At 31.9% G+C, this 64,522-nt stretch overlaps 2 protein-coding genes across 3 annotated transcripts; one reads left to right on the forward strand and one right to left on the reverse strand.

Annotated features, from left to right (window-relative positions):
* The first annotated feature begins 24,377 nt into the window (after nucleotides 1-24,377).
* On the forward strand, nucleotides 24,378-26,833 carry LOC129303737 (fatty acid desaturase 4, chloroplastic-like). Its single transcript, XM_054943241.1, has one exon. It carries the CDS (start codon nucleotides 25,941-25,943, stop codon nucleotides 26,664-26,666), a length of 726 nt encoding a protein of 241 aa, XP_054799216.1. The 5' UTR covers nucleotides 24,378-25,940; the 3' UTR covers nucleotides 26,667-26,833.
* Nucleotides 26,834-34,135: 7,302 nt separating this feature from the next.
* LOC129304023 (vacuolar protein sorting-associated protein 22 homolog 1-like) lies at nucleotides 34,136-43,031 on the reverse strand. Of its 2 annotated transcripts, none has more exons than XM_054943644.1 (6): nucleotides 42,695-43,031; nucleotides 39,371-39,506; nucleotides 38,512-38,666; nucleotides 37,216-37,323; nucleotides 36,356-36,445; nucleotides 34,136-35,037 (listed from the first exon to the last, which is right to left on the reverse strand). In XM_054943644.1, the coding sequence occupies exons 1-6, from the start codon at nucleotides 42,854-42,856 to the stop codon at nucleotides 35,005-35,007; spliced, it is 684 nt and encodes a 227-aa protein (XP_054799619.1). In that variant the 5' UTR covers nucleotides 42,857-43,031; the 3' UTR covers nucleotides 34,136-35,004. The 2 variants fall into 2 exon arrangements, with proteins under 2 accessions (XP_054799619.1, XP_054799618.1); XM_054943643.1 differs by lacking the exon at nucleotides 34,136-35,037 and adding an exon at nucleotides 35,754-36,112 and having other exon boundaries at nucleotides 42,695-43,028.
* Nucleotides 43,032-64,522: the final 21,491 nt, after the last annotated feature.

A 64,522-nucleotide genomic window follows, 5' to 3' on the forward strand; every position in this document is an offset into this window, starting at 1 on the left:
GCACTTAATTGACAAATTTGGACTCGTGCAACACATCACAACCTAATCAACATGTGAAATATTCTTAAATACTACTCTCAATTAACAATTCAAATCCATGGTAATCAAGGAATTAACCCTTAAGGGGATTACCAAGTTGTAATTTCAAAATAAAGAGATCCCAAGTTTTCATAAGTTGAAATGAGTCAAATCCATTCATTAACTCTTTAATTAGAGTAAAAACAAGTTATGAAAGCATAAGATACCTCAAAGGAGTGAAAAAAATTGAAAATAGTTGAAAAAAATATCAACTTCACTGAAAAATAAAGCAATGCATTGTTGCTTGTGTACTTCGTGTTGTAGCTTGTTACTCTTTATGCCAAGCGTCGCAGCTCAGGTGCCAATACACCACAACATGTTGTACATTTTTGACAGTAAAATCAAGCAACTTCCTGCGTGTCCCTAATCCCGTCCGATGTCTGAATGACATGTATTAGGTGTCTACAGAAAGCTCTTTTCATAATCTTGCTAATGGCATGGGTTTCACTTTCAAAACAGGTCACACAAGAGAGTTGGACATCTAAATACATTTTTATCACTTTTCAAAACTTTCACACATAAAAGGGTGTCCAAAACCCAAGACAAGTGCCAAAAGTCATTCCTAATACCTAGACCATATTCATTGGACTTAGAACTACTAGTACAACATACTACAAACGCTCAAATACCAATATAGCACAAAATCACTCCTCAACCCCTTTAATACCAAAAATAGAAAAGGGAGGTAATTTCATTGCATTATAATAAAAATAATTCATATCATGCTTAAAACAACTTCATTACACTTGCACTAGTATCTTGCCCTTATCAACATTTACAACTTATCAATACCATCAACTCAGGGCCTAAACACCAACAAGACATTTCAATAATGTTGTAGTGCAAGTGCAAACAAGGAAATACATCCTAGAATTGGTAATGCTAATCTATTACACAAAATAATTAGCTTAACATAGAGGCATACAATAGAAATGTGCTAATTCCTAAGTCTTGAGCTTTCTCTCTCTCTCTCTCTCTGTACTCAGTAACTAAGGTAAAACCTACCATATGCAGTCATATATCAATTGAAATAAACACAAGAGTTTGAAAATAGATTTTTCTTAGAAACATGTATTAACACATAATTTCACATAATTCATAATATATTACTTCTTAACTAATTCACTTTCATTTAAACACATGGTACATAGCCACAAGACATTTAGACATGTGATTATGACCCGTTGTCAACATAACTTGCCACGACTCAATCATGAGACATGTCATAGATTTACAAAGGCAATAATCAATCATCCTTATACCCTTCTTATTTTCTTCAACTGAAACCGTAGACTATAACACTAAAAAAGGCTTCATCCTTATGATTGGACTACCAAAGCTCACCAATTTTGAGGTCTGACCCGACCAAAAATTACATGACTCACTCTCGGACTAATATTTTCTCCACTCTTAAATTTCTGGGGTGTCGTATACCCTAAGTTAATCTCCTTAATAAACTAATGGAGATAACTAGGTTCTAGTCCCTCGACAAACTATGGGACAGTCTCTCGATAAACTGTAAGACAAGGGTATACCCCTGTGTATCGAAAAGCAACCAAAATACCATATAGATTTTAAATACTCCCAATCCCTAGGCGAACTCTCACCCACTGATCATGCCACGTACGATACTCGTTCATTTTTTTTTTCACATTATCAAAATCAACATATTAGGCTCACGACCATTGTAATGTTCTAAAAAATTTAACTTAAGGTTAATTGGGTAATTAAGGATAAATTAGACAATTGAAAGTTAACTCAAATTAAAAAATAATTTATGGATGGCTAATAGGTCTATCAGACCCTAATTAAGGCTTAAAATTATATCCTAGGTAGTATTGGCTTACATTTAGGCCTAATTAGATAGACTATGTTCGAAACATTAATTTTTAGTCTTTGGTTGTAGCTAAAACTTAATTTTTAAGCTTCCAAATCCACATTTCAAGTCAAAAAATTAGAAAAGTGGGAATTCGAAGGTGAATGAGAAAAGCTCTGCTAAGGTTTATTGTGAATGTTCAATTGAGTCTATTTAGAGCTTTTAATCACTTGGTAAGTTCTTAGAACTTTTTCTCTCAATCTCTTGTGCATTTTCATCATTGTTTTTAGGGTTTGGAAATCCAAAAATAGGTTGTAATTTTGCCTAGAATTTTGACTTTAAAGGTATTAATGGGTGTTTAGTTAAGTGTTTAACCTTTGATTCATAATGCTAATGATAATTTTAAGATTTCAAAATAAGGTTTGGAGTAAACCCTAGAGCTAATTGGTTGACCTAAGGAGGTTATGAGTTATTAATGATGTTGATTAGACTAATGGGAGTTCAAGTGAACTAATGGAATCTAAAAATAGATTTGATTATGGGTAGATAACCACAATAGAATTTTTGAATTTAGACTTTGATTAGAGTTAATTAAGGATAATTAGTCATTAATGACTATCGATGTGTTTGATTGTAGATTGATCATTGTTGGCTATTGAGCTTGTTGGAGGCTCCCTTTGATATTCATGAGTACTCTTGGTTAGTAAACCAAGAGTTGAGGTAACCGAGAATTTAAGCATAGCATATCATCGTATCTGCATTTATACTTTAAGTATTATTCTAGATGGCTTGAAATGAGCTTATAGATGAATATGTTGATTTTGAACTATAACTTGAACATGAAACATGACTTATTGTGATAAAGTGTTTGGTGATTATATTTATATAGATGTTAAGCCTAGATTGCTTATGAGATGAATGTGTTAATATGATAAGTGGTCATAATTGATGATGTTGGAAGAGATATGGTAAGCATGCATATTTGTGATGAAATGCTCGATGATTATATTTATATAAATATCATTTAGTGTTTGAAATATGAATTGTGGGCTTAGATTAGCTATAAGTTGATTATATAATGAGCTATTGTAAGCTATAATGTGGTGTAAACTATGATAAACATGTAAGTTCTAGAAATTATGAGGATAATGAATTACTATAATATGCATGAGCTTATATTAACATTTGTTGATTGAACTTGCATAATCATAATGGGTGGAAGTTTACCCTAGCATAGTAGAGGGATTATGATAGAAAATCCACGTGGTGTAACCTTCACTGAATTTGCTCATAGTGCTTGGCATACTTTATTACTATATATGCTTAGTATTGTTAATAACCGATGGGTGTGGTATGGGTTGAGCACAATGCTTAGTATCACTAGTCCTGAATTGGACAATGTAATTTGAGTACTTATGACACCTCAAAATTTGAGTAGGGCAATCTATGGTCAGAGAATGGGTGTAGGAGCCTTTGGCTGGGTGACTCTTCATAAGTAGAGAGTTGGGCTGACCTATATGAGATAATAACCTATGGATTTAGTTAGATGAAACAAGGTCATGCCCTTAATCTAGCCTCCCCATTAACTGATAGAGACTAGTTAGTTCGAATCCCTCATAGAATAAGTAAGATAGTCTTGAATATTATAGGACAATGGCTACCTTTCGATTCCAATGGTCAGTGCCAAGGCTAGATTCTAATTCCAATGGTAAGCTGCCAATACCCCATGGATTTACTAATATATTCCTCTCCTTAGGTGAACTTTCACCAATGATCATGCTATGCACATATTACACTTAATATCATTTTAACACAATTAATCATATCATATCATATTCACAAATTCCTCTCCCCATTATACTCCACATGCCAATCATCACACATTTAACATTTCCATAAAGACACATTCTCAAACATCAACATTGGTCACAAATGTACAAATGTGCATATTATTTCTCCACATTTCTATACAAATTCATATAACAATACATTACATTGCAACCTTTTCATAAATGGGTTCTCAACCACCTGAATCAAATTTTTAAACTGATTTAGTTCAACTAATAAATAATTAACATGTAACTATACAAACAAGATTTTCCCTCAGTTACCTTAAATTTTTGAGAGACCAAAGGTTTACCCCTCAAAATACTAACTTTCAAAGCTTCTTCCCAAGCTTGAATGGTGCCAATTAGATTAATTTAAAATCATATAACCAGGATAACGTTATTATCCCATTTTTGGGCAATTTCCAACACTATAACAAGACATACTCCTTTTCATCAAAGTCACAAACTCACACCTAATCATATCCAATAGGTTTACTAAGTCCCAACAACTCACATTATTATTAATAAATAATTAGCCCATTATTACATTAAATACTCTTAACAACCTTATTTATTGTCATTTTCAAGTATTGATAGTCCCTAACCACTAACATCTCACAAAACCATAAATGTAGGGTTTAAATACTCTAAACAACTCTCATTATATTCATTTTAACTAATGGGTTTCGACCTATAGCTCATATAGATTGAAAATCACTCTCCTAACTCAAACCCTAACTTTAACCTTCATGAAAATGGAAGGAAAAGGAAGAGAAAGACATAATGTACTTACCCTATGAGCTAAGCTCCAAAATGTCTCTAATAGTCCCCAAGTCTGTGCTCTAGTAGAGTAGTGGGTGTTATTGGATCATATATTTTAATGATTACAAAATCAGGAGAAAAGACATTTGTTATATGTACAGATATAAAGAGTCATGGATGAAGACAAAACCTCAATAGCATGAAGAATCAGGAAAAGATGAAGAACTTTAGGATAAGTAATTTAAATTCTTTTAGATTCAATGTGAAAACTTAAAGAGCTCAATCACAAGTCTTAATCACTAAATGAATGCATTATATGTCTCTTTTATATGTATTAAGACTCATATAAGTATGTTGAAACTTGCAAACAATGGCCTTCTTATGTATAGCTTTTCATAGAAAAAGTTTGCATAGTGAAGAGGCAGAATCACGCATGATTCTGTAGGTCACTCACGAGTTTTTACATTTTAGGAACATTGATAGCTAAATCACACGAGTATAAAGAAGCGCTTCATGTGTGATTAAGTACTTATGTTGTATATTGCCTTATGATTTATCTGTGCATGCAAAACCATACATGAAAGGCTTCAATATCCACACAAGTTTTAGAACTTATGCTTTATTGTATTATGACTAAGTGTAAAACCACATGTGAGATTGATGGTAGCCATGCGTGATTTGTCACTCATTGAGTAATCATACTTTGTTTTATTAAGTCTTAAATCCTCTCAAGTCAAGCAAAATTGTTCACATGTATGATTATTGATTCATAAATCCATATCTCTTGATCATGAAAAATCTTGCTTGAGTTGTGCTTTGTTCTACGCATGAATATGCATTAGACAAGTCTATACATTAGTGCTTGCAATTTAATAGGTGATATGTTTCTAGTTCCACATGAGTTTTGATCATATTGAATGGTTTTGGCATTCTGCCAGCCATTTCACACATGAAAAAGTAGGGGTTTCACATATGATTTGTCACACAGAACTGATGATAGTTCATTATGTGCAAAACCACGCATGAGCACAAGTGGTGCACTCATAAATTTTAAAACCTTAATATATTAGTATATTCATAAGTGCAAAACCATGCGAGAGAGAATTACGGTACCATATGAATTTTAGCATCCAAAACTAAATGTATATTCATGAGTGCTAAACCATACAAGAAAGCAATGAGGTACCACGTGTGATTAAGCACATATAACTGAATGGTTACTTAAAAGTGCAAAACCAAGCGTGAGAGGACAAGATGTTCACACGTGATCTATCACATTTACCTCTGTGAAGCTTCCTTAGCACAAAATCACACACGATTATACCAGTCACTCACAAGAAAATGCACCACTGAATATAATTACTATTCTGACGGTCTATCAACTTTCAAAACTATATAAGTAATTCATTTTGAACTAGAATAGAGACTAATGTATAAGATCTCTTAAACTTTGAGACAATTATATATGACCTTCCCTCACCTTTAAATGTTTAAAATCAACCCCATGAATCTTTAATTTTATTTTTCAAAACCCTCTACCATTAATTAACTATTGTTTTGTTGATATTATCATTGACATGTCAAATTAATGCAATATACATAACACATGACATGGAAAAAATATTTTTATTATTTTTAACACAATTTAAAGAGGGGAAAAATTATAATTTTTACTTTTAATATAAGTTACAATGCTCTCATTTTTTTTTATTTGATCAACATTATTCTCATTATTCACGGGTAACACAATTTAAAAAAAAATAATTTTATTATTCTTTATCAATTAAAATAGCATTTTATATTAAACAAAGAAAAAAGAAAAATATACAAATGCTATCATTGATAATAATCATATAAATAAAAATTTATCCTTTAATACAATAAAACTATGACATTTTACAAGTTGTTTTTTTTTCAAAATCAATAAAATACACTAATAGTAAAAAAATTATCTTGTTTTAAAGCTACATACATTTCATTTGTAACATATTTTTTTGTTTGAATAAGTACCGAACACTTCATTCAAAGAAAAAATTATAGTTACAAACAAATAAGAGTATGAAAAAAATAAACAAAATTTAGATGACTCGAATAACCTGGTTGAAGCATAATGATCATATGTCTATAATACATTGTATGTCCCATAACAGGTCCCATTCTTCTACCTTTTGTTGGGAGTCAATGACTGTTCATAGCTATTACCTTGACACCAACAAAGAGTTCAACCCAATGGCAACTTTTAAATATTTTTCTTTTCCTTTGTTTGATATAAAATCTGTTTTAATTAATAAAGAATAATAAAATTATAATTTTTCTCTTAAATTTTATTATCCATAAACAATGAGAACAATGTCACTCAACTAAAAAAATAAGAGCATCATCATGTATGTTAAAAGTAAAACTTACAATTTTATGCCTTCTTAAATTGAGATAAAAAATAATAAAAAATATTTTTCTATGTCATATGCCATGTGTGTTGTATTAATATGACAAAAAAATAATTGTATTAATAAAATAACAATTAAGTAACGGTAAGAGGGTTTGAAAAATAAAATTAAAGATTAAAGGAGTTAATTTTTAAAGTTGAAAGGTAAGGGGAATCATATGCAATTGTTTCAAAATTTAGGAAGATTTTTTGCATTTTAGCCTTACCTTTATGTGATTTATGTTTGGTCAGGATTATATTTTTTCATTTGATTTCATGTACTCCTTGAATAACCCATTATGATCTATTTGACTAATTCTCTTATCTTCAAAGTCGAGATTAGATTTGAGACTTACTATTTGGTTTGTCTTTTGTTTGTGCCATATCCATAACCATGAGATGTGAGTGTTTTAATTTATTCTTTTTTTTTTGGCCAGTGGAAACTATCATTAAAAAACCAAACACACACCAGGTACAGGAACACGTAAAAAAAAAAGACAACACTAAAATAAAAAACTAAACAAAAGTTAAGCCAGTTCTGCCAATGTCATCACATGGCACTTCATCAGCATCCAAGCTCTACAAATTTTCAGACATAATGGTAAGAAGAGAGGATGGGGGTCGAACCAAGCGCCTGAAAGGGCACATCCTCTTTGAAGCAAAGGCTACTAGTAAATCTACAACTCTATTACCTGATCTCTTCACAGATGAGAAAGAAACCCAACTCAATCTATGTTTTAGATCTAAATTACTCTTTGGTTTTGAGTTTCTTGCTTGCACTGCATCCACATCGCACTACTACAAAAAGTAAGATAAATGATGAGTCTTATTAGATGGTTATATCTGCAACTGTCCAATAAGTGATTATATTGGACGGTTCATAAAATAAGCGTCTAATATATTTAATATATTGGCTGGTTATTATATGAACCGTCCAATACATGTTCAAATCTGTCAACATTTTAAAGTAAATTTAAAAAAAAATTGGACAGTTAATTTAAATAACCATCCAATAAGATTATATTGGATGGTTGAAAATTAAACAGTCCAATATGCTCAACTTTAACATGTAAAAAAAATTAAAAAAATATTATTGGATAGTTATTTCAATTGACCATCCAAGAAGTGTGATTATATTGGACAGTTGAAAATTCAACCATCCAATGTGATCCTTTAACCCTTACTCCTCACAGCTCTTCATCATTTTAGCTCTTCATCGTCATTTTCGACAACCAGATAGCTCTTCATTTTTGGCACCAGTACTCCTCACAAACTCCAAACTTCTCTTCGCAGCGGCACAGCACCTCTTGAAGTGTCCCCCATCCTCAAAAGATCAAGTCACTTCGGTGCACCACCCCCATCCCCATAAATAGATTTAAGTTTGGTGCCCCCATAGAATTAGTCAGTTCGGTGTATATCTCCTCCAAAAATCAGATCTATTTGGTGTGTTTTCTCTCCTCTACCCACGCCTTTCTTCTCTTCGTCTGCTATTTCTTCACTAGCAATGACCTTCAGTGTTGGTTTGCAGTGCTCTCCTCCTCTCCCACGCCCTCTTATCTCTTCTCAAGTGCGTCATTCTGTAAGTGTTATGCCTCTCGTCTTCTCATTTCTTCTAAATCTTTTGATTGCTCTCTGAAATGATTTAATTTAGTTTTTATATTTGATTGTTGTCTGGAATACATTGGGCATATTTGATTTTTGATTAGACTTTAGTTTGTTAGATTACATTATGTTGATTTTGTGTTATTGTCGCATGCAAGGTGTTCGATGAAATGTTTCATTGAAAAAATAATCTTTGGCAAAAACCTACATGAAATTTAAGTTATGAATTATTTGTTAATGCATGTTAGACTGATAATATATGACTAGATAAGAGTTATATGTAGTTTTTATTTTTATCTAAATTTATGGTTTAATTTTTATATATTTTTGTTTGAACAATAGTTAACTAGTTTGAATGAAAATTTTATTATCATTTGATTCTTTGATTGATAATTGAGTAGCATAAGAAGTTTCATAGTGATTGAAATATGAGTACTTTTAACTTACTCGAAATTGTTACTTACATGTAATTTTTAGCTTTAAATAGCATATGATATTGTTATTTTTATGATAATGATAATGTGATTGAAATAAGGGCAAAATGCCTAGGAAATTTTTATTTTTATGCCGTTATGCTGCCAAAATTTTATTTGAAATTATTAGTTTGGCATTTTAAGGCCTTTTTGTTTAAGCTTTTTTTAAAATGAAATGCAATTTTTTTCATACAAGAATTTTTTTTATTTTTTTAATAGAGATGGAAATTTTCAATGGAATTTTTTTAAAATTAATGGTATATAACTTTTATAACAGTTTAGTCTATTTATTAATGTTAATATTGAAATATATATATATATATATATATTTACTACTTATTATTATAATTAAAAAATAATTTTTTTATGATTGTAACCAATATAAAATAATTTATAATTTTTGTAATATCTTTACAAAATAAATCACTTTTTATAAAATCTTTAAAGTTCTTAAATTTTTTTTATTCTTAAACATAAGGGCCCTAATGTTGTTTGGATTATATATATATATATATATATTCAAATACAATGCTTAAAGAAATTATAAAAATAAATGTTATAAATTATTTATAATTTATAACTAAAAAAATTCACTTGTTGGCGAGTTTTCACATAAGAAATAATACTTACAATTAGTTTAATATAATTGTAAGTATTATCTTAAATTTAATTAACTTAGAGAGGGATGATATATGTGCGCGCGCGCGCGCAAGCATGTGGCTCATGATTGATTGAGTTAGTAATTAATATATTCATTAAACTAACTCTTCCAATATGATTGAGTCACAAATATCATTTCTCTCAACTATTCTTGTTAGATTGAGAGAGATCATAGAAAAAAAATGGATGTCTGTGAATAGAGTCATAAAAGAATATATGGATGAGGTGAAGGAGTTTATTAGATTTGCACTAAAGCATGAGGCAAATCATAATAGCATTGTATGCTCTTGTGTAAAATGTGGCCTCTTAAAGCAGGTTAATGCGAGTGAATTGAAAGATCATTTAGTGTGCTTTGGAATTGATCATGCTTATACATGTTGGCATAAGCATAGTGAGGCGAGGGATATGACCGACAAAAGCTGTGGGTATAGCAATGCATATATGTCACATGATTTCGAGATAAATATAGATGAGGATGATCGTGTTGAAGAGATGACAAATGCTGTTGAAGAGAAACTCCAAAATTGTCCAGAAATTCTTGAGAGGTTGAGAAATGATATGGGGACACCTTTATACATCGATTGCACACAATTCTCAAAATTAACCACTGTGCTGAGATTGTTTAATTTGAAAGCAAGAGGTGGGTTGACTGATATACTCTTTATAGAATTTCTTTCACTTATTCATGAAATGCTACCAAAGGATAATAAGCTTCCAACTCAAACGTATGATGTAAAACAAGTGTTATGATTTGTGGGCATGAGTTATGAGAAGATACATGCTTACCCCAATTATTGTGTTTTGTTTAGGAATGGATATGTATCATTAACTAAGTGTCCTAAATGTAATGCATTGCATTATAAGAATAACGAAAAGAGTTCGAATAAGGTGGTATGGTACTTTCCTATAGTGCCTAAGTTTAAATGCTTGTATAGTAGTACAGTAGATTCAAAAAATTTGACATGGCATGCAAACAAGAGGATTAGAGATGGTATGCTAAGGCATCATGTTGACTCTATGCAATGGAAAAAGGTTGATTGAGAGTACCCAAACTTTTCAAAAGATTCTAGAAACCTACACCTCGTACTAGCTACCGATGGAATAAATTCACATGGCATGCAAAGCATTACCCGTAGTACATGGCTAGTGATATTAATCATTTATAATCTACCTCCTTGGTTATGTATAAAGTGCAAGTATTTGATGATGTCCATGTTAATTTTTGGGCCAAAACAACTAGAAAATAATATAGACATATACTTGGTTCCTCTAATTGAAAATTTGAAGCTATTGTGAGAGATAGGTGTTAAAGCGTATGATGTGTACAAGAAGGAAATATTTAATTTGAAAGCCATGTTATTTGGCATTGTGAACACCGTATTTTGTCAGGATATTTTTTTAAAATTTAATAAAATAATAATAAATAGTCAAAAAATATAAAAATATATAAAAATAAAATTTAATTCTTTTTTTAGGATTATATTTTCAAAAATAAAAAAAAATATTGTTTAAATCTTTTAAGACCTCTCTCTAAATTATCCAAATCATTTAAAAATATTGGGAGTTAACTTTTGAGAGTTAAATTTCTCTCCTTAAATCTTATTTTTCATTTAAAAAAATACATAAATGTGTGTGTGTGTTAATTTAATCAAAAAAAATTATTAAAAGCAAAAAAAGGCTAGATGAAACACAAGCCTTGTGTAGTTCACGTACACACACTTTCAGCACACACACAAGGATAGGAAATCACACACAAAAAGAAAACTAAAGGAACAGACACAGCCACAACCCAAAAGAGATGAAGAAGACGTGCACGAAAGAAGAAGAAGAAAGCCAAAGACACACAGAAAGACATAGAAATGCAAAAGGAGAACTAAACTGCCACCAGCTGAAACATGCATGCATGCAACAGACAGAGAATGAACCTTTACCTCTGAAAAAGAGAGCAGAGAGCAGGCGAAAAACTAGACATGCACATAGAAGAAGCATACACGAAACACAAAAGCAGAAATGCAGCACCCACATGCTAGCTGAAAATGGGCACGAAAAAGTAGAAAAGACGAGAAAGAGGGAAGAGAGACCGAGAGTATAAAACGCAGATCATAGCTGGACGAAAAAAAAATAGAGACAAAGAGAGGGATCAAAAGAAGTAAAAACACGGTGAAAAGGGATGAAGAAAACTGAGAAGAAAGAGAGAAAACTGAGGAAGGGAAACGGATGAGAAACACAGTAGAAAAATAGAGCATAAGAGATGGATCCGAGACGGAGAGAAAGGGGGAGCACTGAGGAAAGAGATTGATCCGAAACTGGAAAAAGAGAGACCCAAGGATGAAAGGGAGGAGGGAGACCGAGAAAAACAGAGACGAGCTAAGAATGCGAGAGTGAGAGGAACAGGAGTTTACTGAAAAGAAAACAGAGACTGAGAGAAAAAAAGAAACGAAGAGAGAAGGAGAAGAAGTTGGAGAAAGAAGAAAGACCAAGGGTGAGAGAGCAACGGTAAAGGGAAAGAGAGAGATCTTATGTTTTATTGCTCTCTCATGGTAAGATCTAGAGATAGAGAGGGAGAGAGATTCAAATGGTTTGGGATCCTCGCCGTCATGCTCCTGCTCATCTGGTTGCTGCATTTTCATGAGGGGATGGAGTATGATTCTCTCAACAGATACTGAGTCTTCAATGTCTACCTTCTACTGATATTCGTAGGTTACATCTTCATGTCTGGTCAAGCAATGATGGCGCACCATATGATACCGAGCGAGAGGTCAACCCAGAAGTTCATGCACCATTGCTTCACTTGATTGCTTTTATGCTGGGAATCATTGGTTTCTGTAATTGCATTCAAAGAGCATTGATTCTCATCCTGATCTCGAAAGGTTGCAGTCTGAATTAATGGTAAGATTTCTATCTTAGATCTCTTTAGTTACAAAACCTGCTAGTTGTTAATTTACTCCATAAACTCTTGAGTATATTTTGCCTCAAATATCATCAATCGATATGTTTATAAGTTAGTTCTTTTAAATGCCAAAGCTACTAGTTGTTTTTATTATCTTCTTATTTATTTGCATGGTCATTATGTCACCATTGGAAAGGAGTTCTATTTTTCTTTTTGGATGAATTTTGAATTTTGTAATTGAGATTCAAAAAATAATAGAGTGTATACTTGTTTTTTACTTATCTGTCATATAAAATTTTAAGAATTTCACAGACATTTAAAATGATCTCATACTGTATAAATCAATAAGATTTTGCAAGTATGAAAATATGACTTGTATCTATATGGGTTTCAAAGGCTCATTATTAAAATTAATTCTCTCTTTATAATAAATATTTAAGTCTCATGTAAGATTTAAAGAATCTTCATAGAAACTTAAATTAATTACATTATCATGTAGGATAATAAATCTTCACAGAAATTGTGATTCACAATTTATATGGTAAATAAATAAACAAATTTTGTGAATAAAATTTTTTATATAATTTTTAATTAATTTAATTAATAAATTTAAATTATAATTATATTTTCTAATTAGATCTTTTGGTCATGTGAGATTTTTGAAACTCCATAGACCTTTAAGATAATCGTACTACCGTGTGAGTCAATAAGGCTTCGCAGGTATAACGATTAAGATTTTTCTATTAAAAAATATGCATTATATAATTATGCATTAAAATATATTTAAAGTGAATATTGTTTAATCCTTTTATCGTGTGAGACTTTGAATCTCCACAGATATTCAGGATAATCTCGTGTCGTGTAAATCAATAAGATTTTATAGATATAAGAGCAAAACTTATATATTAAAATTAACTCTCCTTTTATAATCCAAATTAATAATTTATTTAAGTCTCATGTGAGATTTCAAGAATTTTCGTAGAGACTTAAATTAATCACATTATCACGTGGGATAATAAGTCCTCATAGATATAGTGATTCTCAATTTTTATAATAAATAAATAATTTTTAAAAATAATCATATAATACACAATTTAAAAAATTAATTAACCAAATTAATGCATTTAAATTGTAACCACATTTACTGATTATATCTTTTAGTCATGTGATATTTAAGTCTCCGTAGACTTCTAAGATCATCGTATTATCGTATGAGTCAATAAGACTCTACAGATATAATGACTAAGTTTTTAATATATATAAATTATATATTAAAATGATCACATTAAAAATGTATTTAAATTTAATGCCTTTATCATGTGAGATTTTAGAATCTCCGCAGATATTTAGGATAATCATATTACTGTATAAGTCAATAAGGTTTTGCAGGTATGTTGATTAAAATTCTTCAAAAAAATGTATCTACATGCTAAAAAAATTATTATTAACACTTAAAAATGTACATAAGAATATAAATAAATAAATTAAATTGCCAAACTCTTTCATCGTGTGAGATTTCAGAATCTCCGCAGATATTTAGAGCAATTGTGTGATCGTATGAACCAATAAGGTTCTGCAGGTACTGCGATTAAAATTCTCAATCATAAAATATAAAGAAAAATATTTTTAAACCCTTTTCTTTCTTTATTCCAAAAATTTAAAAATGGAGAAAATAATTAAAATTAAATTACCTTTTGCAATTTAAAACACACATATTAAAATTTCAAAAATTATTTTATTTGCAAAATGGTGAATTATTTCTAATTAATTTCACTTCAAAAATATTTTCACCAACAAACTTTTATGTCCAAACTACGTGGACTTTGATCTCCATCACAGGGTACGTAGGCCTCAGAGTCAGATTCTGAGTCAAGTCCATCCTCCCTCGTAAATAAATAAATATTTCTTACTTAATTATCATCATTTTTATATCAAACACATGAATATAAAAGGGATAATTAAAATAACTTTAAAACCATATTAATAGAGCACAACAAACTTCAGGTAACCGTTCTGACAAACGGGTGTTATGGGGTGCCTAACACCTTTCCCACACTCAACCAACTTCTGAACCTATTCTCTAATTTCAAAGACCACCCTCATTCTTCCATTAATCGGTTTCCTAAGATTTTTCTCAAAATCTTGGTGGCGACTCCTCTTTCGATCCGGTTCCCACCGCGAAGGCTGGGACCTCCGCTCGCGCACTGTTCGCGTCACATTTTTTTTGGGTGCGACAAGCATAATCAATGACTTTTCAGCACACAATAATTTGTTTGGGTATAGTATCAAAGAAAAACTTGGATGCCTTATTTATGAAAATAAGACACAATCGATGAGATTAGAATATGGTATGAAGAATGTCTATATGGGACATCATAGATGGTTGCCTCAGCAACATTATTATCAAATATTAAGACAGTCTTTTGATGGTAATCTAGAAGAAGGTGGGCCACCTCTATTTTATTCAATGATTAGCTATTTAAAAAGGTTAAGGATTTGGATATTGAATTTGGAAAACCTCTTGCGAGGCACATCAGTACAAGTAGGTGGAAGAAAAGATCTATTTTCTTTGATTTTCCATATTGGATGACCTTGGATGTGAGGCATTTTCTTAATATGATGCATATTGAGAAGAATGTGTGTGAAAGTATTGTTGGTGCATTACTACAAATTCCAAAAAAGAGCAAAGATGGGATAAAAGTAAGGCTAGACATGGTTTCTATGGGTATAAGGGAAGACTTGGCGCCGGAGGAGAATGGAAGTCGTATGTTTCTTCATCCAGCAACTTGGCATCGGAGGAGAATGGAAGTCATACATTTCTTCATCCAGCAGCTCACACACTATCGAAAAATGAAAAAAGGGCATTATGTGAGTTTCTTTGTGCAATTAAAGTTCCAAAGGGTTACTCTTCCAATATCAAAAATCTTGTGTCAATGAAAGGCTTGAAGTTAAAAGGTTTAAAATCTTATGACCGCCATGTCTTGATGGAAAATTTTCTTCCAATAGCCATACGTTTTATTTTATCCAATGGGGTGCGTAATGCGATAACTAAACTGTATTTCTTCTTCAAGTCTATTTGTAGCAAAATGATCAACCCTCACAAATTGCTAAGTTTGTAAGGCCAAATTATAAAGACATTATGTGAACTTGAAATGTATATTTTGCCTGCATTTTTTGACATAATAGTTTACCTTACTATTCACTTAGTTAAGGAGGTAGAAATGTGTAGACCTTACTATTCATTTTTTGACATAATTTTTTGACATTTGAGATGAATGTACTTGATAGAACGTAACATGAAAGTACTAAAAGGATATGTGAAAAACTGAAGTAGACCTAAAGGTTGTATTGTTGAAAGGTACATTAGTGAGGAGGCCATTGAATTCTATCAAGAGTACTTGAAAGATGGAAAATATGTTGGCATTCCAATAGATAGACACATGAGAAAAGAAGATGGGGAAGGAATGAAGGGGGTCAAATTAGTCACTATCTCAAGAAAACATTAGGAGCAAGCACACCTTTATGTGTTGCACAATTTTAAAGAGGTTGATGGGTATGCAGACAAGCACAAGTCTGACATTAGGAAGGATAATCCTGGAAGAACTAAAACTTGGTATAAGAAAGAACATAATAAGCATTTCACAGGTTGGTTAAAAAAGCATGTTTCTAGCAAGTACAATTCTGACCATAATTTTGTTTCTAAAAGAGTAAAATGGTTGGCTAGAGGTCCAAACATACAAGTTGTCTCTCATAATAGCTATGTAATCAATGGAGACACATTCTATAACAGAGCTAGATGATCGAAGCATAATGCAAAATAATAGTGTAACTCTTATGGCTGAAGCAATGCATATTTCCAGTATGAAAGACAAAAATCCTATGTATGCATCAATGTCATATTTTAGCATGATTGAGCACATATAGGAGTTAGACTATGTTAAGTTTAAAGTTCCAACCTTTGATTGTAATTGAGTTTATTATAAAATTGCCATTCAAATTGATGCATCGTCTGGGTTCATACAGGTGAATCTTAATAAGGAATATAAATAAAGATGAGCCTTTTATTTTGACATCGCAGGCTAAACAAGTGTTTTATGTTCCTGATTCTACAAAATAAAATTGGTCCATTGTTTTATTGTTAAATAAAACAATTGAAGAGATGATTAATGTTGTTGAGGATGATCCATTTGAGGGAACTGCGCTTGAAAGTAATCTCATCAAAGATAGTGTCAACTATATAAGACATGATCACAATGAAGGTGTTTGGATTTTAAAAAGGAGCAAAAAAATAAAAGAGAAGATTAAGAAATTAAATTGAGCTATCAAAGTAGAAAAAGTTTAAACGAAGACAAGAAAAAGAAAAAAAATTAACTTAATCTTGTGGTGATCAATTTTCTTGATTACTATTTATGTTTTATTTGTGCCTTGTGTATTTTAATTTTCTTAATTACTATTTGTGTTTTATTTGTGCCTTGTGTATTTTAATTTTCTTAATTACTATTTCTGTTTTATCTTTTAACTATTTCATTACAGGTAAATGGCTCCTAAAATACCACCGGGGAGACCTGGTGAACCCACTTCGACCAATAACCTATTTGATAATCCTCCCAGTGCCACCACTTCACCCCCTGACTTACCCATTGACTTACTTCCTAACCTACAGATGGGTGATCATCCCTTTACATCCACCAGTCAGCTTATGGCTAAAAATGCTCAAGAAACTATGGCTACATCAATTAGGAAAGGCTTAGTATTGATAAGTGAGGTTAATCGAAGATGGTTGGCTAGATAGAAATATTCTCTTTAATGGAATTCGAAGGGTCAACCAATTAAGACCAACAAGCATAATTTCTCCAGCTATATCAGGGCTATCTAGAGGGCATTTAGGATTATCAATTAATAGTTGGCAGCCTCTATGGATTTCATATAGGAACAAGTTGAGGTAATGTATATGTATTTATAATATTAATTGATTTATTATATTATCATATCAATTTTCTATCTTACATATTAAATCTGTTGATTGAGTAATTGGCATTTGAGATTGACACTAGTTGAAGACATTTTGTCATGGAAGTAGCATGCAAGGCACATTGAACCTTCTGATATTTTATAGGATCAAAATACATAACTCATGCCAGTGGTCATATTAGTCCTATAGTCCCTGAGTTGATAAGACCTATTGTCAAACAAGAGCATTAGGATGCTTTTGTTGCTAGCTGCCTTGACAAATCATTCTTGGTAAGGATCATGATATTTTGTATAATGAAATGAATTGATCACTAAAATCATGGTACTTTTTATTTTTTTAGGAACTGAGCTAAAAGAATAAAGAGTTAAGGGCAAAAAAAATTTTTCCCTTCCTAAAGGCGAGCTTCCCTAGAATGAAGATGTCTTAGAAAAGGCATTAGGAAATTGTGATCACCAGGGTCGTGTTAAGGGTATTGGCATAGGGGTCTTAAGGAAATAAATAGTAGGTAAAAAAAAGACTCCAAAAGATGTGCCTTCTTTAGCTGAGTTTAATGCTTTAAAACAAAAGGTAGAATTGCAACAAAAAATGATTGAGGCACTGCTTAGGGCTAATGATTCTGGGAAGTTGCCCTTTGAGCACATAAGTCCTAGCAAGATAGATAGTTGCACTATAGCCCAGCCATCTGGTCAAATTCTTGAGGTATATATTAGTTTATTTCTTAACTTTGGTTCACCATTATTTTATTAACTTATACTTATTTTTATTTAAGGTGAGCATGATTGCTTTTTGGTGGCAAATAGCACTGGTAGACACAAAGTGGCAAGAGGCCGTGTGTTTAATATCCCTAAGGAAAATACCATACACAATGTGCCGATACTTACTAACTATTTACGAGGGTTGATTCTTGAACCCATTGATGCCAACTACTCGTTGCTTATTCCCACCTTAGATGTGTTTACTGTTGGAGAAGCAAGTGGCAACTTTATTGCATGACTTAGGGTTTTCTTCTGTATAGAAAATGAAGCACAAAATCAACAGGTATGCTAGTTACCTTTCTATGTATATGTTACATAATTGGTCTCTAACTATACAATTAGTGTGCAATTCAAGAGGAAGGGCATTACTAGACAATTGGGCCAATTATCCAAGGTTGAGATAGCCGTGCCAAACTAACTGCCAAAAACCTACCAGTGCATACTTGAGGATATGCAAAGTTGTTTGTTGATTCTACAGTAGTTATCAACTTTGACTAGAGCATGTATGGTAGAGAACAACACGATGTAATTAGAGTTGAAATGATCAACGAAGTCCTCGAGTGCGTATCGATTAGCCAAAACATGGTTCATTTTTATATGAGGTACATATTATTTATATGACTTTTTATTATATTTTAAACTTAATATAATATAATAATTTATTTATTTTTTTTCATTTAGGTACCTATATGAAAATTTTATTGTCCCTGGTGATTTTACATCAAAATTTGTCTTTGTCTGTCCTCACGATGTCTCTACTCATCACAACATCACTACTGAGGTGCGACATAGCCAAGCTCAAATATTAACAAAGTACTTCGAGGCAAAAAACTCTACTGCGGGGATGTTTTTTTTGGTACCTTATATACAAGGGTGAATTCAGTGGTATCTTAATTTATTTAATTTATCTTGTCATTTTAAGTTTCATAACATGTGTTTTTAAATTGTTTTAGGAGCCACTAGATGCTGATCGGCATTATGCTGGCTGCTGTTAAAGCTGTAAAGTTTTACAACTTGGATTCTGCTAGTGGGCAGCCAGATAATAAACCAGATATGATGGAATTATTAAATTTGTAAGTTTATATTTTGATTAATATTTCTATATTTTTCATTTTAAATTTCTAATTTTAACTTATTTTCTTTCTTATTAGGGCTGTGATGTTTTATCGCACCGAAAAGAACTTTCCTGTACCATTAAGGTACAAGTCATATGATCTAGCCTACCCTAATTGGAAGATAATAAAGCTACTTCTCACTACTACTTTTAACAATTAATTTTAGTTTTCTAATTAATTCAATAACATGTTTATTGATTTTTTTTATGCAGTGCCCACGACAAATAGCATATAGTGAGAATTGTGGATATTGTGTCATGAGATTTCTTAAAGACATCATCACTCATGGGATGACTCTAATCCCCCCTGTGGCATCTATGTTATTTACATTAAATTATATGTGATTATGAATTTTAATTTGTTGAAATAATTAACTTTTTTGTCATATTACATTATTGCAGTATTATTCCAATTCATATTGTGACAAATTCATGGATCATCACATCAACAAAGTTATTGAGGAATGGTGCGAGTACATTTTCTAGTTGTGGGCCAAAAATAAGTAAATTATACTTTTTTATTTTATTTTTTATAATTTAGAATAATTTTAGTTTAGTCTAGCAAATAACTTTGTTTTACTTAATACAATGTCGAGCAATTGTATAGGTAACAAATTTTTTTATTTTAATAAAATTGTTAGTCTACTATAATTCAATTTAGTTTAATATAATTATAAATTGAACTAAATTGAATTAGATTAGTTTGTATTTGCATTATACTATTACAGGGGGATGCAAGAAATGCAGCCAGCGTATTAAAAAATTATAATATATTGGATGGTTATTTACTATAACTCTCCAATAACCGTCCAATATATTGTTATATTGGACGGTTATAATTTGAACCGTCTAATATGTCTTAGCATATTGGATGCTTCTGACTAAAATTGTCCAATATGTCCATATATTGGATGGTTCTTGAAAATAACCGTTCAATATATTCTTTAGCTATACCTCTTTTGACATTATATTGGACAGTTCAAATATATAATATTGAACGATTCTAATAACTGTCCAATATTTGTTTTATTAATATATGACGGTCCCATACTGGACGATTCATAACCGTCCAATATAAGCAAAAATAACTGTTTAATATTTTCTTTTTTGTAGTAGTGTCACTTTAATTCGAACATGCAGTTGGGTAAGAAGAGTATTTTTTTAGAATATTGTGGCATTTGATTGTAATGAATATATGCAAAATCTTGGTATCATGATTAAATTTGAAGATACATGATGGGGAAAATATTTAGGAGAATTTCCAAGAAAAGAAATTTCAAGATTTAAAGCTCAAAACGGTGTTTATTTATTCATCATTATATCTATTATGGTCTTATTGAAATTATTTGTTGTATAAGACTTTCAAAGTCCTCACAAGTTTTTAAGTTAATTAATTTGTTATATATGGTGATAAATTATCACATGTGCTTCACTAAAATTGTTTTATATGTTTTGATTGTGTGAGACTTTCAGAGTTCTTGCAAGCTATTGTAAGCTTATTAAAATATTTGTCACTAAATTGTTTCTCAAATTATTTTTATAAATTACAAAAATAAAAATCTATGTTAAAAATCATTTTATTAAAAAAGGATAATAAATATTTTCCTTTGAAAAACTCTCAATGAAGAGACACATATTTTTACCTAAACTATTGAGCTTCGATTTCTCATCAAAAGGGTACCTAAGCTATAGAGTTTTATCTTAGGTCAAGTCACTATTAGAAAAATATAAATTAGTGAGGGAATTTAGTGAGGGATTATTTATTCCTCTCTAAAATACCAAATTAATGAGGGACTGTTAATGCCTTTCTAAAATAAGACAATTAGTTAGAAAAATAGTGAAGGACTGTTAATCCCTCTCTAAAATAAGATAATTATTGAAGAATTTAGTGAGCGATTCTATCCCTAGCTAATTAATGTAAAAAAAAATTAACTTGGGCAATGACTTTTAATTATATATTTAATTTTTTATTTAAAAATAAAAATTAAATTTAAAAATTAACTAAAATATTCATAATAAAATTATTTAATATTTTCTTTATTTTTAATTTTGTTTTCATTAATAAAATAATATTTTATTAAAGATATAATATAAATAATAATTTAAATAAGATATAAATATTTTTAACATATTAATAATTGAAAATAAAATTTAATGCGTATTTTTATAATATATTATTTAATATATTTATGTAATTAAATAATATATATTTAATTCTCATATAATGACTGCTAGTGCCTTTTAGTTCAACAGGTAAAGAAGGAAAACATAAGCTTTGAAAGGTATGAGGTCAAAAGTTTAAGTATTGACTTTGATATAAACATAATTAATAAATAATATAGTAAAAAACAAGTGACATGACATAAGGTAGATAATGACATGTCATGAAGTGACGCACACATAGTGGGTGATGTGGAATCACTATGTTTAAATATAGGCACATTTAGTAAGGGATTAGCAAGAAATTAATCGCTCGTTAAATTACTGAATTTTGAATAGGATTAGTGAGGGATTAATTAAGAATCCCTCGCTAATTTTAGCAAAGACTAAATCTCTTGCTAAATATGATCTCTCGTTAAATTTAATAAACCTTTTTTTAGTTATAAATTTAGCAAGGGACAAAATTCCTCGCTAAAGCGCAATTAATTAGAGAAAATGACATATTTCTAGAAGTGAGTCTAAATTATAAATAAATAAAATTTTTTCTTTTGTTTTTCTTGTCTTTTTTATTGAGAATAATAAAGATAATTTTTAAAGTCATATAAATTTGTATAATTAATTTAAGGCAGTCCTTCATTTTTAATATTATCTTTTATAATTTTGGTGATAACTTTTAAATATTTTTATTTTTTTTTCAAAAAATTTCTGATTGAGCACGGCAGGTGGGATTGGGATTGGTTAAATTGGAATATGAAAGACAGATGTGGGTAAATCTTTCGTGCAAAATAAACATTGGGATAACCTCTATGCACATGGGTGGGGACATCTTGATAGATAGGGGCAGATGTGTTTTTCAAAAGCAAGAAGGTTCGGTGGGGGAAGAACCTAACTGCACTTTTTCAAAGTAGTTGCTTATTTGAATTTAAAATCACAACAACCACACATGTGTACTCATCCAATTCGACTAGAAACAGTAGATGGTTCAACTCTTTGAAATGAAAATAGTGCTTGTGGAGGTATGCTGAAAGGAGCTACTGGAGATTGGATTTTGAATTTTAGTTGTCCAATGGGTAAACTTCCCCCTACTATTTTTTTAAATTTATGATATCTTCAATTCAAAGGTCTTGAGATTTGTTAGTAGAAATGTTTTGAGGATTGTGGAAGTCTTTTATAGTTGTGCGAATGTCATTTTTATGATCACAACTATAATTATTATTTTTTCTAACACGTTATTAGTTCAACCAACAAAATTTTGAGTATAGAATGGGATGTCCAATTTCATTTTATGTACAGAAAAGAAAATAGGATGACTAATTATCTTGCTAAGCTACCTTTTAGTCTTATTATTGATTTTAACTTGTATGACCAAACTTCTTGTATTTGATTGGTTGGTTTTCGGTTTTCTGCCTTTTAGTTTATCTGTAGTTTCATATTCTTTTGTGCACATTCTATTATGAATCAAGCATCAGGTTTCACTAAAAAAAATTCAGAATATCAGACGAGTTTCACGAAATAATAATTATCATATCTCATGGTATGTAGTTGTTATTTGAGGTATATTTTTGTTATTCTGATCTCCCTTTTTTTTAAATTCTTACATTTCTAAATTCTGATTTTATTCGTTTATGTTAGTGCTGCCGTACCCGGGAGTTATCAGTCTAGAACTAGAACTTCATCATGACGCAAATTACTCTTGTATGTTCTTGCTCAATTTTTCTAGTGGACGCAACCACAGTTTAATTCAGATTTGGATTTTCAATTTAAACTATGCATATGTTCATATGTTGCACACAAAAAAGTTTAAAATACTTATTCCGTCCCAATTTATAAAACTAATTAAGACAAAATCACATATATCAGTATTAAATAATATACTTTATAACCATACTTTTTTAAAAACAAAAAAAATATCAAACTTTTAAAAATTCATTCAATTAATAATTTTTTTAGTGAAAAAATATTGAAAAGAGTGAATACATGAGAAGAGTAAGTAATATTAAAAAAATATTATTAATAAGATCTTATTTTTGTCATAATATTTTATATTTTGAATGCTGAATTTTTTTAAAAAATATTTTATAAAATGCGGTTGAGTAAGTAGTAAATACCGTTAAAGTAAGATAGTGAAAAGATGGGAAATGAATGAAAGGACAATATATAAATCTCATAGCATTAATACTTTTTCTTATTTGAAGTAATAATAATAATAATAATAACAATAATAATAATAATAACTCCCTCTATATTTATTTTATTGTTAAAAAAACAAGAATGATAACTCAGAACCTGTACCTTGTCTAGTCCAGCACACACAAATAACAACACTAAATAAGAACTAACTTTAAATTGGTAAACCGATTAAAAACTAGTGAACCGAACTAACCGACAATAAAAAGATTTAAAAAAAATGTTAACTCTTAAAAGAAAAAAAATTAATTCTAAAAACTCTACCACTGGTCCACTATTCACACAATTGTCACCCCAAAAGCATTGTTGCAATGTCTCCAGTCTTTCCTACAAGTCTACTCGTTGTTTTTAATTTTCTTCCCATCTCAATTCATGTTTTGTGTTAGCTCCTTATACTTAATTTTTTATGTATGAACATCTCTTTTATCTCTGTTTTTCCAGCTATGTATCCATATTTTTGTTTCATGTGATATCATTTTAATTTAGTTATAATTTGCCTCTCAAAAGTGCCAAATGACTAATCTTAAAAATAAGCATGCATTCCTTTTATTTCTTTTTTAGTTGATTTTTTTGAACTTCTTTACATGCAAGCTTCTTATTCATCTATATATTTATTCAAACACTTATTTACATATCTTTTCAAACAAATTTAGATCTTGTTTCCTTTAAAAGCATATGTGATCACCATCTCTAAAAAAAATTAACAATGATTTTGAAATTCCAATAAAAAATAAAATTAATTTATAATTTTCTATAACATTTAAATATATTAATTTAATTATAAATGGCTCAACCATGACCTAACCCTTGTCTACCGATTAAATTGTGAACTAGTGTTTCAATTAATTTTATAATTGATCTTGTTCTCACAACATTGATTTATTTATAAATCTTATTTAACTAATTCATGCAAGTCAAGAAAGTTAAAGTATTTAATTGCCTTGAAATTACTCCATTTTTTCATAAATATCCTTGACTAAATGCAAATTCTTTTGCCAACTTTCTCAATTCCTCTTTTCACAAAAATTACCTTACTAATATCTACACCAAGGGTTCTACTGGAAAAAAAATATTAATTTTTTATAAATTTTACAAAATAAATTATAAATAAGATAAAAATCTTCTAAAAAGTGGATTATAAATGGTACCGTAAATAGTTCTTTTTTTTATTTGTTAAAGGGAAAAAATGTCCAACTATTTTTTCTCCAGGAGTATCCTGTATATGTAAGTAGTGAATAAAGATGTAAGAATATCCATAAATTTGTTATAATAATTGCAACAAACTCTATTTTGTTAAATTTGGCAAACAAAAGTTAACATTAACCATTTAAAAAGAAAAAAAAACAAGCACAAGGTCTAAAAATACTCAAAAAAATTTTCCATAAAAGTTTTATATATCCTTAAGTCAACAATAATGCATGAGTTTTCATTAATTTTATTAAAAAAGCCACATCACCAAGCTTAACCTTAACAACTTGAGCTTTTAGATTTATTCAGGTTGGCTCGAATAGTTGAATTGCTAAATATTATTTTATTTTTTTTATTTTTTAGTCAATTTCAATTTTTACCTTACAAATTAATTTTTTTAAATTTTTACCTATTTTTTATTTTATTTTATTAATAATAAAAAAGAGAAACCCATGAGAATCCTCTTTCCCACCATATCCTCCTCCCGTTTGGAGTCAATGCCTGTTTCTAGTACAAGTATGGAGTGTTTGTTCCATTTAAGTTATTAAAATTTAAATTAACAGGTAAAAAAAAAAAACTCAATCATTATTTGATATCTAGATATAAATTTAGAACAGTTAATCTAAATTTTAACAGCTTAGATAAAACATGCAATCAGTAGTAGAGATATGCACCGAATCCAAACCCCCTCCCATTCGTCCCTTCTTCCTTTCAACCAAACCCACCTTTTCATTTCATTAACTCTCTATTTGACAAAAGCATTCGGCGCAAGAACAGTTTCATTGCGTCTTCTATTCTCTATCTCCGCAAGTCGCGCGTGTGTATCTCTCTCTACATGCATACATATATATATATATATATATATTCTGCATCTCAAGGTCCTCCTCAGCCCCACGCAACTACCGACCAAGTCCCCACGACCACCAATCCACTACGCGCAGCCCGCTCCTCCTCCTCCGTGGCCGCGTCCGAGTGTATTGCTCTACCACCACCACCCCCAAGTTGAACTCTTAAGCTACACAATTAGCCATGGAACAACCTCATCAGCCTATGTCCCCTAAACCAGTGGTTATTAGTAGTACAACTAGCCATCCCTTAACTAATGATCCGAGTTTACAATCAACGTGGTCACATCGAGCCTGGGTTGCAGCCGGTTGCACTACTGTGATTGTTTCATTGGCTAAATGCATTAGTCAAGCAACCATCATGCAAGTTTCGTTCGAACCGGTCTTCGCCGCTTGGCTTGGCTATATGTTGGCCGATCTAGGCTCTGGCGTTTACCATTGGGCTATTGATAATTATGGAGATGAGTCCACACCTGTGTTTGGTCCTCAAATTGAGGCTTTTCAAGGTCACCATAAGTGTCCACGGGCCATAACAAGACGTCAATTTGCTAACAACTTGCATATATTGGCTCGTGGAGTTACACTCACAGTGTTACCTATTGTACTTGTTTTCAATGACTCAAAACTTCTTGGGTTTGTTGGAGTGTGTTCTGGTTGCATTATGTTTAGCCAGCAGTTTCATGCCTGGGCCCACAGGACGAAGAGCCGGCTTCCGCCACTCGTGGTGGCATTACAGGATGTCGGAGTACTGGTGTCACGGTCGCAGCATGCCGCCCACCACCGGCCGCCGTATAACAGTAATTATTGCATTTTGAGTGGAGTTTGGAATGAGTTTCTGGATAGGCATAAGGTATTTGTAATGTTGGAGAAAATAGTGTATTCCAAACTTGGGGTTAGACCACGGTCTTGAAGTGAACCCAATTCTGAGTGGATGCAGGAGATAGAGGCTTCTTCTTAAATTTCAGCCAAGTAAAAATTTAACTACTGTTGTTTTAGTTGGCGTAATAAATAATGAAAGTTTTAGTTTTTTCTTTTTTTGAGTTTTTTTAATTATCATATATTTTAAGTTTATCTTTTTTTTTTTAATCATTTTGGTCATCTGAGTTTATCTCAATCATCAATGTGATTCTTATTATTTAAAAAAAGTGGTAGTGCTATTAAAATCTGCTAACATGTATTATGAAACTTCATGTTAGCGACGTAGATTAATGAATACAAGTTTAATTATTTAGATAAGTAAAAAAAAGAATAAAATTTAGAAACAAAAGAACAAAACACACAATAAGATATTAGATTGCCTAAAATTAAATTAATTTGAGGATTAATTTATTTTCATTCATCTAAATATACATGTTAAGTCATCAATATACTTTACATATTATATTAATTTGAGAGTCAATTTGTATTTTAAAATTTAAAGGATTAAAATGATAATTTAATAAAATAAAATGAATTAAATTGATAAAAAATTAAATTCAAGGAACTGAATTAATAATTGAAGTAAACTTGAGGGACTAAAAGTTCTATTATCCCTAAGTTATATAATTCATAAATGGTTAATTATACAATTTTATAAATTTTATACGTTTTTATTGGTTTATGTTAATATCAGTGGATTGGATAAACGTGCTACCGGAATGCATTCTTGGCCTAAAATCGAAAATCAAACGTCCAATATTGTTTAGTGTCATCTATTGTAGAAAATTACTGTACCTTCCATTGGGCTAACAACTCCTGAATTTTTTTTTATTTTCTTTTCAATTCATACATCTCTAAATTCTAATTTTATTCGTATATGACTACATGTTCACGATGTAAATTATTCTAATCTGTTCTTGTTCCATTTTGTTAGTGTTCACAAACAGAGTCCAATTCAGATTTAGATTTTCAATTAAAGATGTGTATATGTTGCCCGAAAAAGTGTGAAATAGTAAGCATCTTTGAGGCAAGAGATAATGAAAAGAGGGGAAATGAATAAAAGGACAATATATAAATCTGATAGCATTAATACTTTTTCGTATTTGAGGCAAAGGGACTCACTCTCTCTAAATTTATAAATGATATTTAACTAATTCCAGCAAATCAACGAAATTAATTAAAATTATTTAACTGCCATAAAATTATTTTTTTAGTGAGAAAATTAATCTTTTAATCCCTAAAATATGACACATTTTAAATTCAATTCTTCAAATATGACTCAGTATAATTAGATCCCAAACTATAAACTCATTTAGAATTCAATTCCTTTTTTTTATTTTTACTTTTTATAAGTAGATCTCTTTCCTTCATAACTCATTGTGGAGTCATCCTACATGTCAATTAACGTCACTAGCGCCATTAAATCAAGATGATTTGGCTTCCATGTAAGATTTTGGTTGAAAGAAAAAGTAAGGAAAAACAAAAGGGTTTAAGCATTTAAGCAGAGAGAGTTTGACATAGCCCCCCCCCCCCCAAAAAAAAAAAGATAACACTTGCAGAGTGGACAAAGTTCAACAGTGAGTAGGAAGATCACAAAGAAAGTAATGACTATGTGACAAGAAGGTGAAGAAGTGAAGACATAACAATTTGCAATCACTTTGTGAGAAGAGAAGGTGGCAACAACGAGACATACAAATTTGGGTTTGTAGGGGTAAGTGACCAAGGTCACAAAGCTCATTTGCTATGTTTTTATTTTTTTAACTGAATTCTAAATGTTGTTTTGAATGAAATTGAGTCATTCTCTTAATGAATTAGAATAAAATTCATGTGTAGCAATCATGGGCATGTCTGCACTTGAATTGGTAAAACTCTTTGCGTAGATATACTTTCACCTCTTAGACTTAAATGGGTCAAAGTGATTTGAACTTTTTTGGTAGTATTGGAACTTTTTGAATTTTCATTTTAGAATATCATTAAATGCCATGGTAATTAAACCAAAAAAAAAATGACAAAGTGATAGAGACAACAATAATGCCTAGAATGTAATGCAAATAATAGAGCTTAGTCGCCAACCACACATGGAAGTCGTCACCCTTGGATTATCTCTTCTTCCCATGCTAGTGTATAAAGACTCATGCTTTGTTGAAATTAATTTATAATTGCTTAAGCAATGTATTATATTATCAACAGACAAAAATAGGCAAAGTATATGAACACTCTGTTTTCCTCTACTCTTTTTTACTAATAACATAGGTGTATATATGATGATTGGGATATTAATTTCATTGCTATTTGTGATTTTCATTAAATAATTTATAAAAATGAAAAAGTTTGATTCAACAGTCACTGGTGCAACTAGCAAGTTTTGTGGTAGTCGCTTCCTGATTGCATTTTTGGATAATGTTCTTCCTCTGGACCAATGATTCTACAACCAAGTTTGGCATTCCTTCAAATGTTTCAAAGTTTACAAGCCTCACGGGGACGACCATGTTTCCTCAAATTCCAAGTCATTTGTCATTCGTAATCTTCCCACTAAAATGACGATAATGAGGTCACAGAACCACTCACTCGAATTTATTTGCTTGTTTATAGTTATTTCTTTTCCTTTCTTTTTGTTTTCTTATTTTTGCAATGCTTAGCCATAGCCTGATGTGTTCAAAATATTTAGTTTTTGATACACAGTCACTGCCACATGGGATGAGTTTGGGAGGAAAAGGCAACTCAAAAATGGTGCAAACGTTGGGACTGAATTTTAAGCAAGTTAATAATTTAGGCACTAAGTTACAACAAGTCATAATTGGATAATTGAGTTATAAGTGAGTTAATATTTCAAGTACCAAAAAATCAATTTTCCCTATTTTTTTCATAAATATCCTTGATTAAATGTAAATTCTTTATCAACTTTCTCAATCCCTATTTTCATGACAAACACCTTTACTAATATCCACACTGAGACAAACACCTTTACTAATATCCACACTGAGGGCATTATTAGAAAAAAATAGTAATTATTTTATAAAGTTAACAAAATGAATTATAAACAAGAACATAAAAATCTTCTTAAAAGTAACTTATAAGTAACGATGAAGGTAATGTCATTTTTTTTATTCATTCTTATTTCAAAAACAATTTAAAAAGGGAGAATTTCAGTCAAGGACAGCTGTAGAGAATTAATTTTAGATGAGTCTAAAAAAATTTTGACATTTCACTTTAATTCAAGGAAAAAAAAGCCAAAGAAATTTGGGAAAATAGTGATAAAAGACCACCAGAGGAAATTTATATCAGTTAAGGACTAGTTGTTATCAAAATCTGAATGAAAAAAAGCCCGACTAAGCTATTGTTAATTTAGAATGGGTTTTTGTTAAAACCTAAATGGATATTTGTTAATAAAAGATTAACCCAAATTGATAAGTATCCATTTAAGTTTTGATAATAAGTAATTCTTGGCTGATATAAATTTTCTCCCATAGTCCTTAAAGAATTTCAAGGGTGAAAAGACCAAGATACCTTTCATTTATTATGCATAATCATTAATTGTTAATTTTCTTATTGCACTTGTTAATTTACTAATATTACTTGTAAATTACATCCATTTATTAGATAATCAATAACATGAGTTGTTAATTTGTTAGTTTTACTTATTAATTTACTAACACTAGTTGTAAATTACATGACCTGTCAGTAATTTACAACTGATGTTAGTAAATTAACAAGTAAAGTTAGCAATTTAACAACTGATGCTGCAACTCATAATTGAAAAACTGATATCATGTCTTATCTAATTACTGACATGTTGACTCATGTAATTTGCAGCTCATATTTATAAATTAACAAGTGAAATAAAAAATTAACAACTAATGATTTTACATAACAAGTAAATGGTATTTTGGCCTTTTTATCATTGAAATTCTTTTAATTTTTCTCCTCTAGATAGAACTAAAATTTCAAAAAGAATTTAGACCCACCTGAAATTGATTCTCTACAATGGCCCTTAACTGAAATTTTTCCATTTAAAAATATTTAGAATCCTACTCAACCTCATCCTAATTATAGGATAAAGTTAATTAATTTAATAATTTTTAAAAAGGGATGGTTAATACCTTAAACTTGTAGAAAATGTGTAAAATTTCAATTTGTAATTAATTACCATAACAAAGTGCTGTATGAAAAGAAATTCCATTGAAAAAAAGTATTGTATGAAAATTAAAAGCACGTTGTAATATCCTGAATTTCAATCCAGGAGAATTAGTTTCTAATCAAGGATAAATTAATAATTAATAAATTGATTATGGTTTGGATGTTAGACTAATATGTGGTGTTGGTTGGTTGGTGTGACTATAAGATCGAATAGTAAAACGACAATTTAGGATGTGACGCGCAGGCAACAGTAAAAGTTTTCTCACTGTGCCACATGCCGTAGCAAAAGCTGTATACGCTATGATGCATGGCATAAAATTTTTACTTAAGAGCTAAATCAGATCATGAAAACAAAAGGAGAAGGAGGGAAAAATGTGCGTGAGAGGAGAGAAGAGTTTTACTCTACTAGGGCATCAAATATCCAAAGTTCAAGAGTTTGCTTTGACTAGTGACTTATTGGATAAGTAATGTACAGCCCTAAGCTTCATTTCTACCCCATTTTTATTGAATTTGATTGGTTGAGAAATTGAATTATGAAGTTTTAAAGTGTTAGAATCTAAAAGAAAGGTTTAAAAAAGTCTTTCAAATATGAAACTAAAGTTTTGTGACTAGTCTGGAGTTAAATAGTTAAACTTTGAGGATTTATGCTCAATTATCTTAAAAAGTTAGGTTAAAATGGTGAAAATTAGGTGAGTAAATGAGTTAGGAGATTGTTATGATTATTTGAATAGCCTATAGGACTAATGACTATAAATAGTGGACTTACGAATTTAAAAGGTGTTAATTGAATCGTTTTGCGTATTAAGAGATTTAGTTTAGCAAAATTAATGCCTATGTTGAGTATTGAGAATTGGTTAAGGGATGCTATGTTGTATAGATTAAGCAGTTGAGACATTGCTCGTGAGAATCTACACTCTTAAAAGTTCACTCGATTGATAACCCTTAGTAGTAAGGGTAAAAGGTAATTGAAGTAACCCTTTTATTTGTTCATTTGTGAAATTATTTACAAGTATATTATATAACTATATGCATTGTGATTAATGAACTGACAGAGTAACAATATTGTGAAAATATATTTATGCAGGTGTGTGAGTAATTTTTGAGATGTATGACACAAGACATATGTATTGACATGCACATTGTATCCACAAGAGTACTCTAGACTAAGGTAGAGGGTCACAACCGTACTCTGTACAAATCTAAAAAGTCTTGAAAGTTTTGAGCTTAGAGCTTGACTCCATTAGGAAGGACCTAAGAGATCCTGAAGGTCTCGAGCATAGAGCTTGACTCTGCCATGATAAACCTAAGAGACCACCTATATGCGAAGAGGATACCTGATTTGAACAGTGGTTTGGTGGGCCTTGTTTCTTGAAAGACTAGAAGTCCTAGTTTGAGTGTAGAGATTACTCTGCTAGGTGGAACCAGGAATGCATGAGTATGAGCATGATGCACAGATTTGGATGAATTCTTGTACATCCATATTGTATTGTTCTCCTTGAACATATACTATTTTATCTCTCGTTTATGATTTTGCTTACTAACTGGTGTTTGGGTGATATCTGAGCTACTGGGATACATGTCTCACTCTGTTACTTTTGTACACAGGTGAAGGAGCACGAGAATGCCAGAAAGGGAAGCGAAGAAAAAGTAGCTTTGATTGGTAATGGTATGACTACCATTTGAGTAAATGAATGTATAATAAATTGTTATAGTTTAGTTAACTAGGGTGCATAAGCGTGTGTAAAATGATTATGTGCATATATGTACAAATTGTGTTGTGAAAATTGCTTGGATATGTGATATTTCATCTTGTCGAGGGTACCACAATTGTGGGTATGTAGGCAGGCCTAAATGCTATTCAAACTAGTTTATATTGTGTTGTATAACTTGTTCAACTTATATATATGTGAATTGATGTGATGATTTGTGTATATATGAGAATTTGACACAAATGGTGAGGTAAAGCTCCATTTGAAAGAGTCAAGTATGTTGTGATTATTAACCATGTGGTGAGACAGAGCCTTATATGTAAGAATTGGATGGTTAAAAGTGGAACAGGTCTATGTGTATATGTGTTATATAGATTGTGCCTCATATAAGTCCACAAGTGTGTAATGTGGTATTGAGAGGTCAATATGAGTAATTGATGTGATACATGTGATTAAAAGTGTCAATCAAGTGTATATAATGCTTTTAAACTTAGTTCAAGGCTCAAAAGAGTCTAATGAGATAAGGAATAAGAATTGAGTATTTAGGGTGTAATATTTAAAACAAAGTAGCTTTTTACATTTGACTGTTCAATTTTAGATCGGACCATCAAATTGAGTTTGAACTTATCTCCTTAGATAGATTACATTGTAAACTTCGTGTGGGTGCTTGAATCATTCTAATCAAACGCCAGATGTGGAAATGGCACATGATGAAAATTTGCCTACTATATGACAACAAATTTTGCTATCGTATGGCTCATGGCATATAGAAGAATAGAGCTCGTGGCTCTATACCACATGCTATAGCATAGCACTTTTATGGGAAAGATGTGCCTCATTGAGTCATAGAATTATATTTACGCTTTCATTAACCCTCATATTATGATATTATGTTATTATTGTTTGACGAGTGTGTATTCGAGAATGGTAAAGTTTGGAATAGAGTAGGAACTTTATAGATGTCAACCTTATATTTACCATGTTGCAAAAAATCCTGATCCAACCAACAAGTTGGACTGTTCACCCAGCCAAGTGAGATTGATAAGCTGAATCAAGGAAACCATGAACTAGTCAACATAGCTTTAACTCGATAAGGTTAATGGGTTAACCTAAGTTACTTTTATTATTATTATTTTTTCTTTTTTTCCTCTCTTTCCTCTTCTAAATATTGAACTCTAAATCAAATATAAATCCCTTAATTAATACTTTTAATGATGTATTTTATTATTTTTGAAAACTTTAATTAATATTTCTATAAGACATGTATAAGATTGGAAAAAAAAAAGGATAAAAATGCCTTAAAATTCTTTTTCTAAAAACATTTGGTATTTTAAACTTTTTTGTTAAAGTAATGTTGCTTTAGAATTTTTTAAAATAGTGCAACGTTGTCTTTCCATTAACTTTGAAAAACATTGACCATTAAAAATTTCATTTGACCAGAATATTTACACATGGCAACTGCTGAATGGTTCTTCTTCCTCATTCTTCTTCATTTGACGCGCAGAGCAGCGTAAAAGCTATCGACCATAGCAGAATGTAAAACTTGATTCAGACCCTTTAAGCTTGATTTCTTGCGTTTGGCGTCTCTGAGCTTGTATGCAGATTGACCTTGGCTTTGAAGCTGATCTGTTCAGCTTTATTATGGGTTTAGTCATATTTTTGGTCATGATGAAGAATCTATCGTTCGCCTTTATTACAATGCCCATCTTTTACGTGCTCGTGCTTCTTCGTTCTTATATCGATTCTCAGCTTCAATCCCAACTATATTCTGAGAGTACTGTTAGTATCAATGATCATGTAGTCCTTGGATAATGAAGCTGAAGTGGGAGCTGATAATAACAGTGAGAATGCCTATTACATCATTGAGAAGAGAGTTCAATTTCCATCGCCAACATTGAAGATAAACTGAAGAACAATGTGGCTGCTGGGTTTGCGATCGAGTGCTGTCACGTCTTCACCGGTTGGCGAAGACAGTTATTGAACGATAAACTATCGAGAATTCGGATACAGAAGCTGAACCTCGACCAGATCGACAAGGTGCCGTTGAATTTCCTAGATGACAAGATCAAACGTTGGCATACGATTTCCTTCTACGTTCTAAGGACACTACTCCCAGACGATCAGAATCTCTGCAAGAGATTATTCCCATGGTAGGCTTCATCCCTTGACCCACTATAACTTGAGAGGATATGTGAGGATCAATCGAAATGGGTGATGTTTGATGAGCACATGGGAGCTGCTGCTTCTTCGATTTGAGGTTGTGGCAAGACCTTCCGATGACGCTACGGCAAAACCCCTGCCCGCGCCAAAAGTGATTTTCTTCTCATGTACAACTCAATTCGCAAGAAGGTCCATGTTCTTCTTCATGACGAGAAGCTCGTCTGCGAGTCTTCGCCATGTCGAACGCCCCCAACAATATGATAGTCAACGGCACTGGCATCAACAACGCCAACGTTGCCACAGTCACTATGACTCCGGCCTTCGCTATGGGCGACATGGTCGTTGACGTGACGACGTCTATGGTAAAGAATGAAGAATGAGGAGAGTTTGTGCGTAAGTGAATAAGAATGAGGAAGAAGAAAAACCATTCAGCAATTGACACATGTCAATCTTCTAATCAAACGAAATTTTTAACAGTTAATGTTTTTCGAAGTTAACAATGGAACAACATTATACCGTTTTGATATGTTTCAGGACGACCTTGCTCACAAAAAAAAGTTTAAAATACTAAACACTCCTAGAAGAAATGCTTACAAGATTTTATGGATGAATTTTTCATATACCTAAGAATTAAGGACTCCTTTGTTTGAATATTCCTGTTTGTTATAGTTAAATATGAATATTTTTGTACATTTAAATTAAATTAAATTAAATTATTTTAATTAATCCCTAGTTGGACTACTAATTTTTAATCATTACCTTAACCGATTCAATTTTTAATATCTTGCTATTTACAATTAAAGAGTAAGATTGGATAAAATATTTAACTATCATGCCTTTGCCCTACATTTAGGACTAAATATGGCTTTAAAATTGTCCCATATTTAGAACCAGACTTCCTAGTTTCCAATGATAACCGCCAAGATCAAACTAATTAATTATACAAGACCTATATACTAATTAATTATAATATTGAATATTGATATTGGGGTATTCCCATCACATCAAGTCTTGTAGTCACGTCACTTCTTGTTGGGTCCAAAAGATTGGGAAAAGGAATCCAAGGCTTCAAAAGATATAAACAAGCCTAGCATTCAAATTGAAGGTTCCTTCTTATGTGATAATGAGAGCTCTTTAAACAACAGAAACATTTTTTTTTTTTTTGAGACCTCAGTTTCTATTTACATAAGTAGCGGAATTGCAGAAAACAAAGGAAACATTTCAGGACAAAGAAAGTGAAAAAACAGAAAGAGTAACAAACTACGTGCACAATGCGATTCCAGGTCCTTAAGAATCTAATTCAACAGATGCTTGTCTGATGAGCCTAATGTTAGGAATCAGCTGCCATTAGAGAAGAAATGCGTGATACACATGGAAACCAGTACCTGCGTTTACCATCTCTATGACCATCATCAATCATTGCAAGTCCTTCCTGCATCATTGGAAAGTGATTCTCTCACCATTCCATGACCTTAAGGGTTGATGTATGTTTTAACAAGTTATTGGGTAGGAATCATGCTAACAAATAAAAATGGTAACGCCAATGCCATTGTTGCTTAGTGGCATGGAAGCTCCTAAGTGAGGCGGAAGGTTGTAAGTTCAATCCAGCTAGTTACTTCAAGCTATTTTATAGCCCTTTGTAATCCAGATAAATAAATATGGTTAGAAGACTTACTTCAAGTAAGGTCTCAAGAGCATCAATAGTGCGACCTGAAGTCCAAGATAGCCGTCTCTCCACTTCCTCAACAGTCACAAACCCTTGAGCCTAAAGCACAGAAGGTGCCAGAAATGTTAGAAAACAAAATCTTGCTCAATTAGCAAACTATGAAGCTTTTGCTACACCTGATAAGTAAACATTCTATGTTTGTTCATGCTTCCCCATTCAGGTCTGAATTCTAGGTTATTTTAATCGAGCTAGTTCAATGACATCCTTGGAAATCATGCTCCTGACCCTGAGCCCCACTAGGAATGTTTCCCCAAAAGATCACTGGCAACACATTAGAATTGAACTTTGCATCATAAAAATATAAATCAGACTCGAACCATTCACGAGTTAGGAATGAGCTTTCATTTATTATTATTATTATTATTATTATTATTTTACATGAAGGTTGATCATGGATAAATTCCTGATAGAGTCTTTAGTTTCTTTTGCGTTATTATTTTTTTTTTTTGGTTTTTTTAGCCAAATGATACAGTTTTTAGTTAAATTCCCCTTTTCTGACTGCTCAGAGAATCCTCAATTAGTTAGGTCTGAACCATTTATTTGACAGCGCTTTTCAACACTTCAAAAAAAAATCACATTTATACCCTTTAAGATATTTAACCATTGGCCCCGTTGGGTTTTATCATGCAAGTTCAAGAAAATCCATGAATACAGCATGTCAGAAGTCCATAACTCTTAGATCTCAACAAATCCCTAAGAGGCACAAAAATCATACAACAGACAAGGGATCATTTGAGGGAAGTCAAAAATAAATTTTTGTAGATAGAAAAAAGTTCAAAGGACAAATAAAAAGAAGAAACAGTTGTAACCTGAGCAAGTTCTAGAATTTCATTGTGGTCCTTGTTTAGCTCAGTTGGAACTGAACGAACAAGTTTTTTCTTCCCGACAGAAATAACTTCAAAACCACTACCCAGCACCTGAAGTTCATGTAACAAATGTCAAACATCCGCCCAGAAGGATCCATGCAATGAAATTTCTTATTAAGTAGTGCAACAACCACATAGGATTAAAATAATGAGGATACATATACACATAGTTAGAGATCCTGTTATGTGATTGCAATATTGAAAAATTAGTTACTGTTAGTTAATTGGAGTTAGTTAAGGGAAATAAACCTTGGGTAGTTATAAGGATTAGGAACTTATAAATACTTTCCGTATTATTCTTCTGTATCAGATCCTAATATGAAATTTAATCAATTCTTGGACTTACAAATCAATCAATTATTAAGACAGTACCAAGCTTTTAGTCTCATGCCACTCTTCTTTTTACTTTACTTTCTTTTTGCATAGATTAAAAGAAGCCATACAGTAATGAGAAAGCACTAAAAGGATAAGACAAGTTTCTATGAAAGAAAAAGAGAAATAAAATAAAATCTTTTAAATCACACTAAATATCTTCCTCCATTTTATTCTTCTTCTTCTTCTTCTTCTTCTTCTTCTTCTTTTGATAGACACCATTATAGAAGTACTGAGTTTTGGAAGCAACATAAAAGGGGCTCTGGTAGCCTGTCAGAACCATAGATTATATATATTCATTCATATATCAAGTTCTCATCCTGAGTGTTTGTAGATGTGAATAAAGAGATTTACTCATGATTGTTGACTTGAGATCAAGCACAAAGAAAGTTAGGAAGATTAGAATGGAAAAGGCTCAAAAACCAGCCTGCATTATGACTGGATACAAGTTCAAAACACAAAAAACCATGTATCCAAAGCCTTAGGTCCCATTTGGTTGCTAGAAAAGATGAGAATGAAATGAATTAAAAAAATCAAAACAAAAATGAATTAGATCACCCTTCGCTCTCATGATAAGTATAATAAAACTCAATACTATAAAAAACAAATGTAAGAATCATTACCCCTTCAACAAACCTCATGAATCACGAATCCCCTCTACATTTTGATTATTTTATTTTTGCCTTTATTTTTTTAATCTATTCCATTCCATTCATTTCAAGCAATCGAACGGCCATTAATCACCATTATTTGAGAATGCCTTCACCCCCATATTTAAAACTTTTGAGTGAAGCAGCTTGTATACACTTTTAGATTCATAACTCCAGTAATTATTATCTAATTTATGGGCAAGCTGAAATATAAGACCTTCAGCTTACTGATAGCACGCAGACAATCATCTTCAGAAACAGCTCCACGGTCACTTTTTTGTTGCTGACGAAGTAAGTGACAGAGTTCTTGCAGGTTGATCAGTCCTCCATTGTGGGCTCTAGCGCCCAAACAAATATCCACTATTTGAACTCCTGTCAAGCCAAGCAGTTTGCCTTAATAAACATGTTATCAAAAGATGGAATCTAAGCTTGACAGATTTCACAACAAAGTGTCAATGATTTATAAAAAAAATGAAGACAGTAAATAGCTTCATAATCATAAGAAATTAGATTATAATGTGATGTGAAAAGATTTATTGATGATATAGACAAAACATAATTGAGATTAGTTAATTTAATGGATTGTGGGTATGTGCATGTGACACTAAAAGCTGATAGTTGGGGATTTATCCAATGGTCTCCTACCACTACATGCTAGCACGTGATTCTTAAAATATTATTTACACCTCACTCTTTCTCTGCAAGCAACTTCTGAAATATGTCAATGCATTTCTGTGTTTGCTCCCCAAGATATCCGAAATGGGCCTGTTATTTTTCTTTAGTGAAATAAATTTGGGTATTAATCCATTCAATTATATTCTGCTTCTGAATTCAGAAAAATTCCAAATATGACTGGCATACTGGTCAGACACTAAAACTTTTAGTATTAGTTGTATAGTTTGTTCTGCAATTTTCTACTTACCCTGTCAGTTGAAAATTATCAATAATAGTGCACAGATTTTTTTTGGGGGGGGGGGTGTCAATAGCACATGAAGATTATTACAGAAAAGAATGCATATATATATGCATAGGAGATACGTTTGGTGGAAAGAAACCAAGATAAACAAATTTTTTACCAAGTTCATAATAGAAGTCACCAATTCCTAGCAGCTCTGCCCAGAAACCTTTATTTGAAGCTAAGGGATCTACTCCAACTTTAGCACACATCTCATGAAATTGCGATCTGAATGCAGGGTTCTTGCGGATGTCATTCTGAACAAGTAATAAAAATATTAGTGTGTCTTAATTTAGTAATCCATTATAGAGGTTTTACAGAGAGAGCAAGACTGCATTACAAGACCATGGCACAAGGCATGAACATGACAAATTGGTAGTCAATCATTTCCCTGAAGCTCCAAGATGTTTAAACCAGTCAAGCTTTCAGGAAAGCAGAATACTTTAAAGCTGAAGATCCAGAAAGGATTTGATTTCCAAAACTAATTACACGAGGCTGTGACATTTAGGTTTGCAAGACATTTGCAGATATGCCACTTAGTGATGGAATTGTAGGCAATTTAAGAACAAGGTTGTTAAAGGCAAAAGGCGCACTTAAGGCGCAGAGCCTGTAAAACGCCTTAGGCGCATGACGCTAGAAAGGCGTGCGCTCGAATGAAGCGAGGTGCTACCATGTGTTATAGCCTCTAGGTGTTGCTGCTCTATTCTAAACGTCTAATGGATTATAATAGGTTCTCTTTTATAACCTAATCAATATAAGTTGGGATTAAATTTTCTTGAAATTTTTCCAAGGCTCATAATAATTTCACTATCATGTTTAAAATTTCAATCAAAAAGTATTTCTTGCAATAAGTTTAAATCTTTTCTATTATGTAATTGTCTTCTCTTATTTTGAAATTAAATATTTCATATTTGTTTTTATATCATTTAACTTTTCATATTTTATATCATATTTTAATGGGTTATGTATTAAAATATGAGCAAACCCATTGTCTTCTACAATATGTTACTCCATAGAAGTCAAGTGAAGCCGTCGGTGCTGTCCTTATCTTCTCTTCTCTTCTTCCATACGCTGTCAGCATCATCCTCATCAATTCCAATCGGTCGTTATCTTCTCTTCAATAACCAAACCCAGTCAGTCGTCTTCTTCACTTCTTCAATACCTAGTCCCAGTCGGTCGTCTTCATCTCTTCTTCAATGCCCAGTGGTCAATCATCATCTGCTCATCTTTTGTTCCCCTATTCTTCAACCTACTTCAATTAGGCACCCTCAGGCGAGCGCCTTTTGCTCGTGCAAGGCGCACAAGGCACTCTCAGGCATGCACCTAACTAACCCCATCGCCTCTCTTCACATGAGAGGCGATGACTCTGTTTAGCGCCTCGCTTTTGCGCCTTAGGCGCTGAGGCGAGCGCCTTTAACAACACTGTTTAAGAACTGAAAATTATATGCTCCAATAGTTAGTGCAGAACACTTTTTTTTCAAAAAAGCGAATACATAACAAGCAACTGATCCATAGGGGTAAAAAAGAAAAAACAAACAAAAGGAAGGAAAAGAAATGCAAAGAATAGTAACTGAATCTGAATCCAGACATGATGCATGCATATAATCAATTTTCCATTAAATTATCAAAACACGTCTATCCATTCCTGCAAAACGGAACTAAACCTTATGATAAGGTCAAAAGCCTTTTAGAGGTTCCATCAACATCATATGTCAATACATAATATTACATTCTAATAGAGCCCGTAATTTTAATAAGATCTATAAGAGGAGGTTAGAGAGGAAGAATGACTTGAATGGAAAAGCTTTGACTGGTCAAGATGATTATCCTTCGGTCCCTAGCCATAAGGAGCAATGAATTATGATGCTGTGTCATCTTTAGTATCTATTTTGGATAGTAGGGGCTAGATGTACGCCACACTGTGAGTATTAGTAGTCCTTTGCACTGTTTTGGGAAGGTATGTCTTTTGTAATGGAATTGTGAGGAGAGATTGGCCTCTCAAATGCCAAAGGGAGTGGAACTCTTACTTTGATTTCTGCAATCTGTGTTGCTGGTTCCATTTTGTTTATTCAGGAGAAAGGAGATAGGGTTTTAACCAGAATCAAAGTGTCCTTGTAACTCTAAGTCGGTTCTTTCAGTTCATTAATATCAAAACTCAGCATTTTCCCCTCATTTAATTCTGCTACTGTATTTCTTTGTTCTTTACTGTTTCTGGTTTGGATCCCATAATTTGGCATCCAAATAATATGATCCTCAAGTGGTTTGTGTAAGGAGTTATGGCAGAGAGGGTACAATACACTAATTGAGAAGTACAAGAATTGAAAGAGGATTGACCAGGTATGTAAGTGGCATCAAAGAAACATTGAAGACTACTAATGAAGTCCTGGTGCTAATACAGAGGAAGGTGGCAGGGCAAAATGGGGATGAACAAGAAGGAACTCATCATGAGGAGACCTCTGGGAGTGACCCAAGGGATAAAACAGAAGGAGGCAAGTATCAGAAGTTAGAACTACCTATCTTCTCAGGCAAGGATCCTCTTGGGTGGCTTTTTAGAGTAGAGCAGTATTTTCAAGTAAATTACATAACAAAACAGGAGAAGCTTGAAGCAACCATGGTATGCCTTGAAGGTAAAGCATTGAATTGGGTACCAATGGCCTGATACAAGGACACCATTGAGTGATTGGTTGGAGTTCAAAAGAGCGTTGCTTCAATGATTTCACTCCTCCCAACCAGGTGGTGAGTATGAGAGATTATTCACAGCGAAGCAAGAAAAATCCATGCTCAAGTTTGTAGAAGGGTTCGAGCTATCATCTGCACCATTGAAGGAAGCTTTGGAAGAATGTTTGATTGGTGCTTTTCATTCTGGACTGAAGGCTGAAATTAGGGCTGAGTTAAAGCTACCTACGACTACGACCTTTTGATATCAGGGGACATAGGGTTTGGCCAAAATCAAAGAGTGTCCTTGTAACTCTAATTCAGTTCCCTCACTTAATTAATATCAAAACCTCAGCATTTTCCCCTCATATTTAATTCTGCTACTGTATTTCTTTGTTCTTTACTGTGTTTCTGGTTTGGGTGCCATTACATTCATCCAAATTTCGTGTCTTCCTCTCCTATTTTTGTAAAATTCAAATGCCAATTTCTAAAAGTAACTGTTTTTGCACTTTGCACTCATTTCTTTTGCAATTAACAGGAAAATGATTCCCATCAAATTAATAAACATTGAAAGAATCCCATAATCAGAAGCGATCTCATAGAGCATCAACCGTAATTTCATCTGTCATTGAATCAAGCAAATAAATCGGAAACAGACAAAACACCGATATTGAACTAAAAACAGCTGTTTGGTGTATGGAATGTAAGTTTACACAGACCCCAGAAAAAAAAAAAAAAACTTAATTCTTGAAGTCAAATGAAATTACAGGAAAGGGAGAAAAAGACAAACTTTGTGCTTGCGAGCGAACTCCTCAAGCTGCGATCGGAACGTCGCAAGTTGCCCTTTCATCATATCGGTTTTAATCTTGGCCACATTTTCACCCACCAGACGAAATTGATTCCTCGCAGCAGCAGCATTTTGCAAGCCTCCAATTCCAGGCTTTCTTCTCATCCTCTCTTCCTTCTCTTCTTTTCTCGGGGATACTTTGATCCAAATTTAAGGGTTTCGAATTCGATCGCTAGATTATCAATTGTAAGACCTGATGATTTTCTGTGCGTCGAATAACAATAATATCATAGCAAGGGAAAAGTGGGATGACTGAAATTTATAAGAAACATGAATTTATAAACCCCCTCTCCTATCAAGTGAAATGATAGTTGATATGCTTTTGATTTTTTAATTGTGCCACTACATCGTAATAAATTGTATAATCAAGAAGAGATGATAGAGTTGATAATTCATGTTGGATTTATTTAAATTAAATTTAAAATATTTTATTCTTTTAAAAATTTAGATAATCAAGCTTTTAATTTTTTTTTAGTTAGATTTAGATTGGCTCGTCGGGCGTGATCAAGGTTACTAATTTTATGTACATATAAAGTTAGAAATTTCAACAGTCGAGTTTTTTCAAATCGAATTCAATTTAGGTTAAATTTATTCAAATCAAGCTTAAAATATCATACTCTTTTACAAAAGTATATATAGACAAGCCTGATCTTAACTTTTTTTTGACGGATCCAGGTTGACCCGTTTGGCCTAGCTCAAGTTACCAGCTTTAGATGATATTGAAATAAATAATTTTTTGGCTAGAAGAATTAAACATTGACTACTTTACATCTTGGGAAATCAAATAAAATTTTAAACCCAAGTAACCAAGCAACACCACCATCTTTGGACACCTTTGGACCATGCTTTGGTATCTCGGTGTAGGAATTGTGCTCAATTGATCACTTTTAAAAAATAAAAAATAAAAAATTTTACCTCATACTCTTCTAATCATATTTATAAATTATTTTCAATATGTTTTACTAGATCAAGAAAAATATTTTTCATTAACTCTGTTTTAAAATTTAATAAGTCTTCAACTTTGTTCCTATAAATAATATATATTTTAACAATATATTTTCTTTCTCTAATATTCAAAAGAAAATAAAAAGAAAAATTTATGTTAAAAAATTAATAAGATAACTTATAAATAAGATAAAAAAATATATGTTTTGTTTTATAAATAGGACTAGAGGGAATAATTGAAATCAAGACAAGAAAAAAAATAATATGACAGTTGAAAGGCTAGTTTTACTTTAATCTAAAAACAATATGAGCAAGGATAAATTTTAATACATTCTTTATTTACAATTGAGAGAATATTAATAAAAATCCCTTAAAAATTTAATATCAACAAGGATCTCTAACAAGTATTAGTAAGTATTAACAAATTAATAAGTAATGTTACTGTTTTAACAAACATATGATACATTTAGAATCTTTGTTAAATGTTATATTTTTTAATAAGTAATGTTATTGTTTTAACAAATATTTCCCATATTCAGAATCTTTGTGAAATGTTAAATTTTTGCTTGTTAATATTGTTCATGTACAATTCATGTGTTAACATTCAACTTTTTCATCTTACATATATTCAACTCCTTTCATGCTTTTCTTTTTGGAATTTTTTAATAAGATGATAACATCTTTTGAGAAAAAAAAGATAATAACTGTAACATCCTAAAATTCAATCCAAAAAAACTAGTTGTGAATTAAGGGTAAATTAGTAATTAGTGAATTAATTACGGTTTTGGGTATTAGACTAATATGTGATGTTAATTGGTTGATTTGATTATATGATCGGATGGTAGGACGGCTGTCTAGGACATAACACATGAGCAATAGTGACAATTTTCTCACTGTGCCATGCGTCATGGTGGAAGTTGCATGTGTCGCAGCGCATTGCACAAAAATTGCTTAAAGGTGACATGATCAGCTCGTGAAAATAGAAAAGAAGAGTTGGAAAAACATATCTAAAGAGTAGAGAAGACTTGGCTTTGTTAAGGCATTGATTTCCAGGAGCTCGAGAGTCTACTTCGACTAGTGACTTGTTGAGTAAGTATTGTACAAGCCTAAGCTTTATTTCTACCCCATTTTCATTGAATTTGATTAGTTGAGAATTGAATCATGAAGTTTTAAGGTGTTAAAATCTAAAAGAAAGGTTTAAAAAGGGCTTTCGAATATGAAACTAATGTTTTGTGACTAGTTTAGAGTTAAATAATTGAGTTTTGAGAGTTTAGGCTCAAATTAGTCTAAATTAGTAGGTTGAAACTAAGAAATTAGTTTGTAGAATGAGTTAAGAGGTTGTTATAGTCATTTGAGTAGTCTGTAGGGCTAATGACTATAGATGATGGATTATATAGATTTGAAAGGTGTTAACTGAACTGTTTTGTATGTTAAGGTATTCAATTTAGCCAAATCAATGCCTATGCTAAATATTAGAAATTAACTTAGGGACTTTGCATTGTGTAGATTGAGCATTTGTAATGTTATTCGTGAGAATCTACACTCTGGGAATTCAACACAATTGGTAACCCTTAACAGTGAGGGTAAAAAGTAACTAGAATAACCTTTTTACTTGTTCATTTGTGAAATTATTTACAAGTATTTTTATATAACTATGTGCATTGTACTTATGAATTGATAGAGTAGTAATATTGTAAAAGGAATATATGTGCAGGTGTGTGAGTAATGTATGAAATGAAATTAAAGAGACATATTTGTAATATCCGCCTTAACATTACCAGGACAACACTCTAACACGCTATTGTGATAACCTAAATTAATTAAAATCCCAAGTAAGTTGTCACAACCTAAAGGTTTAAAAGTAATTAATTTAAAAAATTGAGATTCCAAAAAAAAATCCTTTTTCAAAAGTTGTTTGAGCTTAAATTATAATTTAAAGTAAATTATATGTGATAATAGAAGCATGAAAATACAAATCGATACTTAAAAATACAAAAGGAGCAATTTGAAAAATTTTAGAATTTTCACCATCCACCGTGGCATAGCCACACTCATTGCGATGGACGACACAGAGGGATGAATCCCTTGGCTTGAATTGTGCCGCAGAGTGACAACATGTGTCGCAGCACGCGCCTAGTGTCATGATAGTACTTCAAACTTTCGAAGCACACCGTTTCATCATCTAACATCCGATTTGAGCTATTCAAGTATTTATATGAAACTCTTTGAGCCCTCTAACTAATGGCACCAATCTTACCCCTAAATTCTCAACTGTTAAAAAAATGGACACCCGAACACAAAACGGTCCATTTTCATTTCAAAACACACCCAATGGTATCCAAAACTCACAACCTAGTACCATTAGCTCCAAAACCACTTTGACCAACTTAAATGGACCACACATGACATATCAACCCAATTATATCACACAAATAACCTTTCACACTCAAAATGAGTACCAAACCCCCAATTCTCAACAATGCAATGGGGTGGATCTAATTCAACATGATAATCATTTTACCATTTTTTCTCTCCTCCTCCTTGCTGCGTCTATTCTTCGTCAGCTTCCCTTTATCGATTTCTGTTTTTGTTCTGCTCTGTTTTTCCATTTTCTCATCATCTCCCACTCTTCGTCTCTTTACTGTCATTTTTCCTCTTTGTTTCATCTGGTATTTTTCTCCTATGTCTCTCCTCTCCTGTTTTCCTCGTCCGTTCTCAGTCTCTCCCTCATTTCTAGCTCTCTTTTTTTTCAGTTTTTCCGTACTCTATGTTTTTTCTGCACAGCTGTATTCTCTCTGTTTCGTTTCTTCCATCTCCTCTAGTTTTCATTCCTGTTCCGTGCTCTCTCTCGTTTCTAGCTCTCTTTTTTTAGTCGTCTTCCAGCTTCTCAGCTCTACTTCTTCAGGTTTTTCTCCATCTCTTCCTTGCCATTTTCATGTTCTATTTTGAACGCTGCCATGCTCTATTTTTTTCTTCATTTTGCTGTCTCTCTAGTTTCGGTCTCTCCTCCTTTTTCTTGCTAGTTTTCTGCCTTTTATTACTGAAGCTTGGGATCTTCCTCTTGTGTGAACGTCTGGGTTCCCTCTGCTCCTACTGATCTGCTCTTGCGTGTGTTTCCTTTCTCTTGTCCAATCATTTCTGTGTCTGATGTGTTCAGCTTCTCTTTCACTGGTGTTTTCTCTCTACCTGCCAAAAGTCTGTGTGCATGCATCATGGTTGCTTGTTGCTTCTTTTGCTGTGTTTTTCTGCTCGCGTGTGGGTGCTGTTTCTGCATTTTGTGTCTCTGTTTCTGCTGTTTGTTTCTTTTTCTGCTGCATGGCTGAAAGAGTGTGTTTGTGTGTATGTACGTGTGTTTCGTGTGTTCTAATGCTACATGTATCTATTTTTTTTAAGCCATTCTTTAATTTAATGCCTTTTTTATTAATTAGATTGAGGGAGAGAAAGAAAAGGCTAATTTTAAAACATATATTTTTAAATGGAAAACAAAAGATTTAAGGAGAGAAATTTAACAATAGTTGAGTCTCAAAAAATTAATTCCCAATATCTTTGAATGATTGGGATAATTTGAGAGAGATTTTTAAAAAATTTAAGCAAGATTTTTTTAAAATATAATCCTAAAAAAGCATTAAATTTTTTTTTATATTTTTTTATATTTTTTAATTATTTATTATTAAATTTTAAAAAATACCCGGACAAAATACAGTGTTCACAAGTGATGTTAGTGAAATTTGGGTTGTGAATGAGTTTCTGGAGGCATTTGTAAATGAGGTTTCAGGTTTGCTACCAGAGCAAGAAGTAGAGTTCTCCATTGATTTGCCACCTACTACTGAGCCTATTTCAAAAGCACCATATCAAATGGTTCCTTTTAAATTGGTGGAACTTAAGAAATAACTCGAGGAGTTGTTAGAGAAGGGCTTTATACATCCTAGTGTATAGCCATGGGTTTTCCAGTCCTGTTTTTGAAAAAAAGGATGGCAGCCTATGGCTATGCATTGATTATCAGCAACTAAATAAGGTGACAGTAAAGAAAAAATGCCCACTTTTGAGGATAGATGATTTGCTAGATCAATTGATGGGAGCTTTAGTGTTTTCTAAGATCGATTTACGATCTAAGTACCGTCAATTGAGGGTAAATACATAAGATGTGTCTATGACAGCATTTCATACTCAACATGGTCACTTTGAGTTCTTAGTAATGCTATTCGAGTTGACGAATGCACCTACAGTTTTCATAGACTACATGAATTGTATATTTAATCCTTTCTTAGATCAGTTTATTGTCGTGTTCTTAGATGACATACTAATATATTTCAAGGATGAGGAGGAGCATGTGAAGCATTTGAGGACTATGTTAAGGATTCTAGGAGAAAACCACTTATATGCCAAGTTGAGTAAATGTGAGTTTTAGCTTTCGGAGGTAAGATTTCTCGAACATGTGGTGTTAGTTGAGGTTATCTCAATGGATCCTCACAAAGTAGATGCAGTATTGTAATGGGAATGACCAAGTTTATTAACTAAGGTATGAAGTTTTTTGGGTCTGGCTGGATATTATCAAAGATTTATTCAAGGATTCTCACATGTTACTATTCCTTTAACTTGGTTAATGAGGAAAGATCAACCTTTCATTTAGGATGAAAAGTCTGAAGTCACTTTCATTAAACTTAAAGAGAAGCTAACCTCGGCAGTGGTGTTAATTATTTCTTTGAAAGGTTTAGGATGTATGTTAATGCAAAAAGATCGATTAGTAGCATATGCATCTAGACAGTTGCAACCTCACAAGGAGAACTATCCGACACATGACCTAGAATTAGTAGCTATGGTATTTGCTCTCAAGATTTGATGACATTATCTTTATGGAGTAGAGTTTAATATGTGCAGTAATCATAAGAGTTTGAAATATCTTGTGGATCAGAAAGAGCTCAACATGCGAAAAAGGTGATGGATGGACTTCTTAAAAGATTATAACTTCAAGTTTAAGTATTATCTAGGAAAAGCTAATATAGTAGTAAATGTGCTAAGTCGAAAATCGTTACATATAGGTGGGTTGATTGTTTAAGAGCACAAATTATTATTATCGTTGATGGAGGTTAAGCTTGAGGCATCAGATTACTCTCTGGATATAGTTCCCTTGATAGTGATTTCTAATGAGTTTTGTAAAGAGATACGGGAAGCTCAACTGAAAACAACTTCTTGTTAAGTGTTCGAGAAGACATAGAAGATGGTCGCACTACCTTAGTCTGGTTCAATAATGACAAGTTCATTGTGTACAAGGATATAATTTGTATGCCTACGGATGAGGAGATCAGAAGGAAGCTTTTGGACATAGCTCATCGAAGTAAGTATGCAATGCATCCTAGTATGACTAAGATGTACCATAATATGAAGAGGCATTGGTAGTGGTAAGATGTGAAATGAGAGGTTACTGATTTTGCAAGCTGGTATCTCACATATCAGAAAGTGAAAATTGTGCATAAAAGACTAGCTAGGATACTTCAACCACTAGAGATTCCCCAATGGAAATGGGATAACATATCAATGCACTTCGTGTTTGGTTTGTTGAGGACTCAGTCAGGATATGACTTTGTATGGGTTATTATGGATTGGTTGACACAGTTAGCACACTTCTTGCCAATTAAGACCACCTGTAATGTCAAAAAGTACACAAAGGTATATGTGAAAGAGGTGGTAAGACTGCATGGTGTACCTAAGGACATAGTGTCAAATATGATCCCTAGTTTACTTTAAGGTTTTGGGAAGCATTGTAAAAGTCTATAGGTACTGAGTTGAGATTTAGTGCCTCTTATCATCTACAAATTGATGGGCAGATTGAACATACAATACAAACTCCAGAAGACATGCTTCGATCGTGTGCCCTCGAATAGAAAGGTAGCTAAGATAGCAACTTACCTTTAGCTGAGTTTGCTTATAATAATAGCTTCCATTTGAGTATCTAAATGGCACTATACGAGGTGTGAATACTGTATTTTGTCCAGGCATATTTTACATTTAATAAAAATAATAATAAATTCAACCTATAAATATATAAAAATACAAAAATGAAATTTAATCATTTTTAGGATTATATTTTCAAAATAAAAAAAATCCTTAATTAATAGGTTTAATTTTATTTTAACCTAGATAATCTTTTATTAGTTAGGATCTTATTTCTTTTAATTTAGTAAAAAAATAATAACCAAAAAAATATAAAAATATAAAAATGAAATTTAATCCTTTTAGGGATTATATTTGTAAAAAAATAATAATCTAACAAAATGAAAAAAATAATCTTGCTTAAATCTTTAAAAATCTCTCCCAAATTATCCCAATCATCCAAAAATATTGGGAGTCATCTTTTGAGAGTTAACTTTTCTCCCTTTAAATCTTATTTGTCATTTTAAAAATGTGTGTGTGTGTGTTAATCTAATTTAAAAAAAAAATTAGAAGCAAATATATATATATATATATATATATGTAATAGGTTGGATGAAACTCTAATCCATCAGCATTTCACCAAAGCCTCAAGAGGCTTCTCGCAGGCAGACTAGGGAGGTGGACGCAAAAGACAGGAAAGAAGAAAGTAGAGCAAGCCAGAAAAAACACACGGGCAGACACAAAAACAAAAAGCTTTCGGCCATGCAGAGGAACATACACGAAACACGCGTAGAGAAGACCCTGAAAGCAAGCTATGGCCACAAAGCAGACAACAGATAGAAATGAAGTCAGACATGTGAGCGAAAGAGCAGAAGAGAGATGCACACATATGCATTCATGAGGCTTTACCTCTAAAAGTGTATGCACGAAGAGGAGGAGGAGAGACTTTCAACCATTAGATGATCTCTCTAATACGTATGCACACAACACAACAAGAAAGAAGAAAGAGACGTGCATGAAAAGGAAGAAGGAACTGAGAAGACTAGGGGAAGAACATGGGAGAATCGAGTTGAAGCTGATAGCAAGGGAAAGATGCACGTGACAGAAAGAAAAAAGAAAAAATAGAGCATAGACATTCCAGCAGAAAAAATGAGAGAAAAACAAAACATGGAGGTTGCAGTAGAAAAAACAACAACAAGAGAGCAACAGTAGAGATTTCTTTAGAATGGACGAGAGAAAATGGAGAGCAAAGGAGAGACTGAGAGAAGAGAAATTGGGGACGAGAGGCATAGAGAGCGGAGGAGAAGTTAAAGGCAGGGTTAGAGTTGAAACTCAAGGTCCTACTGCTGTTATAACATGCACATTCGAAGGAGGCAAGAAGGAAGAAAATGGAAGGGACGTAAGAGGATTAGAATCAGCAAGAGAGAGAGCAAGCAACACAGAAAAAAAGAGACGAAGCCAAAAAAGAAAGTCTAGGTGCAACATGACCTGATCTTCTTTCACCTCGCACATGAAACACGATGCCATGAGATTTGGTCTCTTCATCTATAAAAGGATTAGACTGAGAGAGCTAAAAAGGGAAAGAGAGTCTGAGAGCTTAAGTAGAGCGTTTAAGTGAGAGAGATTTAGAGACGATGGGTGGAAGAAGATGAGAGATCTGTACGGCAAGAGAGGGTTATCATCATCAATGGCACCTTCAGGCATGCACCAAATGTTTTGCCAGCAATGTGCAGGTTCTGATTCAATCTATTGGTTGGAGGAAGTAATATGGCTTCAAAGCGCATCTTGAAGGAGCTTAAGGACTTGCAAAAAAATCCACCAACTTCATTCAGCATAGGTTCTAATAAAGGTTCTTGTAACTTCATGTAGCCTTACATTATATCATTTCCTAGCCTCAATGTATGCATAGCTTGTTATCAGATACTGTAGTTGAAGATGATGGATATATCACTACAGATTTGATTTTGGCTACTTATAATTAGAAATTAGACACACTTTTACAATTAGGCTTTGTTAAACTAAAAATCTTGATTACATAATGAATGTGTTCTTGAATAATCCATATCATAAGAGAAAATTAAAATCCCCATAAAATGATCCTCTATTGTGTAAATCAATAAGATTTCGTAGGTATGAAGATCCAACTTGTATATTAAAGATAGGTTCTAATGGCTCACCATTAAAATTAGCTCTCTTTTTATAATTTTAAAAATCAATAAAATATTTAAGTCTTATGTGAGATTTCAAGAATCTTCGTAGAAAATTAAATTAAGTGCATTATCGTGTGGGATGATAAATCCTCGCAAATATCACAATTCTCAATTTACATAGTAGTAAATAAATAAATTTTGTAAATAAAATAATAAACATTTTTTATAATATTAATTAATTAAATTAATAAATTAAAATTATAATTATATTATCTAATTAGATTTTTTTAGTCACGTGAGATTTTTGAAACTCCATAGACCTTTAGGATAGTTATACTAATGTGTGAGTCAATAAGGCTTCACAGGTATAACAATTAAGATTTCTATATTTGAAAATATACATTGTATAATTACGCATTAAAATATATTTAAAGTGAATATTATTTAATCTTTTTATTGTGTGAGACTTTGAATCTCTGCAGATATTTAGGATAATCTCATATCGTGTAAATCAATAAGATTTTACAGATATGAGAGTAAAACTTATATGTTAATATGGTTCCAATGACCCATCATTAAAATTAACTCTCTTATTTATAATCTAAATTAATAATTTATTTAAGTCCCATGTGAGATTTTAAAAATCTTCATAGAGACTTAAATTAATCACATCATCGTGTGGGATAATAAATCCTCACAGATGTTGTGATTCTCAATTTCTATAATAAATAAATAATTTTTGTAAATAATGATATAATGCACAATTTAGAAAAATTAATCAAATTAGTGTATATAAATTGTAATCACATTTATCAATTATATCTTTTAATCATGTGAGATTTTTTAATCTCTGTAAATTTTTAAGATAATCGTATTATCGTATGAGTCAATAAGACTCTATAGATATAATGATTAAGTTTTTAAAAATATATATAAATTATATATTAAACCAATTAAATTAAAAATGTTTGTAAGTGTATATTATTTAATCCTTTATTGTGTGAGATTTTGAAATCTCTGTAGATATTTTAGATAATCATACTATCGTATAAGTCAAAAAGACTTTGCAGGTATGATGATTAAGAGTCTTTAAAAAAATGTAACTAAGTATATATACACTTAAAATATATTATTAATACTTAAAAATTTAAGTAAAATAAATTAAGTTGTTAATTCTTTTATCGTATGAGATTTTGGAATCTCTACAGATATTTAGGATAATCATATTACCGTATAAGTTAATAAGGCTTTGCAGGTATGACGATTAAGATTTTTTAAAAACATATAAATACATGCTTAAACCAATTATTACTGACACTTAAAAATATAAATAAATTAAGTTACTAAATTCTTCTATCATGTGAGATTTTGAAATGTCCGCAGATATTTAGAACGATTGTATTATAGTATGAGCCAATAAGGCTTTGCAAGTATAGCGATTAAATTTTCAATCATAAAATATAAAAAAATAATTTTAAACCCTTTTCTTTTCTTTATTTCAAAAATTCAAAAATTAAGAAAATAATTAAAATTAAATTTCTTTTTGCAATTTAAAACACACGTATCAAAATTTCAAAAATTGTTTTATTTACAAAATGGTGAATTATTTTTAATTAATTTTTCTTTAAAAAAATATTCTCACCAATAACTTTTAAGTCCGAACTATGTGAACTTTGATCTCTATTACAAGGACGTAGGCCTCAGAGTTTGATTTTGAGTCAAGTCCTCCCTTGTAAATAAATAAATATTTTTCACTTAATTCTTATCATTTTTATATCAAACACATCAATAAAAAAGGATAATTAAAATAACTTTAAAACCATATTAATATAGCACAACAAACTTCAGGTAACCGTTTTTACGAATGGGTGTTATGGGGTGCCAACACTTTCCCTACACTCAATTAAATCCCGAACCTATTTTTTTAATTTTATAGACCATCCTTATTCTCCTTTAATTGGTTTCCCAAGATTTTCCTCAAAATTTTGGTGACAACTCCCATTCCAGTTGGTTCTTGCCCTGAAGGCCAGAGTTTCCATTTGTGCACCATCCACGTCACATTTTCTAGGTGCAACATGAGGCATTGTATGGGAGAGAGTGTAGATCGCCCTTATACTAGGTTGAATTACATGACAGAAGTATGATTGGTCTAGATATTGTGGATCAAACCATAGAGAAAATTCGAGTTATCTGGCAGAAGCTTCTTGTTGCCTAGAGCCGTCAGAAAAGTTATGCTAATGGGTGGTGTCAACCATTGAAATTTGAAGTTGGGGACTATGTGTTTCTCAAAGTTTCTCTATTGACTAGTATTAGGAGATCCTTACGAGCTAAGAAGTTATCGCCTTGATATATATGACCATATCAAATTCTAAATAGAGTAGGTCCTATAGTGTATAGAATCATTTTACCTCCATCTTTATCTAAAACACATGACATGTTTCACATGTCATAGCTAAAAAAATATCAACCGAATTCATCACATGTGATTGAGCTAGAGGAAGTAAAGCTTCAAGAGAATTTTACTTACCGTACTAAGTCAGAGTGGATAATAGATGTCAAAGAGAAGCAACTACATAACAAGACCATCTGACTAGTTAAGGTGTTTTGGAGAGGAATGGCTCCTGGTGGTATAACATGGAAGACAGAGGAGAGTATGAGGAAACAATACCCCCATTTGTTCCGATAAGGTGAGTTTGTAGGTGCATTGAATTTTGGGGATAAAATTCCTTTAAAGGAGGGAAGAATTGTAACATTCAGAAATTCAATTCAAGAAAACTAGTTGCTAATTAGGGATACATTAGTAATTAGTAGATTTTATGGTTTTGGGTGTTGGACTAATATGTGATGTTGGTTGGTTGGATGAGCTAGGAGATTGTTATGGTCATTTGAGTAGCATGTAGAGCCAATGACTGTAGATGATGGATTATGTGAATTCGAAAGGTATTAACTGAATTGTTTTGTGGTAAGGAATTCATTTTAGCAAAATCAATGCCTATGCTAAATGTAAGAAACTAACTGAGGGACTCTTAATTGTGTAGATTGAGCATCTATAATATTGCTCGTAGGAATCTATACTCTTAGGAATTCAACACAATTGGTAATCCTTAGTAGTAAGGGTAAAAGGTAGCTAGAGTAATCCTTTTACTTGTTCGTTTGTGAAATTGTTTACAAGTATTTTTATATAACTATGTGCATTATACTTATGAATTGATAGAGTAGCAATATTATGAAAGAAATATGTATGCGGGTGTATGAGTAATGTATGAGATGAATCTAAAGAGACATATGCATAGACATGCGCATTGGATCTATAAGTATACCCTAGACTAGGGTAGAAGGTCGCAGCCGTACTCTGTGCAAGTTTAGGAGGTCTTGAAGGTCTTGAGTATAGAGCTTGAGTCTACTAGGAAGGACCTAAGAGATCCTAAAGGTCTCGAGTGTAGAGCTTGACTCTGTAACAATGGACCTAGGATAATGATCCACAAGTGTACGCTAGACTAGGGTAGGGGGTCGTGGTCCTACTTTATATAAGGTTAAGAAGTCCTGAAGGTCTCAAGCATAGAGCTTGACTCTACCATGATGGACCTAGGAGACCACCCACACATAAAAAAGATACCTGATTTGAATAGTGGTATGGTAGGCCCTGTTTCATGTAAGATTGGAAGTCCTGGTTTAAGTGTAGAGCTTGCTCCACTAGGTCAAACTAGGAGTGCATGAACATGAGCATAATGGATTGATAAGTATGAATTCGTGCATATGCATACTATACTGCTTTTATTGAAATACATGCCGCTTTATCTTTTGTTTTTGATTTTACTTATTAACTGATATTTGGGTTATATTTGAGTTAATGAGACATATATCACACTCCATTACCTTTGTGCACAGGTGAAGAGAGCACAAGAAGGCTAGGAAAGGAAATGAGGAAAGAGTAGCTTTGCTTGGTAGTAGTATGACTACTAATGTGTAAATGAATATATAATATGTTGATAGAGTTCAATTGCTAACTAAGATGCATAAGTGTATATGAATATAAAATGTGACTGTGTATATGAATGGTGCTATGAAAACTTACTTGAATATGTGATACTACATCTCGCGAAGAGTGCTATAGTAGTGGATATATGGGTAGGCTTAGATGCCAATCAAGCAAGTGTATGTTATTATATAACTTTTTCTACTTGTATATATATATATGAATTGATTGTGTGGAATTATGTATATGTGTGAGAACTTGACACAAATGGTGAAGCATAGCCCCATTTAGAAGAGTCAAGCATATTTAAAATTCTTGACCATATGCTGAGGCGGAGTCCCATATGTAAGAGTCGGATGGTTGAAAGTAAAATGAGTCTATATGTATATGTGCTTGTACATTTTTGTCTCATATAAGTCCATAATCATGTAATGTAGTATTGAGAAGTCAAATTAAGTATGCCATTTTGGATTTGGTTCAAGGCTCGAAGTTGTCTAATGAAACAAAAAATAAGTATTAAGCACTTAAGGTGCAATTTTTGAAGGAAAAAGTAGCTTTTTTCACCCGAATGTCTAATTTTAAGTTAGACCATTAGATCGAATCCAAATTTATCTCATTAGATAGAATATGTTTTAAGCTTCATGTGGGCGCTTGAATTACTCCAATTGGATATCGGATGTGGAAATGGCATACGATGGAAGTTCATCCTGTAAACTATCTTATGATAGCAAATTGTGCTATCATATGCGTCATGATGCATTATGTGCCATGCTACAACATATGGCACAAAGAAGAACAGAGTTCATTGCTTTGTCCCACATGCTATGGCCTAACGTGGTGTAAGCTGCGGGGCATGGTACATTTACAGGGGAAAGATTTTATGTTTCGTTAAGTCATAGAATTGTGTTTATGCTTTCATTAGCCCTCTTATTTGAAAATATGTTTGATGAAGTCAGGATCCTGCATTTTGAAAATAATTTGAGGGCTATTACTTTAATATTATGTGATTGTGTATTTGAGAATGGTAAAGTTCGGATTAAGTAGGAACTTTACAATAACATTTAACAAAGTATGAAATTTTTAAAATTGGTGTTTTCATGTATTTTATTATTTATATGCTGAATGAATAAAAAATATAATTGATATGCTAAAATTATTTTTAAAAACTCATATGAATCAGATATTTTTTGTCTAGTAATGAGAAGATCATCTCATGAGTAAGGTCACATACTTCTATTGTATTACTACTTTTCTAACAATGTAAAGATATAAGAATGCAAAAATTGATGATGGAAAATTATATTAATGATTAAATGACAATTTGATCCTTAAACTATACGTCTACAAGTGTAACACTCTAAAATTTTCAACATATTTCCTTTAAGATAAAGAGTATGTTGGACATAATGACTTATGACATTATATGTTAGCTAAAATTTTGATGATGACAAATATAAATGAGTTAACTACTTATGCTTAATTGTTTTCAAATATATAATAGTTAACTATGACTATGAAACAAGTGTTTTAAAATGTTTTTACTTATGATATTCCATATTATATGAGATTTAAAAAAAATGATTTGTGTTTATCAAAGTTATTTTATACTACCATATTTTTCCTTATCTTGTTTCTATATCCAAGAGTGATTTATAGTATTATCTTTTATAATTTAGATATATGCATATTGATAGTTGGACTAACTATTTTGTTTATGGTATATCATTTAAGGTTGTCCTAAGTGAAGATGAGAGTAAGCATGAAGAAGAAGAAAGTTGAAGTCATCATTTACATGCTACACTCATTATTGAAGAACATAAAGAAAAAGAGAAGGATGATCTAAGAGCTTAAAAAAAATGAAGGTGAAGACATTCATAAAAGCTTGAATACACCTTAGAAACCTTAGACTTGATAGGTATAATATCATTAGGCTAGAAGTTTTTATGTTAAACTCAATGATTTAGATATGAAGTATTGGCTCAAGAAATCTTAAATTAAAACATGTATTTTAACTCTTAAGAGAAAAGGTGAAAAATATCTTTCATCACATGTATCTCACAAAGGTTGAAATGTTTTAATTACTAACTCCATAAAGTTTTTGAAATTATTCTATTTACTCAAAATAAAGTTAAGTTGAAAAATTCATCAACACTTGAAGTCTAATCTTTGAAATGTGAATTGTGCAGAAAATTAGTTTTGACCTTTAGTTAGGTTTCGTGTCATATCTCTCACTATAAAGATCATTTCAATGTTATGAAAGTAGACTTCAATAGATTTTCAATGATAGTTTATTTATTCAAAATGGAGTTCTATTGAGAAAGATATGAACTTTAGAAGTTGAGTGTTGAGATACTGATTCTGCACAGGTTTTAGCCTTGACCTTTATCCACTCTTTTAATCATATCTCAAAATATTCATTGAATGTGAGTGTGAAACTTATTTCATTGAAAACTATACTTCAAGAGCTTTCTAATGATATATAATTTGTCAAATTTAGAGTTGTATTGAGTGATTTAAGATATTATGAAGTTTTGCACAGTGAAGCTGCAAAATCAAGCGTGATAGTAGTTAACATGCACGCATGATTTAGCACCAGTGCAAAAACTTGCATGAGAGCACTTCTTGACCACACGTGAAAATGCATCCAGAAGCTGAATAAGCTCTATGTACTAAACCATATGTGATTCTACCTGTCACATGTGAGAAATGACCTCCAAAAGCACTACATATGCTTTATAAGCCAAATCACGTGGGAGACACTTTCAAAACTCATGTTATATGTCATTTTTTCTTGAGAAACCTCTAAAACATGCGTGAATTAGCACTAGACACTCACAAGAAAATGCACCAATGGCTATATTCACTGTGTAATGTCTCCAAACAGTCATTTGATATCTTTAACACTTATTTCACTTTATGAGTTTTAAATTTAACACTCCAAACTAATATTAACAAGAGATTAAACTTAGAAATCATTAAGCAATAAAATTCATGATCATATTACTCTTATTATATGAAAATCATTATTCTTAAGTGAAGATCATTGATATCTTCATTATTTAAGTATTAGAGCTTCATTATACTCATCATTACTCTTATAGAGAGTTTTAATTAAATGATACACATACTCAAAACCTTTAAAAAGGTGAGGGAGATATTTCCCTTGTAATCAAAAGAGATTGTTATCTTGGGAAAAGAAGCTCACTAGTGGAGTGAGTTGTTGTAAAGGTTCACCAGTGCCTAAACTAAACTTGTGGATATACTGAGGTGGCAAGCACATACTCAAGCTTGTGTTATAGTGGAGAAATCTCAAGTAGTTGCTTGGGGTTGATAGGACATGTTGCTCAACCCTCAAAATTAACTAATGTAAGAGTAGAAATCACTTAAAAAATCACATTGACATGATGTTACTCCAAGCGGTCGAAATTCTAGTAGCTAGAGAATGAAAATTAATTCAACAATCATGTTCCAAAACAACCAATTATCACAAACTATGAAACTAAGTCAAATTGAACTACAATCAAATATAGTCATAGTATTCTAATAAAATTGAATCAAGATAAAGAAATAATTAAGCTTAGCTAAGTGAAGACTTCAAACCTCCTCTTCCATCAACTCTCTCCTAGGATTCCATGGGGAATCTAGCTAAAAAACATCAAGAATACTTTGTTTCCTCTAAGAACACATGCTGGCTGTGGCTTCAACTCCATGCTTTTTGATGATTTGAGCTTCAAATCTGCTTCCATTAGATTGGGATAGGTTCAGCCATGATAAGAGAAGAGAATAGTGGAATATTTGAGTGGATTTGATGGTGAAATGAGGGAGATATGGGTGTTGGACGAAAATTCTATGTAGAGAGAAGGAAGAGAAAATGAAGAACAAGATCAATAAGAGAGAGAAAATGCAAAAGATAAATGAGATGGGTTGTGAATCTAAAAATGGGGCTGAAAATGGCATGTAATTTGAGTTTTCAATCAGCTGAAGCTCAATTAAAAAATAGGAAAAGAAATTAAATGAAAAATGGGAGCCTTATTACACTTGCAAGGCAATACCCTCCTATTAGTTTGTAGATGATTCCAATGTGTGTATAATTAATCCCATGCATCATCCACATTATAAGCTGATATAATCCCCTAAATGCAGCCTATGCACACCTCTTGCTTAAGCTTTTGACCTCTAGGAGTATTGACTTCAATTGCCCAATTGTTGCACAAGTCACATGCCACTTATGTCACATAAATCATATAATTCAATTAAATAACATGTGACATAATAAAATTTAATTAATTTTCAAAATTAAATTCATAATTAGAAGGGAGAATTTATTAAAATAATCAAGTTTTAGGCTGCACAAAATTATATAAAAATTTACACACAAAGGTAAACCGAAAACTATGTCAAACTAAGACACTTGAGAAAGTGTTGACTTTCTATTTAATTACTCCCAAACTAAAATGAACTTCAAAAATTTAATTGCACCACTAATCAACTGGACATAGAATGTACTTTTTTAATTTTTCTTGTACATTTTTCCAAAATTTCATTACCCAAATACCCCTAATCACTAAACTTCAATACGTAGGTAATTTTTCAATTCTAATGCAATGTGTGCACTATGAGGTGATAAAAAAATTAATAAAATGATCCTAATTAATATAGATAAGTGTGTAATAAATGTGTTCTATCAACTGGATGTAAGCTCAAGAGGAGGAACTGAACTAGGATAAACTATTATTTGCAATCTCTCTTCTCTTAACTCTTTATATTTCCAATAACCTTAGTTAAGCTTATATTTTAGTGTATGAAATTTAATTTGATATCTCTACTTGCTCTTACTTAAACTTGCACTTAGAAATTACTTCTAAACATTCATACACATATTGAGCTTGCGAAAACCACATTGGTATTCTTACACACATAGTTTAGAACTTAAATTTGTCAAAATCTTTCTTTAAATACAATTTTGCTAAAAAAGATTTAAAAGAACCAAAATTTTCTCAAACACCCAATTCACCTCCTCTTGAGTGTTCTGCCATATCTAGTAGAGTCATTAGACAAAACTCAACTTTTAAAACAATTACTATAGGAGAAAAAATATCTACTATGAAAGAAAGAATAAAAGGTATTTTACAAACCCTATCATGGTAATAAAAAATTTACAATTGTAGAAAGAACAAAATATATTATTTCATAGGGTTAATATACAATTTGAAGCCTAAGCTATAGGTCCAGGGGCTATTTACACCTCAAACTTTTATTTGATACATTCTAAATCCTAAATAAATAAAGTTAAGGTAATTTTTCCCTAGTATTAAATTTAAACAAATGGTTGTTACTTTTTTTTTTAAAAAAAATAGGGCTTAATATGTGATTTTCTTCAAAAGAGGGTAGGAGAGAGAGGAAGAGTAGAATTTGGTAAAAATTGCACATTAAGCCTTATTTTCTTAAAAAGTAATGGCCTTTTGTTTAAATTTAATGATGGGGTGAAATTGCTCCATCTTTAATTATTTAGGGTTCAGAATGTACCAAATAAAATTTTAGGATTCAAGTCACCCTTGGACCTATAGTTTAGGGTTCAAATTGTATATTAACCTTTTTTTTCAAAATCATACCATGATTGAAAGGAATCTATCATGGTAAATAAGAATCAAATTAATTTTATAAAGGCTTACTACGGTTAAAAAAAAGTTTTTTCATAATAAATTAATTTTCAAAATCAACTATTATAGTGGAAAAATTTAAACATAACAAAATAGGCCTGCCATGGTAATTAAGGAAGAAACTAAATTGATTAAAAATGTGCCAAATGCAATCCCGTTCAAAAATAAATGTGTAAAATCCAAAAGTAATGATATAATTCATATGTGATAGTGAAACATGGTTCCAAGGGACAAAATCATCCAAAAACAAGTATATATAAAGGTAAAAGTGTCAAAAGGACTATTCTAGAAGAAAAAAAGTTAAAAGGGCACATTTGGATAATGAGCATTGTAAAATCCTCCCAAGAGGGGGTGAATAGGGCTAATAAAAATTTTAGATAATTTAAGCAGATTTATATGATTATAAGGTAAGAATAATATCACCAATTGGAGCACTCCAAGTCTTTATCTTGGCTCAGCTCTAATCACTTGAGCCTACATCTAGTCCCCAAGATACACTTGAGATTTTTCACTATTTCTACTAAGATTAAATCAAGATCTTGATTGCCACAATACAATTCAAACTCTTCCACGAGCTTGTAACTCCCCTATTACAAATTTTCTCTTAAATCCTCTTAAGTTTCCTAAGCTTAAATAACTCTATCTTAGGTGAGAAATATAGTGAGGAATAGAGTATTTTAGTGCAAACAATAACCCTTGGTAAAAAAGGCATGAGATGATAGGTCATATTTGTTACACACTTTTCTTAGGTATTTAGGATCAAATTTCATAGTAAGACATTCTAGAATGTAATTTAACACTTTCCTTGGTGTTAAATTAGGGTTTTGGGCCTTAGAGATAATTTATGCATATTAGGGATATTTTGGTCATTTTGCACTTTATTGGGAATTGAGGGGCAAATCTAAAATTTTATGTGTGCATTGGTATTAGGTTCATTTGGGTCAATATATTTAGTCTTAAAAGTTACATTTGGACATAGGGTTAAAAAGTCAACATTTTAGGTTGACATGTCAATGTGACTAATTTAACCTAATTTGCATGCATGCAAGGCCACCTTATATTTTTCATGCGTGTTTTATAAAGTTTTGAATGAATTTTGAAGCCACATGTAAAAAGATATTAGGGTTTGAATATTTTCATATTTTATCACATGTGCAAATATCTTAGTCAAATTTCATGTTGTTATCTTAGGTGACACTTTGCATAAAAGAGACTTTTAGTTTAAGACGTGGCATTGCATGAGTGGGCTTTGAAGACACGTGAATCAAACCTGGAATGAGACATTTTGTGTGTGATTACAATGTTAATGAGGAACACATGAGGTTTACCATACACTTACACAAAAGAGATTAAGGTTGACTTGTCTTTGTTCAAGAAGGTTGCAAATTTGGTCAAGAGCTTGAAGAAGCATGTTAAGCATGATTTCCTAGGCTGATTAGGGAACACAAGATCTTGCAATGGTCATGTACATATGGGATTGGGAGAATTAGCAAGAGCAACATTAGAATTATCACCTTAATTGACTTGCAATTTAGACTACCCTTAACCTCACTTTGCCTAATCACTTGTATTTAGTTTTATGGCAACTTACTAACCAAGTATTCCTTAGGAATTTAGGCCAAAATAGATTTAGTGAGGTCATTGGATTAATTTTCAGATCATTCATTACATTTTCAAGTTTGTCAAATTCTCTCACTTCTCTCTTTACACTTTCACTCTCCCTCCTCTATATCTCTTAATCTAATCATCCAAATCTCATAAAAATCACATGATTCTCTTCCTCTCATCTTCCTCTCAATAACCTAGAGCTTTCATAAGGATTAAATGTAACATCCTGAATTTCAATCCAAGACATTAGTTTCTAATCAGGGATAAATTAATAATTAGTAGATTGATCATGGTGGGGATGTTAAGTTAATGTTTTTTATTGTTTGGATGTTATGTTAATAGGATTGAAGGGTGAAATGGCAATATAAGTGAGATTGACTTCATTATGCCATGCGCCGCAGTGGAAATTGCATGCGCCACGACGCATTGCACATATTTCACTTAAAGCTAACATGATCAGCTCATGAAATCAGAAGAGAGGAGTGTGGAAAATGCATCTGAGAGGAGGAGGAGTTCATCTCTACTAGGGCAAGTATTATTTGGCCATCAGGAGTCTACTTCGATTAGTGACTTGTTAGGTAAGTATCATATAGCCTTAAGCTTCATTGCTACCCTATTTTCATTGAATTTGATCAGTTGAGAAATTAAATCAAGAAGTTATAAGGTGTTGGAATCTAAAAGAAAGGTCTAAAAAGTTAGGTTGAAACTAAGGTTTTATGACTAATGTAGAGTTGAATGGTTGAGCTTTGAGGATTTAGGCTCATTTAGCCGAAGAAGTTAGGTTAAAATGGTGAAATTGGGTAAGTAAATGAGTTTGGAGGTTGTTATGGTCATTTGAGTAGCCTATAGGGCCAATAACTATAAATAATGGACTTATGGATTAGAAAATTATTAATTGAACCGTTTTGTATGTTAAAGGATTCGGTTTAGCTGAATCAATACTTATGTTAAGTGTTAAGAATTGACTAAGAAATACTACATTGTGTAGATTAAGCACTTGTGATGTTGCTCATGGGAATCTGCACTCTTTGGAATTCGATGCGATTAGTAACCCTTAGTAAGGGTCAAAGTTAACTAGAGTAACCATCTTACTTATTCATTTATGAAATTCTTTACAAGTATTTTTATATAACTATGTGCATTGTCATTTATGAACTGATAGAGTGGCAATATTGTAAAAGAGATATGTATCCAGGTGTGTGAGTAATATATAAGATGAGTATGAAGGGACATATGTAGACATGTGCATTGCATCCACAAGATTACCTTAAACTAGGGTAGGGGGTCGTGGCCCTTCTCTATGCAAGTCTAGGAAGTCCGACAGGTCTTGAGTATAGAGCTTGACTTTATTAGGAAGGACTTAGGAGATCTTGAAGGCCCCTAACATAGAGCTTGACTTTAACACGATGGACTTAAGATAAAGAATGATCCACTAGTATACCCCAGACTAGGGTAGGGAGTTATGGTCCTACTATATATAAGGCTAGGAAGTCTTAAACGTCAAGAGTGTAGAGTTTGACTTTGCCACTGCGGACCTAAGAGACCACCCATATATGAAGAG

This window comes from Prosopis cineraria, unplaced genomic scaffold (genome assembly GCF_029017545.1).
Source record: "Prosopis cineraria cultivar Desert tree isolate PC_DT_omini unplaced genomic scaffold, ASM2901754v1 PC2, whole genome shotgun sequence".
Taxonomy (NCBI): Eukaryota; Viridiplantae; Streptophyta; class Magnoliopsida; order Fabales; family Fabaceae; genus Prosopis; species Prosopis cineraria.

Excerpts from the sequence above, each read along its gene's own strand:
- LOC129303737 (XM_054943241.1), top strand. The coding sequence starts at position 25,941 with ATGGAACAACCTCATCAGCCTATGTCCCCTAAACCAGTGGTTATTAGT.
- LOC129304023 (XM_054943643.1), bottom strand. The coding sequence starts at position 42,856 with ATGAGAAGAAAGCCTGGAATTGGAGGCTTGCAAAATGCTGCTGCTGCG. Across the intron at positions 39,507-42,694 it reads AGTTCGCTCGCAAGCACAAA|AATGACATCCGCAAGAACCC; the intron begins GTTTGTCTTTTT and ends TTACTTGTTCAG. Across the intron at positions 36,113-36,355 it reads CTCTTGAGACCTTACTTGAA|GAAGGACTTGCAATGATTGA; the intron begins GTAAGTCTTCTA and ends CCAATGATGCAG.